Source organism: Miniopterus natalensis, chromosome 1, assembly GCF_054644295.1.
Source record: "Miniopterus natalensis isolate mMinNat1 chromosome 1, mMinNat1.hap1, whole genome shotgun sequence".
NCBI lineage: Eukaryota > Metazoa > Chordata > Mammalia > Chiroptera > Miniopteridae > Miniopterus > Miniopterus natalensis.
Window position 1 is genome coordinate 32,519,891 of NC_142081.1, and position 72,089 is coordinate 32,591,979.

General features: G+C 42.1%; 2 protein-coding genes across 4 annotated transcripts; both read left to right on the forward strand.

Annotated features, from left to right (window-relative positions):
- The first annotated feature begins 2,500 nt into the window (after positions 1-2,500).
- SLC35F4 (solute carrier family 35 member F4) lies at positions 2,501-26,809 on the forward strand. Its single transcript, XM_016198177.2, has 7 exons — positions 2,501-2,684; positions 7,339-7,636; positions 12,110-12,329; positions 19,990-20,115; positions 22,133-22,325; positions 24,161-24,250; positions 26,366-26,809. Exons 2-7 carry the CDS (start codon positions 7,419-7,421, stop codon positions 26,605-26,607), a joined length of 1,089 nt encoding a protein of 362 aa, XP_016053663.1. The 5' UTR covers positions 2,501-2,684; positions 7,339-7,418; the 3' UTR covers positions 26,608-26,809.
- Positions 26,810-56,170: 29,361 nt separating this feature from the next.
- CCDC198 (coiled-coil domain containing 198) lies at positions 56,171-71,571 on the forward strand. 3 transcript variants are annotated; one of them, XM_087814187.1, is made up of 8 exons: positions 56,171-56,393; positions 58,653-58,735; positions 64,779-64,865; positions 66,073-66,174; positions 66,366-66,384; positions 66,630-66,691; positions 67,181-67,340; positions 71,336-71,571. In XM_087814187.1, the coding sequence occupies exons 1-8, from the start codon at positions 56,171-56,173 to the stop codon at positions 71,569-71,571; spliced, it is 972 nt and encodes a 323-aa protein (XP_087670313.1). The 3 variants fall into 3 exon arrangements, with proteins under 3 accessions (XP_087670313.1, XP_016053754.2, XP_016053755.2); XM_016198268.2 differs by lacking the exons at positions 66,366-66,384; positions 66,630-66,691; XM_016198269.2 differs by lacking the exons at positions 56,171-56,393; positions 58,653-58,735; positions 66,366-66,384; positions 66,630-66,691 and adding an exon at positions 58,741-58,773.
- The last annotated feature ends 518 nt before the right edge of the window (positions 71,572-72,089 follow it).

Here is a 72,089-nt window from a genome sequence, read left to right on the forward strand (position 1 = left end):
TTTGGGGGAAGGCAGCCAGAATCAATGAATCTTAACCCTGACCTGTTCTTTAGAATACAAATCCAGAACATGTGCTTGACAGTTATAAGAGTTGCCCAAGCAAGAAAGTCTTTCTAAGGGTGGGGGTGGAGGGAACCATCTGATGTGACTAATTAGAGACTTTCAACCCATCACTTCTAATACAGTGTACTCTCAATACCTAGTAAAGTCTGAACACTGCTCACTAACTGAATTAGCAACACCCAGGCACTCACTGTGGCATAGAAAATAGATATGATTTATGCGTGATCCTTGACTGCATCCCAGGTGACATTCTGAATATTTATTTTTGTCAGGACTGGCTTTATATTAATTGAATGGCACAAGACAATATAGCATGGGGCAGTGTCTTGATTTACAGGATTGAAATGACTGTTTCATGGCCCAAGCCATGAACATGCCTCTGGGCCTGGCTCTGAAGTTTAAAGTAGGCCTTTTTAGGACAGTAATTTAAATATCTTCAGTGGCTAAATGACTGTTGGATCTTTCCACAAATCAGCCAGAGGGAGGCAGCTGGCAGCAGGCATAATACGTCCATGAAAACGAAGACGCAGGAGAAATTATCAGTTTGGCTTACAAATCCAACACTTGCTAGCTGCATATGATTTACCAACTTTTTAGCAACTATGGCCAATATCTTATCTCAGCCCCATCTCACCTTGCCATCCAGTCTATTTTCAGACTTCTTCCTTTCCACCTACAATTGCCAAATGATCACCAAAAAAAACCTGATGTTCACCTAAGAAAACATGATAGGGCACAACTCATGTAAAAATAAGCTTTAAAAGATACTTGAAAGATACATTTAAAATGCCTCAGAGAATCTGAGTGTGAGTCTCTCTTGAGGAGCATGAATAAATGAGGGTTCGCTGAATTCCAGACAGCCTCTTTTCACTGAATGTGAAATACTCAATTAGAAATAGTCGTAAATGGTCTGGTAAACATTTTGGATGTGTAAGATAATAGCCCTATGCATTTTGACATTCGATAATAGCAATATTAACATAACATTAAGCATAGTAATCAGCATGTAATTCTTCTGTTGACTTTTTTAGTAGCTGTACATTTTTTAATTTCTTTAGTTCCAAAATGAAATAATAAATTTTAATCAAGTTAACTTGAGACACTACTGATAGCACAACTAACTCCATCCATGTACGTCTCTACTTATTTTTTCCCGAGATTGAGAAAAAAAAGAAAAGAAAACAAGATAGGCTTTTATCAAAGATGGAGAGGCCTGGGCTGTGGAACGAGCACATGCCTTTGAGCCACGCTGCTGTTCTGCTAGGTTCCTGTTGGAGGTGATGGCTCAGGAACTCAAGAGTTTTTTTGGACATCACTGCTTCTCGAGGGCTGGCTATGTAATCTGAGGTCCCGTTGCAAGATGAAAATGTGTGGCCCCTTGGTCAAAAAGCAGAAAAAATGGCTTTTTCCTTTCTTATGCTGTGTGTGTGTGTGTGTGTGTTTCTCTCTCTCTCTATTTCATGGTGTTTTTTGCTCTTTAATATCTGCTCCCTTGGACACAGGATACTTGCTGGGTGAGTGCAGGTCCCCACAGACACTGGCAGCCCCATCCTGAGACCCCAACACTCCACATTAAGCACCCAGGACCCTATAAGCTTGCTGGGCAGGGACAAAGGTGAAAACCCACCCCCAGAGGTAGAGAGACAACGGGTTAGAAGCATGCATGAACTGAGGCTCTGAGCCCCCCCGTGTATGCTCCCTTATCCCATCAAAAGTCACTTAGAAAAGAACAGTTTAAGAGATAAAAGCATTAAGAATTTCCAGGTGGTGACTCTCTAACACCCACCTCGGGGATGTGTGTGGTGATGGCGGTGGCGGGTCCTGCCAGGCGCAGCGCCCTGTGTGACTGCACTGGGCGAAGGCCCATGAAGCCAAGCGGGGCTGGGAATTCAGGGAAGATTAATCAGGACAGGAAGGGGCTTGGCCTGTGGAGGGTCTTGAGGCTGAGTTTTGGTCTGTAACAGTGGGCAGAGGCCGGAGGTGATTGGGGAGACACAGTGGAATTGGATATCAGTGATGAGCCTGATGGAAGGTGCGCCGTGGATTTGACAGGAGACCCTGCAGGCAGCCTTGCCGGCTCGGAATTCAGCAGTGAGCCCCGGGAGGAGAGGCAGGGAGCAAGCACAACGCACCGCTTGCTTGCCTCGAGGCGAACTAGTGGAGAGTGTTAACAGCTCTAACTCGGAACAGATGTACCAGCCCAAACACCATATTCTAATGTTCATTTCTAGTTAGCGGGCTTGTCTAAAAAGACTCTCATCAACATAGCGTTTTCTTTTTAGGAGCCCCTTCTACAAAATTAGAAATGAGCTGGATGAATGTTCCATACGGCCCGTGATTGTGGCTGCCGTATATTTTACTGCCACAGCGCTGAAAATCTGTTTGCAACGCTTTCCTCCAGGAAGTTCTCAAGCTGGTGATCGCTTCCTTCCCAGGTACCTCCAGGTCATCACTCACTCGATGTAAACCAGGAGCCAACTGCCCCAGTTCACACGGTGGCATCAGTAGACAGCTGTCCCCTCTGTCTGTCACGGAAGATTCTTCTGCTCCTATCCTTGAACTTCAGAGCCGAGGATCCTCTGGTGGTTGTGGACACAGAGCCGAGAGGCAGAACAGATCAGGTATGCTGGTGCCCCCCTTGAATAACAGGACATCCAGGAAACCTCAGAGCAGCCATGAAAGCTCTCACCATTGTCACGGAGCAGAGGCGCTGCGTGGGCGCTTAGGACTGGGCTTGGAGGAGGGGGGGACATGTATAGACACAGACGGTCCCCAACTTAGGATGGTTCCACTTAGGATTTTTTGACTTTAAGATCATGTGAAAGCGATGCACATCCGGTAGAAACTGTATTTCGATTCTGAATGTTCTTTTCTGGGCTGGTGGTCGGTGCTGCGACGCTCTTCCTGACGCTGGACAGCGGCGGCCACCACAGCTCCATGGGCCATGCGATCCCCACGGTAAACAACCGACTGTGCAGCGCAGTGTTGAACGCATTTTAGACTTGCCGTATTTCCACTTACGAGGGGTTTACTGGGGCGTTACCCCATCGTAAGTCAAGGAGCGTGATTTGCACAACCTCCTAGTGTGCACGGCGTCGCAGAGAAACTGAACACCAACACCTGCTGGCGAGGGGCTTAGCACGTGGTGAAACAATGGCATCTACTGGCGTTCAGAAGGTACCCGGTTTTCTGATCTTCAGGGTGTCCAAATCCGGCATCCTTCATCTGAGCCCTGCGGTTCAGTAGCAGCGCAGCGCGCCCATTCCGAAAAGAACAGAAACGCCAATAAAATCAGACTCTGCTCTTGTCCTCATGGGGAGTGCCAGTCCTGGGAGCACCTGTAATTTTCCCAATTTTACGCTTCCTTCAGGACACTTCATTGCCTCCCTAATCAGCATGTACTGATCAGTCAGGACCTTCAGACTTTCCTCTCATCGTCCTGACCGCTCGCCAACTCCTGGATTACTTGAATTGCTAGATAACTCTCATAACTATATCCCTGAGTTTGCAACAGATTTATCATTTTTAATGCCACTGACTCTACTAGGCTGCTGCCCAATACTGTTAATTTAAATATATATATATATATATCTTTATTGATCTCAGAGAGAGGAATGGAGAGGGAGAGACAGAGATAGAAACATCAATGATGAGAGAGTCATTGATCGGCTGCCTCCTGCACGCCCCTGCCTGGGGCTTGAGCCCGCAACCCAGGCACAGGCCCTGACCGGGAATCAAACCGAGATCTTCTGGATCCTAGGTCGACACTCAACCGCTGAGCCACACCTGGCCGGGGAATACTGTTAATTTTTTCCTGGCGATCATCTTTTTGCCGTCCCCACAGAATGCTCTCAAGCCCCGAGTCCATACCACTTGTTCTCATCATATGACCACACTCTACCTTCCCCAAAAGAGCAAAAGAATTGTATGCTAACAGCTGCTTTCCTCCCTGCCTCAGAATGTCTGTTCTCTTGTGGCCTGTTCCCATCGCTGTGGGACCATCTTTGACTTGTGTGTTTCTACCATTCCGATGTTAACTCCTTTCCCCGCATCCAGGGCCCCCTCCTCACCACCGCTTTCAATTTCTCCTCCATTTGTTTCCTCAGCTTGGCCAGCAACACAGTAAAATGTCCTGCAGCCTCAAAAACTATAACAGCGGCAATAACTATCCAAAATAACTGGGTAGTAAAAAAAGAACAAAAACAAAAAACCCAGAACTTTGAGAAAAATGGCTTTAAAAAAAACAGGAGAGAAATGACAACTTAGGGGGCATGGTTAGGGCTGGGGCAAACAAAGGTACAGAGGAAACCTGAAGGCCTCTTATAGGGTTCTACTAATTTGAAAAGAGGTTTTTTTAATATCAGGAAAGATATTTCAAAAAGTGACAATATTTTCAAATGACATAAATCCCAAAACTAAAATTCTTAAAAAGGGAAGAAAATGACATCTTAAATCTTCAGAAACTTTTAATTGGCTTTAATAAGTTGCAGTGATATTCCTATTATCTCAGTCATCTGCAGAGCAGAGTGGTCCAGTTAATTAAATATGATGGCTAATAATGATTTGCCCTGCCTATCATATACAGATTACAAATTTCAAAGGCTCTACTGCTAAGGATCACATGGGACATAATTCACTCTTTCTGAGATGTTCAGAAGGCACTTGGGATATTCCAGGGCACCAAAGAAAAAAGAGAAGAGTAATCTGAAGAGCAGCTCACCAGGCTTTCATGAATGTTATTTCTGGTATTTAGCCTCAAAATGAATACCATGATATAGATATTATCACTGTTTAACAGATAAAGAAACTAAGGCTGGAACAAAAAGTACATGCAGGGCTGCACAATGGCAAGGCCCAGGACTTGCACACATATTTCCAAATTCCCATGGCCTGTACTATCGCCTTGTATGGTTCCAATCAAAGTTCATAGAAATGGATGGAGTTCCTGGTAAATCAATCTTAGTGATATATACAAAACTATAAATCTAAGCAGGGCTATATAAAAACCATGTTTAAAATAGAAAAATTAATGAGCTCTGGAGACTCAGTCTTTCTATGGTACCTACAGATGGTAAAGTTAAAGAACTGGCAACAATTAAACCTAGTGGAAGAAGAAAGGGCTGATGCTATGGGACGATTTAGGTCACTATTGATGTCATCAGAAGTACTGTGTGGTATGATGCTGGCACAGAGCAGCCTTCAGAGAAGGTGACGATGGAGGCGGAGATCAAAGGGAGCCTTAGAACCTTTGTAGAATCATTTCTCCTTAATGACATAGTCCCTGAGAATAATGTGATCTGAAGTGTGATCTCTTACGTGTCACTTCTTTTAAACCTCATGTAAGACCGTCCTTCCTGCCAGGAATCAAAACTTTTCCCCCCAACCATTTCTGAAAACTTCAGCGCTCAAGCCTGAATCCCAGACAGAGTGAGCACAATATTCAGAATAAAAAGCTTGGACCCTGAGGTCATACCGACTTGGACTCAGCCTTGAATAACCTTAAACTGAGTCTCAGGTTTTTCATCTGTAAAATGGGAATGATAGTACCTACTGCACTGGGTAAGTTCGTGTTCCCTTCCCAGCCTCCCGATACAAGAGCCTCTTATTCTGTAGTCTTACTCATTTTCAGTTTTTCCCTCTACCCTCTGCATAAGCCACATGCTCATAGAGGGAATTTGCAGAACTGTTTTCAAGAGCAGGTGTTGACTGTCCACGGTCAAAGGAGGTGACTGACTCACACTTCCAGACTCAGCTCAACATCACTGCATCATGGAAGTTTCTCCGGGTCATCTCCCACACCACCCCCTAATAAGTGCTTGTCCTCTGCCTCCATATGGCCTTGTATCTGCCATAGCTGGCCCTTATCACACTGTATTGGATGTGTTTTCTGGTTTGCCCTAGGCCATCAACTCAAGTCTTTCTCCTTTGAATCCCCTGGACCCAACTAACTAACTAGCTCCTGGTAGTCTCTACAGGATTTGATTTTCATCTTCTGGAGGCCTAGGCCCTGAGAACTCAGTACTGTTTGTAAAACTTGGAAGTCATGTAGTAACTCCTATGTTCATTCTTACTTGGATTATAATCCCCAATGAAGAGTTCACTTTCCAGGCTTACTACTCCATCTCTCCAAATAATTGTATCAGAAAGCCTTAGCTGGGTGAAAGTTTTTATCCCAATGGGGCAGTCACACCTGGTTCATTAAGCTGTAGGAACACATTCCACAGGAGAGCCAGCAGGTTCCGGAGAGGTAACGTGAGAAACCCATCTACTACCACCTACAATCTGTGGACTGCACCATACTTTTCACGAGGATAAACCTTATGCTTCAGGGAGGTGCCTGGAAACCCAAGAGAACCTTGCAAATAATTCTGCCTCCCTTCCCCCAGGATTCTACTGTCTGAGATCCCAGCATGGGGACTCAGGGGGACCTCTTCTCCCATTTAACTTCCCAACAGGTACATATATTTATTGTGTTGAACTTGTTTCCCCTCTCATGGGAGAAGACCTTTACGATTGTCACTTTCAGGGAGATTTGACTATTTTAGTGTGAAAAAAATATGCTACTAAATATTTTTAGTAAATGTAAAAATACAAAGTAGAACTCACTGTGCTCCCAGAACTACATTAAATAGTTATTTGTCCTGAGGTGGGGAATGGTTTTGTGTAGTCAGGACTTCCTCTGTTCTTGGGACACACTGCTTTTCAACTTAATAGTCATCTTTGCTGCAGTTTAAGAAAACTGAGTGGAAAATAACGACAAATGCTCCTCGTTCACCTTTCACATCAGCAGATACAAGGCTGCTTTGGCTGGGTTCTGCTCGCTCTCCACATAGACCAAAAGAGCAGCAGCTATTTGGGATTTATCATTCTGGTGACAGAGAGAAAGTGCAAGAGAGCTTGTGATGCCTCCTAAAGCTCTTCCGGGAGGTGTTACATCTGCTCATGTTTGACCGGACAAAGCAGGTCACGTGGCCAAGGCCAAGGCCAAGATCTTTGGGGCTGAAATGTGTAATGCTCTTACAAGGAAGTGGGTAGGCGACACTGGGGAACAGCACAGTACCCACCACGTTCATGAACATTGTCATGGCCTGGATGGAAGACCAGACACATACTGTACTTTACAGGCCAGAGATCCTGGAGAGAGCGTGAGCCAGAGTTATCCGTCTCTTCAAATGATGGTAGAAAAGAAAACCACTGGTGATCCGGCTGCCTGCCTCTTTGAATGCTGTTTCATGACTTGATTCCCACACATTTGTATTCCTTTCCTGTTTTCAGGGGATGATGGAACACAGACTCACCCTGAGAACAGCAGCCAAGAAAACAGAATCAAGGCTCGCTGCCTGTCCTGCACGTCCATGCTCCTGAAGGCCGTCTGGGGACTCTTGATCATCTTGTCAGTGTCATCGTCTTGGGTTGGAACCACACAGATTGTAAAAATTACTTACAAGAACTTCTACTGTCCATTTTTCATGACTTGGTTTTCAACAAACTGGAACATTATGTTTTTCCCAGTCTATTATTCTGGTCATCTGGCCACTGCTCAAGAAAAGCAATCACCAATGAAAAAATTCAGGTAGGTTTTATGTTAAAATGCCAATAAGAGGTGCTCTAAAATAACTTCATGCACATACATATATTTTCATCTGTTTGGAATATGAGCTGAGTTGACTTGGGGAGTGTGGAGAAACAGGCTCCAAAGTCGGTAATGAACACCGGGAAACAGAATAATTCCTCCCCTTATTAAAAAAAAAAAAGTCATTGAGTGTCTACAACATGCCAGGCACTGTACTGGTGCTTCTGTATATCTTACCTGATTTAATCATTGTTGGTGGTAACATCCACCTTTTACAGTGGTGTTATAATTTCCATTTTAACAAAAGTAGAAACAGATTTAGAAAGGTTAAATGACTTGTCCATGGTCACACACTTATAAATAATGGAACCCAGATTTCTTAATCCACACCTATTTATCTCTGAAAGTCATGTTTTAAAAGAGCACCCAGTGTCTCATGCCCAGAAAGAAAAAAACTGTATTAATAAGATTGTTATAAAAACATTTGCTCAATATTCTGAACACTGTGGTGCCTAAGAGATGAAATGGCCTGATTCCATGCAAAGGGAAGTTTGGCCCTGGAATACTTTGAAAGGTCCATTCTTTGCGGGCTACGAGCACATGGGGACTTGTCTGTTGGTTTGCAAGCCGTGGACTTGCTGGTACGATGATTCTAGTGGTTGCTCTGTGCTAAACCTGGCTTCTGCAGCCACGCCTTGGAGAGCTCAGGAAGCTGGCAGGGCCACTGTCATCGGCCTGCACAGCACTCAAGGAAGGCTTTTGGGTCAAAGTTTCTTTGCTAACAGATAACTTCTTGGAAAGGAAAAGCCCAGAGCTAAGGAATAACTTCCAAGACAGTCACTCTGATCACCAAGGGAAAACAGTAGTCGGGCCCTCCGTGGATGGCAGGGGGAGAGTGACAGTTCTCTACGATACCTTGTTGCTCCTCAGCAAAATGACAATCAGTTTGCCTTACAGGAGCCAAAAGAACCTTTCCTTCTTGCCCCTGTCCCTCGTGAAAAGAAGGGATGGCTATTATAATTGGTGCATTTTAAGACTATTTTTTAAAACTTCACAAACTGTAAAGGGTGTATCTTCAACTTCTGTTTTCTATCACCAGCTTGGAGTTGCCTGGGAATGTTAAAGTCACACTGTGAGCTCATCTCCCGTGTGCGTCCCTGAAAATTCAATTACAATTGAAGAAAAAGAACAATTTAAAAAGAAATATGTTCTGGTTTGGAGGAAAGAAAAAAGCCTTGTACCTACTTGTGATTGTTAAAGATACTTTGTACTTGAGTCCCATCAAAATAGACATGATCTTGGGCCATAAGGTCTTTGTTAATAAAAATACTTAATAAGTGATTGCAGAGGATATGATTATCAGACTAAAATTCCCCTTGCTTGAAAATGCCTGCGAGTGCGCCGCGGGTGTGGCCGCTGGAACGAGCCTCTGCTTTAGATGCAAACAGCCAAGCGTAGCCTGGGGCAGGGCCTCAGAGCGCCTGGCAAGCCACGCTGGCTTCAGTCAGACGCACATTTGCAGAGGCTGCTGCTGGCAGACGCGTTCTGGCAATAGGCTCACCTTCGCCGCATCTCCCTGGCGGACTCACTCAGAGTTTAGTGAAATCTGTGGTTTGACGAGCCCCCTCCACCTGTTCGCGCAGGTAGGGTGAAGCTGACCATTTCTCAGCCCAATCAAAGAGCTTCTGTTGCCAAGCAGGGAGAATTGCCTTTGAAGGGAATATTCCCCAGGGCCTCCTCTGTGTGAGAGGAAACACTGTCATAAATTCTGAGGTCCTTGATCTTTCCCCCCGTAGGCTCATTAACACCGTCGGCAGAGAAGGCAGAAGGGGAAAATAAAGTTCGTGTGTAAGACAGGGAGCAGCCTTTGTCCCACAGCGCCAGGCCCTCAGGCCAGTTTCTTTTCTCTTGAATGGCATGAGAGCATTTCCAGTTTTTTTCTTATCACTAACATCAAAAGGATTTTTAGTAAAGTATCAAATCTAGGAGGTAACAATTGTCCATTTGGAAGTCATTTTTCCTATTTTAATCCTTTCATTTATATACAAGAGAATTCAGTTGCCTCAGGTGAATTTGAAATTTAAGAAGAGAAAATTATATACTATAGTTTGAACAGGGGTGTTTTCTTTAGGGAAAACAAAGTCTCTAGAAAGTATGAAACTAGAGCCAAAGATCTATTTGTCTATGTCAGGCACTGATGAAATGACATCCAGAGAAGGGTCAGTAACCAGCAGCTGCGGTAACAATGATGGCCATAATTAAATGACCAGTGTCCCCCCATTTCCAAGCTTCAGTCCAAGTTTTTCCACCTGTCAGTGCTGCTTGTCTAGAAATTCAGATCCCATCATCCCAAGGAGAGACCCACTGTTATTTGCTTCTCCATAGAAATCAATTCTTTTTTGAATTTTTGTATTTCTGAGCACCTTAATGCTGAAATAGCGGAAGGTTCTACACAGGTGACCTGGTGTTTGAATGGAGAGAGTTTTAAATTCCTGCAACAGTGACAAATGGAGAGAAGGTTGGCAGTGAGAGGAGAAGGGGGAAAGAGGGGACCTATAAGGCAGCCGGTACCTGGGGGACAGGGTGAGCCTGGTGAAAGAGCCGTCTCCTCGGGGCAGGGCGGGGGCCCTCCTTCAGCAGCGCCTCACGGGGTGGGCTCTCCCTGGGCAATGCCGCTGCTGGCCTTCCCCAAGGGGTCAGGGCATTCGCTTGCGTGTTTACAAAGTGTTGGCTTGAGGGTTCTCCACCCAGCCTGGTGGGCTCTGGGAAGGGAGAGCCATCACTGGCTCGGATCAGTGATAAGAAAAGAAATTCTTTAACCAGAAATGGGTTTGTTGTCACTCTCCATAAACGTACACTTAAAAGGCGTTTAGTAGTTGTAGATGTTAAGATTAACCTATAACTCTCAACTCTTAGCTCTCCCTGGCAGATCCCTTGAAAATATGGAATTCGAACCGTGTGCCCAGGATGTTCTGTGGAAACAGCTACTTGTTCTGTGTGTGGCTCTTATTCCAAATATCTCCATGGTTCTAGGGTTTGGGAGAGGCCATCTGTCTTCCTGTGTGTGTGAACATGTGCCATTTCTGTTTCCTTTACAAAGGCTTTGCCTACCAGTTATTTAGTCCCTTCACTAAAGTTTTGTCTCTTTCAAGGTAAAGTTTACCTTTGGGAAATCATGTTTTCATTTTATGAAAAATCCTTCTCTTTGGTTGTCTCCCACATGAGAGGAAACCACTACACAGTTTCTATATGTGCAAATTGCATTTTTAACCTTCCTGGGAGCTCTAGCTTGCAACTCCCAGCATTCTCAGCAACATTTTCTATGAGGCTTGATATTGAAGGCCACACACCTGTACTTAAGAGCCTCGCCACTTTATCACCACCCCCTCCATGAGGTCCTTCTGCCTCATGCATCTGAGGCAGACATGGCTAGAGATTACTTTGGTTTGCAATACTTTGAGGCACAATTATTTCTCTTCAGAAAATGCTAGAAGAGAAACTAGTATTAGTGCCATCTAGAACCATGTCAATGTATTTCATTATAAACATGCAAACATTAGTAACTTGTTGCTTTGAACAAGTTATATTACTTTTGAAAACACAATGCCTGGCACATGGTAGTTGCCCAATAAATGCTTGAATGTTTATGAACAACTGAGGGGGAAAAATAAAGTCAAATTCTCCCAGTGGCAAGCTTGTTTCCAGTCAATAGTCAAATAAGCAGTTATTCTACCACTTCCGTTATTGCCCATCTGTATCACTAGCTTGAACATTTTGATTAAAATAGCCCCTTAGGCTAAATAATCAATTTAGTCAGAAATCAAACAAATCAAAGATTGAACTGAAGTGACTATTTTTACACAATGAATTCAGATAATTCCTCCAAAATGGCCAAGTGTTTGTATATAACAAAGTTATATTTTGTTGAGTTTTGTTTTTATTTTTACTTCCTTTAGGTTTTTTTCTGCTTTAAAATGCTAGAGAAAAAAAGAAATTAGTCAGTTGGGAAGATATATTAGAAAGAGGCATGGTGTCTCAGGAACAGTAGAATCCCAAGCTGTGTGTGTCTTTACAGGACAAGTTGGCTGTTGCCTGTTTGCGCAGTCGCGGCTGCCTTGGTCCTGCTGCACTCGTCCACTGGGAGAGGATCTTCTCTCTTCTAACAGATAGTAATTCCAGCAACCACACATTTCTGTATGTCTCCAGGCTTCTCTGAGAGTGTTCAGCAGCAGCAGGCTGCCCGAGTATATATCTAGGAAGGAGGGGCCTAGCTCCATGTCGGGGAAGGCGTGGGCTCTTTCCCGTGGGACCCTCTGTGGCCTGTAGGTGGCAGGGCTGGGTTCAGTATGTTCCACAGATGACCCATGAGTCTTGAGTGTTTTGTGCTCTTGCCCGAAAATAGGTGTCAGGAGTTAGACAACACAAGATGTGTCACAAATCGTACCTGGCTATTAACTTCTTTTTCTTTCCCAGGGAATGCAGTCGGATTTTTGGGGAAGATGGTCTGACACTGAAGCTCTTTCTTAAAAGGACTGCTCCCTTTTCTATTCTGTGGACTTTGACTAACTACCTGTATTTACTGGCTTTAAAGAAGCTGACGGCCACGGACGTCTCCGCTCTGTTCTGCTGTAACAAAGCCTTTGTCTTCTTGCTGTCCTGGATCGTGCTGAAAGACAGGTTCATGGGAGTGAGGGTAATGGCACACTTGATTCAATGCGCGAGGTCTCCCTCGATCACAAATCCTGGCATCGGGAGAGGTGCTTTGTTTCAAGGGCTTTCTGTAAAACGTCCCCATTCGTTCTGAGTACAAAATGGAATCTGAAGATGGATTAGGATGCCCAGGCAGCTGCAACACCATGAAAGGACAGGGAGGTTTTTATGGGGCAGTCAGTGGATTTCAACGGGAGGCGCTAAAACAGACAGGGAAAATAAGCTGTTGTGGGTTTGGGGGGGGCGGTTTAGAATTAACGCTGTGATCAACTCCTTTTGCCACAGTAAAGGTTATGATTTGGTTTTTTTTCAGTCAACGTATGTTGGGACAACTCCCTCATGTTTCTCCCCCACAGAGATAGATTTAATTAATATTAGTGTAAGTAGACAAGATAAACAAACAGTAATTAAAGTCACTGGTAATGGCACAGTGCTGTTAAAAGTGGCTATAGATCCACGTGGTTAACCTAGACCTGGAACTGAAAGCAACAATTTAACTGAACTGCATTAGCCTTCGACCAACCACTTCAGTTCTGAGTTTATTCCTTTCAGAAGTAACACGGATTGTTTGTTTGTTTGTTTATTTATTCATTCATTTATTTTGTATGCTTAGTCTATGTTAAACTGATTGAAAGTCATGCAAATTTAAGGAGTCAGTTCTCATTGAAAAAACCTGACCTGCCACCATGATGAAAATATTGAGGAAATAATTCTTTAGAAGGAGGTCTAAATGAATAGCCTTTTCCCAGACGATAAACATCACATAATTATTGTTCTCTGAAAGAGCTGTCCAAGATTGCAATCCAAATGTTGCTCTTGTTGCAATGATTCCAGGGCCCTGGAATGCTGAAGCTACTACCTATATTAGACAGTTTATGGTCGCCATAATCCTGAAAGCTTTTTTTTAAAATATATATTTTTTATTGATTTCAGAGAGAGGAAGGGAGAGAGAGAGGGAAAGAGAGAGAGAGAGAGAGTTGAAACATCAATGATGAGGGAGTCATTGATCGGCTGCCTCCTGCAAGCCCTCTGCTGGGGATCGAGCCTGCAACCAAGAAGAGGAAGAGGTAATATGACCACAGAAACAGAGATTGGAGTGATGTGGCCACAAGCCCGGGAAAACTGGGGCAGCCACCAGAACCTGGAAGAGGCAAGGAATGTATTCTCTCCTAGAGCTGCCTCTGGGAGCATGGCTCTGCTGGATTTAAACTTCTTGCCTCCAGAACTGTGAGACAATACATTTCTGTTTTTAGTCACTGAGTTTGTGGTAATGTGTTACAGTAGCCTCAGGAAACTAATATAGCATCTGTAAGCAATAAGACCTGATAGAAAAAAAATGTTAAGGAACTAATAAGTAATCATTATAAGTATATCCATAAAGTAAGACATCATAGATGGTAAAATGGTAAGCATTAGTGTCAGGCACACTGGTAGAAGTCAGATACTTTTCTTTTTAAATGACAGGAAACACTTCCCTTCTCAATGTGAAACCTTAGGAAGGGTTTAATGCCACGTTTCAGGAGAATGCCAAGGTGTAATTCTAATGATGCCCGGAATCAGGCCAGGGAATAGGAGAAGCACCAGAACACATTCAGCATTTTGCCTTTTGACAGTCTCAGCAATTCTTTTCCTCCTGAGACATATTGAGAACATGTATAATTAGGTCATTTGAGAAATTAAAGGAGGGCAAACAGAATACTGACAGTGTAAATATAGCTTTTATTGGCTTTATCCATAAATAATCTAAAGCACAGCCTGTAAATGGCACCTCACTTGGACTTCTTTTCTAAGTAGTGAAAGGGTTGCTTTCGGTCATTGGATTAAAATGAATATTTCTGAATGATTCTAAGCCTTTGGTAGTTTACAAACAAATCATTTTTGGATTAAAATTCCATTTGCTTGACCCCAAGAATGATCACATTTAAGTGAAATAAATGGTCTTCCCTACTTTCTTTTTTTGTGTGAAAATAACACCGTGGATGGAATGAAGGATGCAATAAGTTGTAACATCAGTATATATGGGTTCCCTGGAGCACTGTCTGGCTAGTATTATCAATGCTCACATAAAAACTAATTTTGTATTATAAATAACTTAATAGTCTGTTTCCTTGGACTATTGATTGAATTATAGATGGAAAGGTGATCTATTATATATTTAGTTTTCTGTTACAAAATCATTTCACCAATTTTCCAGTAAACTTTGATGTGTTAGGAACTCTTTCATGAGTATTTGCTTACAGCTGATATACGATCATCCCATGGGAATTAGTAAACTTCTTTTGTTTTTTGTTTTTAAATCTATCTTTATTGATTTGAGAGAGAGGAAAGGAGACGGAGAGAGGGAGACAGAAACATCAATGATGAGAGAGTCGTTGATCGAGCCCACAACCAGGGCATGTGCCCTGACCGGGAATCGAACCCTGATCACCTGGATCCTAGGTCGACGCTCAACGTCTGAGCCACGCCCGGCTGGGCAGTAAACTTCTTTAAAAGATCATTTTTTTTAATTGCAAAGATGTTGGTGAGAATCTAGTTCTTGCAGCTTTGAAAATGGGTGTTTTCCCATCTCCAAGATCTTGTCTTGTGTGGACAGAGTTCTTCAATTCATGAGAAACAGAAAAACCACCTTAATAAAAAAGGGTTTTCCTCAAAGAAAACGAGCCACTGGCTGGGATATTCTTCTCTGTCACTGGCATCTCTTTCACTCCAATGAAAAGCAAATGTCAGACTAGAAAGCTAAAACCTTTTCTTTCAGATCATGCCCTTCCCTTATTTTTTATATTAGTAATTGAATTTTTTCTTTCATTTTTAAAAATTTCTTTGGACATGTGAAGAAAACTGGTGAGTGGTGAATGGTCCCACAGACCCCAGTTTTCCCAGCAGATTTAGGAGATGAATTCATGTCCCTTTAGCTTAGCACCCACATATTTTCTAGCTCTAATTGGGTCCCTGTGCAGTTAACTTCCCAAACTGCGGCTCTTTTGGAGGCTTTCCTGCATCCACCAAGAACCAGCTGGAGTCTGTCAGTTAAAGTGAATCTTTCATCGCTTAAACTGCACTCCTCTGAATTCAGATAGGGCCCCAGCGCACTCTAAATCAGGACACTGGGGCTGAGCTGCTGCTGGTTTGTGCCAACATCATACATTTAGATAAGATGCAGGATAACCTTTTGCTTCCATCTTGCCTTCGGTTAACATTTATGCAGTAACTGTTCAGTCAGGTGTAGTGCACAATCCTCTATCCAGAGGATTCCTGGAGGAGGAATCCAGGAGGGGTAGTGAGACTCAGCCCCCTCTTGGCAGGAGATTGATTTATGAATACGGGGGCGGGGGGGAACTGAGTTATAATGGCTCTGATTTTACGCCCACAAAGAATCTATAACCCCTTCAAGGTGTAGTCAATAGGTCCACTCTGTACACCCCCACACACTCTCTAGTTTTTCCTTCTGGCATTTCCTTTCCTCTTTTCCATCTTGATCTCCCATTGAGATCACTTTCAGATGGATTTTATTCATATAAAAATAGATGTGTATGTGTGGCAGGGGACAGGGAGGTGGGAGTCTTGGTTTGAGGTTCTGTACCCCTTGGGTTTGACCAATTCTAAGGACCTACCCTCTGCCCCTCACACACACACAGAGTCCGGACAGCTATAGACTGCTCACCTCTTTCACTTCTCTCACTTCAAACCCTGACCGATTTCACTGGATCTGAGTGACACAGGTGGTTCTTCTTCATGGGACCTCAGATGTAACCTGTAAACATGTTTTAGGATCCCATAGAGCCACGGTTCCTTAAAAACAGACTCTGTCTAAACATCCTCGGAGAGAATAGGATGGCCATCCGAGCAGGTCCCATTGGCCAAGCCCTTAATGCGTATCCCACCTTCAGCTGCTGACCGTTAGTCTTGAACTTGAGTACAGCCCTGCTGGCAGTGCAGCTTCGAGGCCTTCCACTTTAGAGGCCGCTGCAGACTTGGGACTCCCCATGCTCCACCCAGCTTCAGAAACAGAGTTGACCACAAAGCAAATTAAGGAAAGACGTTGGGGCTGCAAATAGAAATAGAAGTAATTAAAGGTCCATCTCAATACCCTGAGCCCTACAAGAGCTGATATTGTTATGCAAATAATCATTCTGGAAACCATTTGTCAAGGGGAAACACAGTGAATGTAATGAGATCCAGAAAAGGGCTGGACCCTTGTGATTTCTAAGGGCCTGAGCCAAAAGGGGGGGGGGGGGGAATGAAGATACAAGAAAACAAAATCAGCCAAAAGCCAGATGCTTCTCTAGCCTTATCCTTACAAACTAATTCTTTGAGAGGTGAAAGAAGCATGGCTTTCATGCAGGGTGATGAATGATCTACAGCACAGTGAAATCACCAAATGTTTACCTTTCTGGCCTTCTTTGGGCTTCAGGAACAGGCTCAGACAGCTTCATGGTCCCTCCGATTGGCCCCAAAAGTTGATGCGGAGGCTCTCGGAGGAGCTTGAGCCTGCAGAGGAAGGTAGCTGTCTTGGGAGGTGGCATGCTGGGATAGGGGGCTCATTGTGATGTGAGAGGACTGAGAGGGTCAGGAAGCTAAGAATGAGCATTGTCAGTTTTATGGTCACTGTGGTTATTAACCTTCTCGCGCCAAACAGATTCAGGTAATGGTAGTGGAAGGATTTCCATCTTATTTAGACACTTCGGGTTGGTCATGGGGCTGGAACTGGAATAGGCCGTGAGAGCCAAGTTCTTGTGAAGCCGAGGGGGTGGCACCAGGAGATGGTGCACTTTCAGCACAGGAGTCCATGTGCATACGAAGTGCTTAGGAGCATTTCTGTGGTTTCACCACTTGGGTGTGCACACATGAGCACTTTTGACACAATATTTAAGACACTGGCTTCCTGCAGACACCTTTCCAGTGCCCTGAGCCCAACAAGAGTAGTTTTGTGTTTTTCTGTTAAGAAAAACAACGAATCCTTCCTTAAGGACTGATTAATTCTGAGAAGGCATGTGACTCAGATCTGTGCTTGTGTTGTTTGTTCTCTGGAAATTTGAAGAGTATTTACTTGCAATAAACCCACGGAGCCAAGCAGTGCCACTCTGGGACCATCCGAACAGCACTCCAAAGGAGACTTCTACCCAACATTTTCTTCCATTTTCTAGATTATCCGAGATCCCTTTCCTTAGTTCCAACTGTGTAGGTAAGAAACATATTGGAAATTTCTTTAAAAATGGCTGTGGAGAACTCATTCTATCAGATAGTTGTAAAATTTAAATAAAAATGTGGAAAGTAATTTAACTTATCTTTCTCCCCAAGAAACCTACATAACCTATAAATTGTTAACCTATAAACTACTGATCTTACCATAGAGAATTTTTCTAGCATCTCAAATATTCAGATTTTTGTGCTTTTAGAACTTCACTAACAGTGTTGTCTGACTCCCTGAAATGACAAATGCTTCTCTCCACGAAGGCAATTGAGAGAGACACTCTGAAATTGACATGTCAGTTTAAGTGGCCCAGGCTACTATTTCCACAAGCCCTTGCATATAAAATGTAATGCAGATTTTAAAGAGTCTCACCATGGTTCTAACTTTTAATTGCTATAAAATTATGTAATCTTTGTCCGTACCTAATTCCTATCCTGAGAAAATTTATAAGAGTAATATTATGCATATAAATTTTTACTAATGGATGACTCAGAAAAAAAAACAACAGTTCCCAGCTAGGGTCAGATCCTGGGGATACCGGTATTAAATATTCATCCCTATCTAAACAATGATTTTGGTTTTTGCTTTTTTTTTGTTTGTTTGTATGGGCTGTTTGTTTTCATAATTCCCTAAACCCAGCATTATGCATCATAGAATACTTTTAATAATTTTAAATATGAAATAGCACATCATGTTATAGTTCATTAGGATAAACATTGTGTTCTTTTAACCCTGTTTTGTTTATTTGGCCAAGAAAATACAGCTGATGCTTGGCCAACAAACAAACCCCAAAACACACCAAATATTAGTTCAAATTTATTATCCTACAAGTTCAGTCTTATGAGGGAGATCTCTGTGTGCACCTGAACACTTTAACCCACAGACATTATTTAAGCACAAAATAAATCAGAAAACACCAGCACCTAACATGCCTCTTCATTCTCTACAATCAGATGCCCAAAGAATTGTCGCAAATCCCTACTGAACTGTAAATCCCCAAATCGAAGAAAGTGACAGCCCTCACAGAATTTTCCAGTCTAGATGGCCCCCTCACCATGTTTATTTATGAGTCTATTGCTTCTTGTTTGGAAAATTTCTTTTGACACCTCATGATGTGTGTATTAAATTCTATTCCCTATAGTTTGAGGCATAGTCCAACCAGAACACATGCCTGGCAGCTTCAGAGAATCTGATATTCACTCAGCAAGAGAAACGCCTCCCATCAAGCAGCCTCCCAGATAACGCTTTATGAAGACAGTTTTTCATGGCTGACACATCGGCATCTGTTCTCAACTTCTCCTGCTGTTTTTCATAAAGGACACGTTAGTATGGAGCTGGCTCTGAAGCCCACTGTGCACTTGCTTTGGGTGGCCATTAACAAAAGAATTGCTTCAGCAGCATCTAGATTGTATGTGGCATCATTAACATACATTGCACTAGCCTTGAGCAAGTCTACAGTTCCATGTTAAAGATCTATATTTTGTTGTAATAAATAATTCACTAATGTTCAAAAGGGCAAAAAAAAAAATCACATGTGAAAATGCTATTTACAGAGAAACTGATTTACTTGGGAATACTCAGAACTGAAGCTTAACAAAATTAATCGCCACATATGCTTAAATTTCTCACAAAGTTGCATCTTAGTTTTGAAGTTGATGAGACAAACTTTGAAATGTCTAAATTGCTCCAGTTCAAGGCAATTAAAGAAACAGATGCAAGCCAGCATTCCACAAAGGGGTGGACCCCTGTTTTAAATACACCAAGCATCTTACCAATTTACAGTAAACCATTATGATTGCAATCCAATTATGAACATTTCACTTGATGCAATTAATGCTCTAGAAAAATTACACAAAATTATCTTTCTGTGGTTTAATTTGCATGAAAACAAAAAGAAGAACTGGCCTCCATTTGACGTTCCAAGTGACAGTGCAAGCTTGCTCCTTATAAATTATGGAATTACTCGCTTTCTTTTTACCCCTTGCCCTAAATGTTGCCTCTTAGCTGTATCAATATAATGTCTCCCTAATCAAATTCTGGTTATGTGGAGGTCTTCAGAAACATGCATTGATCCAAGGAGCTGATTAAAATGTATGCTACAATGTTTGAAGAAAAGGAATACATTATAGATGAAAAGACTTAAAATTGACTTCCTATTAACTTTATTTCACCAATATGGGTATAAATCTCTAGGAAGTTGAACTAAAAGATTACACTAAAATTATTAGTCCTTGATTTAAATGTGAGTAGCTTTTATATTCTCTGCCTGGATGTCTTATGAGTATACTGGTTGCTTATTAATGCTGACCCTTCTACAACTGAACAGCGATGTCCAGAGGTAATTGGGTTTGAGGACGCATTTAGCAGCTTTCATGAAGTCTTCAATTGCTTGCTCAGGGATATGGAGTCATCAGCTGTAGTTTTTTAAATTTCTTTGCATTCTATTTGACAGATAGTTGCCACAATAATGGCAATTACGGGCATTGTCATGATGGCGTACGCAGATAACTTCCACGCTGACTCCATCATAGGAGTGGCCTTTGCTGTGGGCTCAGCCTCTACCTCTGCGCTATATAAGGTACGCTGTGCACTTTCTTATGTGGCCAACTGTCATTTGTAGCTTAGACTTAAATAATAAATTAAGGAAGGATGAAGAAAATTTGGGCTAGAAAAAATTAAGATGGTCTAATTATTAGTACCATTTACTAAGTACTTGCTCTATGCTGGGCAGTTGTCAGGAAATTTCACTTATGTGAATGCACCTTATGACACATAGGTGCTTATCCCCCATTTCAAAGAGGGAACTGGGTTGAGGAAGCATTTAGCAGCTTCCATGAAGTCTTCATCTGCTTCCTCTGGAATATGGAGGCAACAAAATTGCTTTATTTTTTGCAATAGGTGTGTTAATATTGTTTGAATGACAGATGAGGAAACTGAGGCTTTGAAACATTAAGTAACTTGCTCATGGTCATACAACCAGGAAATGACAGAGGCAAGATTAAAACTTGGACTGGCCAACACCAAAGCCCTTGCTCCATGGCCCCACCTCTCCCAAATCATCAACCAGTTGTAGCCAGGGCTAAGAAAGACCTCTCTTCTCTTTGTGCTTCTTTAATTGAACCCCTGTGGTCATTATTTTAACTCCAATTAAGGTGTTAAAAATAATAAACAAGCTGTCATTTGAGAGTTTATCTTTTGCTACATGTTAACTCCGTGCCACAGAAGCAAAATGAAGACTCTTTTCCCCTCTGAAGGATGCTCTGGGTCTGCACTCGGTACTCACTATTCTTTGTCCCCTGGAGCTACCTGTCATCAATGAAAATTCTACTCAGTCAGCGCCCTTAGCTTCAGAAGTGAGGACTAAGAGGGCAGACCTCAAAGGTTATTCCCCGAAGCTCCACATTTCAGAGCCGACTTTCTGGGTGTAGCTAAAGGACTATTCCACTTTCATCTCTCTTGGTGTTTCAATGAGAAAATTCCCTCCAAAAGGCAGGGAATGCCCTTTGCAGTGCTCCTGAATGCCTGTTCTGATTACTCACCAGTACTGCGGTTCAGAGGACACTGAGTTTATTTCCCGACTGACATTTCCTGGCCCACTGATTCTGTGTGACAAACTTGACAGTTGTTCACTCAATCACGATTAGTGCCTAACCTGCCCCTAGCTGAGACTCCATTGAGATGTCTGATGTGACCAAAGACCAGCACATGATCAAGGTCCCTTGATTAAGTCTCTCAAAAGAAAAAATAAGTTTGGATGAAATTATAAGCAATACCTGGCATTGCTATGTGACCAGGATGGCTATCTGATAGACAGGCTTCTCCTGACCATGTTATAGGTAGATCCATTCTGGGAGTGGTAATATTTGCTGACATGCACAAAGTTATATGTACATCATAGAAAAGGTTGGCTCCATTCTACATTGTTTGAAGATTAATAAAGGAAGCAGAGGGGTTAAAAAGCCAAGAAATATGGACTAGAGTCCTGGCTCCTCCCCAGCCGGAGGTGTGACTTTAGGTTGGCCATTCATGCTTCCTGGCCATCTCTCTCTGTACACAGATTTATAACCCAGAAAAAAAGAATTTTTAATCCAGAGAATAAGCAAAGTGTTTGTAAAAATATTTTAAGTTCTGAGAGAAAAGTATTTGTAAATCCAACGCATCATTATTATTTCTCTCAACCCATAATTACAGGCCCTCTCTGTCCAACATGGTTTTCAGTACCTGTCAAAATAAGAGTGACATGAATCCCATGCTTGAAGGGAAAAGAATTGATGGCATCTTAATCGAGAAGATTTTTCTGGGTTTCTCTGCTTTTATTTCTTATTCCTCCCATACCCATCACTGACTGCGGTGCCTAACACAGTGTGCAGTATCCCAGCAGTGCCCAGCACCACGAGGAACTTGTTGTACGGCACTTGCTGTTTCATGTAAAGGCCACAGAGCATTTTGATTTCTTATCTCAACCACACGTTAGATGGCATGGAGACGGCAAGTAAGAAGATACGGAAGATAAACATCGGGCCAGTTAGCTCCCTGTGCAGATGAGTAGAACTCTCCTTACTGACTGCGGTCTAAGAGTTTCCTTCTCATTCCAGGTTTTGTTTAAGATGTTTCTCGGAAGTGCCAACTTTGGCGAGGCGGCCCACTTTGTCTCCACGTTGGGTTTCTTCAATTTAATCTTCATCTCCTTCACGCCGGTCATCCTGTATTTCACCAAGGTGGAGCACTGGTCCTCCTTTGCAGCTCTGCCCTGGGGCTGTCTCTGTGGGATGGCTGGGATGTGGCTGGGTAAGTGACCCCAGGCGTGGCCTTCCATTCCCTATGGCACTTGACCTTTCCTTGGATAGTTAAAGTTTCATATTCGATTATTCCCTTGGACGCCTCTGTCCTCTATATCCCAAACTTACCTAAGGTTGGTTCATGTTATTGAATGTTCAGAAGGTTCTTTGTAGCCTGTTGCTTCATTAGATCAGAGCTCTCCAGCTGGTGTGCCTCCCCTGGGTTAAAGTTGAGCCGGAGGTCCAAGCCACTTGGATCACCTCTGGCCTTCAAGCAGCTTCGTCATTCTTTATGATGTGCCATATGATGTATTGTGTTCCAAGTGTGCCACGTGTGTCAGGTAGAGGGAGAGGGGATACTCTCATTCAAGGAACTCAAATTGGTCCCAAATGGCTGGAGCACGGAGAACAGGAGGAATGGAGAGGAAGGAAGGAAAGGACTTTCAGGAGGAAAGCAGGTTATGAAGGACCTGGGAAGCCATGTAGACAGTTTGAATTTAAAATCCACTTACTAATCTCTCAGCAGGGATGTGCCAGGCTCACATCTGCATTTCAGCTGTGTGTAGAGAATGGATTTGAGAGAGCAAGCCCTCATGAAGCAAGGCAAGAAGGCAGACCTGGGGTTAGTGGCTCGGCTAATACTGTACCTAGTTGATGACCAAGGAAAAGTCACCTGGACTTTTTAATATTCTTTCTCCCAGTTCCCTATAACTCTGAGGCTGGCTGCTTCACCTGGGTAACCAGGGACTCCCACTTTCAGGCTGTGCTCCTGCTGTAACTCGGTTTGACAGGACACTGAAAAACAACAAACCTGCTTTTTTCTGGCCAAGCAGTCAAACACCGGCACCCCCACCACCCAGACTCATGCCTCTTTGCTCAGAATCAAATCATCTTCATTCTGCTCCTCTCCCCTCACTCCACCTAAGACAGCCCCCCAGCCCACGCCACATCTCCTCAGGCTTGACCTGCAGGACACCTGCCAACCCTCACTTGACTTTCCTTATCAAGTGACATAACTAGAAACAGAATCTGAAGCAGCACTGCAATTCCTTGAGGGAAAAATGCCTTTATTTTCTTCCCCCATAGGCACTGGGTCTTCTTTCTTTACTGGCCCAGGCCCCTAAGGGAGTCCTTGAGCAAGACAGGAAATGCTCTAAGAGAGCAATCAAACACTAATCCTTGGTCCTTTGAACTCTACTTTTGAGGGCCAAATAGATGTGGTCACGACCCCTCATAACCTCTGCTAAGTTCAGTAGAAATCAACAGTAATGTTTCCATAAAGCCAAACATCCTAATGAAAAGTGCCCAGATAATTTCCTGGCCAAAACCCATCTAACTGGGAACAATCGAAATCTCACTGACGCATGGCTTCACCTGTGTGCACCTGATCTCCAGCTTGCTGAGAGTAGCCCTCCTCTAACACGTGTCCCTGGGCATGCCTGTGACATGCCCCGAGCAAGCGTGCTCAGGCTGGGCGCCACCGTGCTGGCTGGACACTGTGGTCCTCCGCCAGGCAGCGTGGCCGCCACACTCCACTGGGTGTAGTGTCACAGCACAGTGACTTGATCACTTCACCTCTTTGCATTTGCTCCATACACCCTTTGCCAGCTAATTGGCAGGAGATGAGGCAGCCAGAGTGGCAGAGGAGGGAAAAAGAGTCAGACTACTTCAGGCGAGGTGCGCACGCATCCATCTTCGCAGTTAGGAGATTTATTGACCAAAGGTACAGGCAGTTTAAAAGGCATGTTTAACCCAGACATTGATTCCTTTGTGTTAAGGAGAGCACCCAGCACATCAGTTTCCCTCTATCCTGCAACATCCTCGATATTCTCCTTTACTTGACAGTCTTCAACATCCTGGTGAACGTGGGCGTGGTGCTGACGTACCCCATCCTAATCTCCATTGGGACACTGCTCAGCGTTCCTGGAAACGCAGGTACTGGTACGATTTGACGTGGGCACAGTAAGTCTCCTGCTCGTGTTTGTTTTACACCATGAGTTGTTTCTTTGAGCAATTGTGAATTATGTCCCTTGCCTGGGAAGATGTTTTTAAATATCATGAAGGTGGCACACAACAGAATAACTATGCAACAGATTTAAAATTTGCAGCTACAAACACTGTTTGTACTTGGTTGTACAAAGCAAGTAGAATTAAATACCAAATGTATCATTTGGATTTCATGTAATCTCCCTGACAACCTAATTTTGTGGTATTTTTAGAGGAAGTCCTACAGAAACAAAAGGCATCCCAGCATAGGACTCTCAAGTAAACGTCACTAATGAAAGTGTAGGAGATGTACAGGGTGTTGGCTCCCCATCAGACTATCCATGGGGAGCTGCAGAAGCTTCTCCTGGGGGCACAGCAGATGGCCCCGTGGAATAGATGTAGGAAAAAGCAATTTGATTCACTTCAGGGACCAGAAGAGAAGCTATTTTTCCAGGATAATCTTTCTAATGAAACCTGTCAGTGGAACAAGTAATAAAAGTGGGTTATCTGGATGACTGTACAGTCTTTCTAACTTTAAAATTCTACAGTTCCAAGCCTTGGGTAGCCAGCTTTCTTTGCCTCAGGACGATCAGAAAATGTTTATTGAGCACTTACTATGTGATTACAGCTATAGAACAGACAGGGGGAAATGATATTATTGTTCCCTTAAGAAGCTTATGCCTGCATTTGGAAAAAAAGACCACCATGCTTGAAATAACTTAGAACTCTACAAAGTAATTTATTATTAAGTGCCAAATTGTGTAAAAGACTCCAAGGACTATAAGATAGTCAGAGGAAGGGAACATCAGGGAGGACTGGAGTTGTCAAGACAGTTTATTCATTCATCCATTGATTCATTCATTCAATAAATATTTTCTGAGCACTTAGTATATGCCAGGAACTCTGATAACACTGGTGATCTATCCTGAATAAGGCATAGTCCCTGCTTTCAAGACTATGTATTATGGGGAGGGAGACAAAAGAAATTGAGTAAATATTGAGTAAATATAATGTAGAGAGAGAATTGCTTTGACAGAGGTATGTGCTGAATGCTCTGACAGCTCACAAGAGGGGCAACCAAAAAGGCTTCCTGCAAGAAGCCTAAATGGAGAGATCTAATGGAGGGTTAACTGGATGAAGTGGGTAAGAGGAGGGAAGGGCATTCCATGGAAAAAGAACAGCATGTGCTTGACCAACAATTCCACTGTTAGGTACATACCCCACCCCAAAATATCATTGTACATGAATGTAAATAGCAGTGCTATTCACAATGGCACAAGGTAGAAACACCCAAATGTCCACCAACAAGTGAATGGATAAACAAATCATGATACATACAATGGGATATTATTCAGCCACTTAAAGAAGTATGAATACATGCTACAACATGGATGAACCTCAAAAACATCATGCTAAGTGAAAGAAGCCAGACACACATAGTGTGACTCCATTTATATGAGATATCCAGAATTGGTAAATCCATAGAAACAAACTGTTGACTGGTGGTTGCCAGGGGCTGGGGATGGAGGCAGGGTGCAGCTCAATGGATACAAAGTTTTATTTTAAAGTGATGGAGACATTTTGGAAGCAGGTAGAGGTGATAGTTGTACAACATGATGAATGTACTAAATGCCACTAAATTTACTTTAAAATAGTTAATTTTCTGCTATATGAATTTCACCTCAATTAAAAATTGGTAAAGGAACAGCATGCGCAGAGACCTAGACATTAACAGGCCTGCTCATTTGAAAACTCTTGAGTGGTCTAGTGAAACTGGAGAAGCATGAAGGGATGCAGAGGAGAAGCCCTAACAAGTAAAACTGCGGAGGCGGTTAAGTCAGCTCGCAGGGGCCTTGGAGGATCAGTCTGACGTAGAGGTAAGGAACGGAAAGCAAATGGAGGGAACACCACAGATGACGGTATAGAAAAGGAAAGATGAGCTTGAAAGAACAAGACAGACCTTTGGAAATCTCTAGAACTTGCCCTGACTTTTGTTGGTCATTTGTTTTCAAAAATGCTTAGAAACAGTCATAGACAGTGACTTACCTGATATTTCTCACTTAGCTGTGGATCTCCTGAAGCAGGAGGTGATATTCAATGTTGTGCGCCTGGCTGCCACCATCATCATCTGCATCGGGTTTCTGCTGATGCTGTTGCCAGAGGAGTGGGATGAAATTACCCTGAGATTCATCAACAGCCTGAAGGAAAAGAAGAGCGAAGAACACGTGGATGACATCACGGATTCCAGTGTACACCTGCGAAGCCGAAGCAGGGTCAATGGGACAGTGTCTATACCGCTGGCTTAAGGAGAGACCCAGCTGGAATGCACGTGTATGTATATTCTGTGAATATAATAAACTTTTCTCGCTACCTGTATACTCACACGACAGTATCAACTCTGAATTTGGATAAGTCATATGTGGAATAATGCCAACCATGAAAGTTTACATTTATATGCTTATCAATGAACTGGTGTCAATAATCATAATAAATTTTTTTATTAAAACATGTTCATACTTGTTTAATTTCTTCTGTTTTTTGGGGGGGCGATTCCCCCCAATTCACAAAATTTCCTGAAAACATGTGATTCTATTAAATGATGGACTTGTCATTACCTTTTTTCCACCTGGAATTGAGAACTTTTTATTCAGAACAAGTTGCATAAGGGGAAAACATATGAAAAGGACACGCACTTTATATATATTTAAGTTCGATAAGGGCCTTAAATTTGAAAGCTGGAAAGTAATTAAACATATCACAGAGCACCTTCTTTCTATATGCAAGACCTACACTAGGAATTAAGATGTGAAGATGACCCCATCTGTACTTTCAACGTGCTTAGAGTGGTACAGAGCATGAGGGAGGTTACAAATATCTCTAACAGGAGGGAGACGTTTGAAAATGGCACAGTGGTGATAGGACATCTGTCACCAGCCGTCTCTAAAGTCCTTCCCCAGCAAGTTTTTTGAAAGAGCTGTTTATATTTGCTGTTTTTCCTTCAACTCCAGCTCAATCCTCAGCCCACTGTAATCCTATTATTCCCCATGAAGTTCTTTCGCCAAGGTCACCAATGACCTCTCTCTTGAAAAACCATGTTGACACCATTCAACTCTTCCTTTATTGTCTTCTCTGCAGCATTTGACAGGATCACCACTCCTTTTTAACTGAAACAGTCTCTTCTCCAAATCCCACTAATACTCCTGGTTCCCTTCCTCCCTCGCTGGCTGCTTCTCCATGCCCTCCTCCTAGGCTCATCTCATCACCGCCAGTGTTCAGTCCTTGGCCTTCTTAGCATCTCACTCCACATTTCCCCTTGGGGATCTCATCTGCTCTCATGCCTCAATGTCATCCAGGTGGTAGTGGCTTCAAAATCTTAATCTCCAGCCCAGATTGGTCCCCTGAGCTTCAGATTAGACTATCCAAATGCCTTCTGCAAACTCACTTGGATGCCTCATTGTTCACCTCAGTTTCAAGAACAAAGTTGAATTTATCATCTCTCCTCCCCAGACATAGTCCTTCCTCTCCCTTGTTCCCTGTCTAGGTTAATGGTACCATTAATCCTTAGCCACCCAAGCCAGGGGTCGACCTTAACTTCTGCCTTCCTTGCCCTCCACATCGACACCGTAAGTCCTGTTGCTCCTCTTTCTTAATATTTCTCGAATCTATACACTTTCCTACTGCATTACCTATTTCTGCCTGATCGTCTCTTTCCCTGATGCATAAAAGTCAATCTTTACATTGGTCTCTAACTCCCAGTCTTGGCTCTCTCATCCCTTTTGTGCCCTGCAGAGAGACTTTTCTGATATTTAAATCTGACCATTCTTCTGCCCTGTGTAAAATACTTCAGTGGCCTCTCATTGTCCTCAGAGTAAGGCCCAAACACCTCTGCATGTCATTCAGAGTTCACTGAGTGACCCCTGCCAGCCTTTAGAGAAGCACCATCCAACAGAACTTTCTATGGCAATAGAAATATTCTGTCTGCACTGTCCAACACAGTAGCCACAAGTGGCTACTGAGCTGTCTAGGTACAGCTAGTACAGTTAACAGGCTGCGTTTCTAATTTTACTTACTTTTAATTAATTTGAAATTAGACTTAAGTAGTCATGTGTGGCTATAGGCTGCCACATGGGACAATATGGCTCCAGAGCCTCCCTCCTCCACACCACCCGCTGCAGCCCCTGGAATCTCAAAGCTTTAGTGAGTCTACACTTGATGCAGTTCTTCAATCAAGATGTGCTTTTTTTCTTGTACTAGCTTTTCCTGTCTCATCATTCGAATAACCCTTGCCTAGGCTTCATGAGAGAATTTTAGTCTTATTTTCCTGGCAAGTCTTCTTACCCCCCATGCTGAACAATGTGGCTTCTTTAGAAGCCTCTGTTATCCCCAGTATAGCACTGGTCGCCCTCCGTGGTGATTGTCAGCCTACTCATCTGAGTTCCCAGTGGACCATGAGCTCCTTGAGAGCAAGGACTGTGGGGCATCGATCATTGTGTTCCTAGCACAGTGCCTGGCACTTATACAGACATTCAAAAAAATGAACTGGAGCTATGTCCATTTCAGAAACTATATTAGATCAGTCTTAGCTAAGGGCAGGGAATCTCATAGATGAGACTAGTTAAAGCTAAATGTGCCACAGCCCTTGTGTTTCCATAAAATGCCAACTTGTTAAACTGATAAAAGGCATTTCTTCCCTAAGAGGCTGGTTAGGGCCGCTAGCAATGTAAGATAATCTGCACTTTCTGGGAAATTTGGTGCAAGAAGCCAAGTCTTTCTGGTATCTGTTTTACTATTCTTTTTAATTCAAATGTCCCCAAAAATGTAGGCGAGACAACCGCAGGGCATGCACAGGGGCCTCAGGATACCACACCTGCTGGTTGGGCATTACTGTAAATTAAAACCTTGACAGTTTTTCATTTCTCTGTCATTTTTTTTTTTTTTTTGATAAGGCAATGCCAGTCCCCTGGCATAGAGAGATAACATGATATTAACTAAAATAATCACCATGACACACTTTAAGCTTCATGAAAAATGACACAAAATAAATGAAATATATTATTAATAAATAGGAGTTAATTCATAATCTAAGTCAAGTTGGTTTTGACTATTTAAATGCAATATTGGTACAAATATTGCTCTTGCTTTGCTTTTAAATTACTGTTAAATAGCAGTAATCACTGACTAACCCACTCCAGCATCTTGCCATTACTTAGCATGTCATTTAAAATTGCATTTTGACATGTTTAAGAAATGAGTTGTTTTGCCCTTTTTGACGATTCATTTTGAAAAATGGAGCCAGCTACCCCGGAAAGCACTAATTCAGCTATGACTGATCACGGTAATTAGCTCAGTCTACATTAAGAAAGCTCTTCCCTTATGGTATTCCTTCATTCATTCCTTCAAAAACTTATTACAGAGCTCCTGCCACGAGGTAGGGTGTTGCGTCAGACGACCAGCAGCGGGCCTGCGCTGCCTCTAGAGCAGCACCGTCTGATGGGACTCTGCAACCCAGGAGCGTCCCCTCCGCACTGTGAGGCAGGGGATACGACGTGTAGGAAACGGTCCCTGCTTCTGGGAACATCAGCCTTTGCAGGTAAGTTGTTACCACAACAATTAAAACTACCAGGACCCAGAGAGCTGCTTAAGTCACTTTTTGGAATGTGAGCTATTCTCTTTAACTCGGGTGAAGTAATCATAAACGAAGGCAGCAGGACCTTCCCTTGCTTCCTCTCACGGGCATCGCGAGGATGGACGGGAGCATGTATTTCAGTCGCTGAAAGACTAGGGCTGTGCCCTAGTCCCTGGCCTCCGGGGTGGAAGTGCCTTGTTGAGGTTACTATTGTCTCTTCCAAGTCTGGTTCCTCCCCAAGCCCAGGAGGCAATGGCTCTGCGGCGACTGAGCGAGCAGCACAGTTCAGGGATTAGCACCCGTGTTGCAACCTGACTGCACTTCTAAAAATTGTGACTTTGGCTAATTACTAACCTCTCTCTGCCCCTTTGATTTGATCATGAATAAAATGAGGATATTAATACCTATCATTTGAGGTTGTTAGCATATTAAATAAAATCACGTGTAGAAGAGCTTAACATACCACCAGACAACCTAGAAGTATTAACTACTGCTGGGGCTTCCTCTATGGGTTCACCCTCCCCCAAGTCCTTTTCCAGGGCACTTATCCACAGCACTGTGCTCAGCAGTGGAGCAGAGCCTGCTGAGGAGCAGGGAATTTTACCCAAAATAAACCAGAGCGACAAAAGAAGCCTGGCTTGAGAAACACTGGAGAAAATAAAGCGGTACGTTTGCAGGGGCCTAGCTCCCCGCGCCCTGCATCAGGGCTCGCTGGCCCAGCCAGGGGAACTAACTGCCTGACAAAGAAACAGACTGGAGACTTGGGCTCTGAAATGAAAATCCCTTCAACCACATTCTGATCGCTTCACAAACAAATAACAGGCAAGTCAATTTTGCTCATCCGGGCTTTGCATGCCTGTTAATTTTGTGCAGGCGCTTTGCCAAGATGCGCCAGCGACAAATGATTTGGAGAAGACAATGCACGCCATAGAAACCTTAACAGTACAGCCGACCAAGCAGGACCATGTCCCTGATATTTAAGTACAAATCCTTTCTCATCTATAAGCCCTTGCAGCAAGTACAGGGAACACCTGGTACAGGAGATGCTGGTTTATCTGGCAGACTAGAACAAAAGTCTCTATTAATTTTCATTCATTTTATTTCTTTTTATTTCCCCCACACACTTGTAGCAATTGAAGGGAAGTAAGAACAGAAGAGTACAGGAGCTGATGGTGTGGGGGTGCTGGTACCAAGGAACCAGGGAAGGAAAGAGCAGAAGCCTCCGTTTTAAAGCTTTGATCAGCCAATGTGTCCCCACATGGACGCCACAAAAGGAAAGGCTAGTTTGTCACTGTTTGCTCGTGACAGCAACACCAGATCCTTTGGGAGCGATGGGAACCTTAAGAGCAATAATTCCAACCTGGGCTCCAAGAATGGGCTTCAGCGGTTGTTCCAAAAACCCCTGAAAGAGTTTTCAGAATGGTGGGAACTTGGCTTTTTTATTCTGCAGGAATAAATTCAGAGTATTCATAGGCTCTAAAACCATACTGTTCAATAAGTACATTAGGCACTCGCCACCCAAAGCTGTGAAATATAACTAATCCAAAACGAGATATGCTGTGTCGAATGTGCCCAATTTTGAAGATTTAGCATGAGAAAAAAAAAAAAGTAGGCTATTTAATCAATAGCTTTATGTTCATTACATATTGAAATGGGAATATTTTGGATATGCTGGATTAAGTAAAAACATCATCAAATTCATTTCACCTGTTTCTTTTTACTTTTTTGATGTAGCTACTAGAAATTTTAAAACTTTCCAGTTTCTATTGTGGCTCACATTATAGATTGCCCAGCAATCTAGTTTTAATAAGCCCTTTTTGAAATGAACCAAGCACAAGCTCACATGATGTCGGTCATTCCCCTGCATGCTAAAGTTTAAAAATGACTAGACTGATAACTGCTGGTCTATAAACAGAAAATGTATTCACTGATGTCCTAAATTGAACTGTCATATGGACCAAAACTCTCACATTAGTAAGGCTAGTGCAATCTTTCTCTAAGAGGCAAATCTACCTGGGAAGCTGAGCATTGATGAAAAGGTTGCTTGGTGAGCTTGAAATCAAAGCAAAGAGAGTCGGATGTATGATTCAAACTCTTCCCTTCTGTTTTTGATTTCCATTTCAACTCCCCCTCTCTTGTGAATATGAGCTTATCCTTGCTGGAATGCAGCAGGTGGTAAAGCGAGGAATCTAAAGAACTGATTGGTACAATTGCTCCCATCCCAAGCCATTTACACAGTCCACTTAGGGAATGTATTCTACCAAATTGAAATTCCCTTCAGTTAATGATATTAAGTAGACATCATAGATTTGCCAACACTTTATTCATAGACACTATTTATGACCAAGATAGTCAATATAGGCACACCTGATCCCCAGAAGTGTCCAGCAGATAGGCCTCTTTATGAGCTTCCTTGCTACACAAATTTCTTCTTAACTCCTTTTCACTTAAGGGAAAAGCTAACAAGTCCAGAATTAAATCTCCCCTGATTACTTCCCTTATATATGGATTTTCTTCTTATAATATAATTAGGGGTTCAATTTACCTGGCTAATTGTAAGCGATGCACTGAAATTCAGTATTTGCAAAGATCAGTGTCCTTAGTTTAACTCACTCTTAAAGTCCCAAGAACACAGAAATAAGGCACTCTCCATCTTTTGTATCTTATTGGTTATGTGATTTATCTGGACACATTCACCAAAATTTCCATCTTGTTATCTTTTTTATTTGCATTAATTCATCTTAATGTTCAAATATTTCCAGTTTTCACCTTCTATACAGCCTTCATACAGCCTTCTATAAAACCCAACTTTGACTTGTAATTTTAAAACTTGACTTATATTTTTACCTTTAATAATTCTATTTCTGTCAGCTAACACCAGTTTAATTCTCTCTTTTTACATACAAGTTTCCCCTTTCCTTCAATAACCCCTACACAGGATCCTGTATCCCTCATCAGTGCTGAATAGATACTGCAATGCTTTCTGTTTTATGTTGAACACCTACTTCTTATTGCTAGGTTTTTTCTCTTGGAAATGTTAACATCATCTATTATATTTGAGCTGGACTCAAAAGCTCTTCCTACAGTTGGCCTTGAAAGAGCACTGTCTTCAAGATGTCATTGCTATTACCAAGTCTTATAAATGGTATTAACTTTTATCACTCAATTCTCAGTTTTCCAAGAGCTTGTCTGGCACATCTGTATCTCCTCTTTGTCCCTACCTTCTCTCTTTACATCTACAGTAATATAAAAGTCATTCATGATATTGATCCTTTGGTTATATACATGTTCTAAAGTGTTCTCCAGATTTCTGTCTATAAAATTAGAAAAAAATCATGCAGTTCCTTATGTGTATGACACCATCTCAAGGGAGGTTGAAAGAGATAAAAATTAACTTCACATTTGTTAAACATGTACTAAAATGTTGGAGCGTGAAAGGGAGGGGCCCTGAACTTCAGCTTCATTAACATCATAGAAAATCTACCTTTATATCTCAGAAAAAAATAACGAGATTGTAACAGTGGCCTGCCCAAGATTGTGCATTAGCTTGCGGTAGATCGCTGGCCCAATTCGGGCTGATTCCTGCTTCACTGGTATTAACTTTCCATCCCATCCTGGACAAGGGCATTCATTTTCACAAAAGTAGTAGCATTTGTTTTTTCTTCTCAAATTAGTGAATCACATTTGCCATTGAATTTCAAGGGCAGTGCCTATTAAAAATGGCAAATTGATAAGTAGATATATTTGACTGTTTCCCCTTTAACCAGTGTTCTTCTGCTGTTTTTGTTCTTATTTAGATGAGAAAGAAGAGTAAGATTCTGCTAGTACAGATAAACCAGGAAAGTTTTGTGCCCAGCAAAGCACCATGTAAATAAAGCACCCTTTCCTTAAAACAGCACAATTTTATACAATTAAAATACAGAAGAACTGAAAATTAATCTAGAACCTGGAGCATCATTTTAAAGCATTATTTGCACAGTAGTGATTGTTAAAATCTTGCAGTTAGTGAAATGAATTTTTTTCTTCAATGTGAATGCTTTGACTCATGAAACAGCCAATTTAATTTCACCATCCACTATCTTTTAACCCAGGGGCATGATTAACTGAGGGGTCAATTGATCAAATAATAGCTGACTGGCCAAAAAGTTCTCTGAGGTTTGGCAGATGGAAATGAACTGTTGCATTCTTTCCACTCTGTGCTAAGTGCAACACAAATTATTCATGATGCTGCCAGGAGGTGCAGAGAGTCAATAAATCATAGGGATAGCTCGATGTTAGTTGCTCACATCCATGCAATCTGACTTGCTGTGGTTGACGGTGGGGCTAGAGAGAACCAAGAAGACCTGATGTCAGAAGCAGTGTGATTATATCAGAGTCTTCCAGACCTGTGGCTGCTTTTACTCTGACACATGCCATTTCTTTTCCTACTGTAACCTTGTCACTGTGCTCTGGACTGTAAAAGGAGGAGCAGTTAAAACCTAAAACAAAACAGCCAGTGAAGAACGCACACACAGCCCTAGAGAGCATTTGGCCAGCCTTTGCTTGTGATCCAGTGAAAATCTCCTAGCCACGTCAAGGCTCCGTGAATGACACATCTCTAGGCTGTTCAGTGTGTCTCCAACTGCTCTCTTCTTCCTACCGGATCTTGGTCCAGTCTCTTGAGCAGAACCTCCCAGTTAACCTCCCGTCAAAAGATTCCCCCTCTTCCCTCCTCCTCATGCCCTCTGCCTCCCCAACCCCCAGATCCCCGGTCCTTTTCACCCTGCACCTTTTTCCCTCACCAAAGGCCTGCCTTCCCTGTGTCTTACCTTCATTGTGAGTGCTAAGTCATTTTTGCCTTTGTCTAGTGTCCCTGAATGGGTAGGATGGGGAGGGGTCGATTCATATCTGCATCGTAGTGAAGGAGAAAAGAGAAGCCCTCGGAGAGAGGAGCTGAAAGACAGCTAGCACTTTTCAGTTATAATGATTAAACCCCGGTCACCTCATCTTCTGCAGTGTATCTTGCTAAGAATATCTCCTTCCTCGCTTTGCATTATATCCTAAGGGTTCACCTATCTCTGTGGTCTTTGTGAGTGACAGCCTCCATCTGGGGATAAGCAGAAGAGATTAGAAAAATCTCTCCCTCTCCTTCCCCCCTCCTCCTTTCCTGTTCTTCTCTCTCCTACACTTCTATTCCCCTCTCTCTGAAACCTCAGCCCCATTTTTAAGGCTTTCCTACTTTATATTCCTTCTACCTTAATCACACACTCTCAATATTTATTCCCACACATATTCTCCAGATTTCTGTCTATATAAATGAAAAAACCCCATGCAGTTCTGTGTGTGTGTGTTACACCTCCTTATGGGAGGTAATAATTAACTTCACACTTGTTAAATACTTCACTTGTACCGAAACATTGGAGCATGGGAGTGAGGGGCCCTGAACTTCAGATTCATCAGTGTCATAGAAAATCTACCCATGTGTCTCAGGAAAAACAACAACAAGATGGTAACAGTGGCTGCCTCTTTGGAGGGGGTCATGGAACTTGGAATATCAAGTGCAAGGAAACTTACATTTTCTTATGTCTGGGGGAAAGCAGAAGTAAGGACAATCACTATCACAATATGAAAAACATACATAACTTTTAAGCCAGGAGTCAGAGGAAGAAGAAAACTCAGTTGATTCCATCTGTTTATGTAGAAAAGAAGACTGAATCAGCATAGATCATTTATTGACCCGTGCCTTTGCTCATTCAGTAGAGTTTTACTGAATGTCAGTCAGGTGCCAGACACTATGCCCCTGCTCACATCCACGGCAGAGTATTCAGGAGGTGCCTGTCTCCCTCACCCAGGAAAACTTACAAATAATTATCTCCTAGTTTTTAAGCCTCTTAGTCTATTTTGTAATCTATTAAGTGAACACTGTTTTTAATAGTTGACCTATTCTGTAAGCACACAGACTATTCTGGCTCTCTCCTTCCCAAAGCTCATATTCGTTCCAAGCAAATAAAAATGAGCCATAGGGACCCACGCTCAATAGCTACCACAAGGCAATATATTTCTTCAACTCCAGTAACTTCCCACGCTGCCTCTAAGGCTCCCTAATGGCTTCTTCTCCTCCTTCTCATAGGAGGGTTTAAACTCCAAAATTCAAACACTGAGAAATGGATACAGCAACAGAAAACATTGGACTGAAGTACTTTTTTCCATTTCCTACACCAACATAACATAAAAGAATTATAGAATTTTGAACCTGAGATGAACACAAGAGATTGTCTTCTCTAACCTCATTTTAAAGATGAAGAAAAAAAATGAGGTTCCATGAGGTTTGCCTAAGTTTACAGAGCCAGTTAGTGAAGCCCAGCCTGGACATCCAGTCTCTAAGTGCTGCTCCGTGGAGAAAGCAAAGAAGTCTCACTTAAAGGACCTCCTCGAAAATATCCACTCAGGCTTTCAGCTACTTATTGAGCACCTACTATTTTCTGCTTATTGTTCCAGAAGCTAAACGAATGAATGACCTGACCCCCTACTCTCTAGGAATCCACGATGCAAGGAGAAAGACGTATCCTGTAGTGTTCATGCTAAGTCACATCGCTCACTTGAGTTTCACATTTGCTTTTATTATTTGCTCTAACAAGTGAAATGATTCAGAGGGATCGGTAAACAACTTCGCTTGCTCAGGGCTTTTCAAGGACATCACATGAAGTCAGGTCTGTACTTAGAAAGAGTCCAGATGAGCCCATAGAATCCAGGAAAATGCTGGTCTAACCTGAGGAACAACAAATACTCTTCCTTCCTTATGCTGCAGGCCAACCCCACCTGCTGTATTGAAAAGTGTACTGGAAGGGAAACCAAGAGACCAGGCTGTAGGCCTTTGTCTAACGCCTAAAATACTGATTTTCCCATCTGTGAACTTTCCCACTCTGCTTTAAAAGGATGAAAACAGATAATAAACAAGAAAGCAGAGGTTAGGTGGGTTTTCATTTTGATTTATGTAGAGAAATCAATCACCTTGCAGCTCTGGGCCTTGTTTCTCTTACTGGTAAACTGGGAGTGTTAGACTAAGGATGCAAATATAAATGCCCTCGGGGCCTGGCAGATAATAGAAACAAGTGAAATGGGGGCAGCTTTGGTGTAAAACAATAGTTCATTTGGGCCCATGACACAGTTGGGGAGTGCAAACCTATAAGAACACACACACACACACACACACACACACGCGCACATACCCTGTGACAATCAAATTGAGGTCCCCAGATGACATAGTTTCAAATGACCCATAAAAAATCCAGTGTTGAGTGTGTCAATGCACATGGATTTAAGTAGCAGAAGAGGAGGCTCCCCCAGATACCTCCCTCCCAGAAAAATCAACTGCAATAGTCCCCCCTTATCCTCGGGATACGTGCTAAGACCCCCAGTGGATGCCCGAAACCCCAGATAGTACCAAACCCTAATCAACTCCCTCAGCTCTGCATCTTCATCAACAGAAACAGCCTCTTCAGCAATTTTTATTTTATTTTATTTACTCATTTGTTTGCTTTGCTTTAACTTTGAAAGTATAAATGCTAAAAACTTACAGAACACATCAGTCAAACCTATTCCTGAATCTGTGGGACCATCCCTTACTCGAAGTAAGTGGCTTGATGTCACTCATTTCAGGGGACCCTTGAAGGGATCAAGTTGGTGCAGACTCAGTGCTTTCTGGCGCAACACGTGGCCCTCAACCAGAACATGTTTTCTGTTCGTGTCTTCCACCCACACATTCAGTGCCTTTTCTGTCTTACATAAGCACTTGTCCCGCACTGTAGCTGTAGCATTTGCAGTTCGAGGTGCAACAGCAACACTAGATATGCGTTTCTTTTTCCTTTCTCACAATTTTAGGGATAGAAGGTCTGTACCTTTTTACCGTGGATCTCAGCAACCTCAGCATATGATTTTTTTCTTTCCTTATTAAGCTGAGAGCTTTCACCTTTTCACTCACAGGAAGCACTTTATGGCTTCTCTGTGGCATATCCAAATTGCCAGCATCACCACTCTTGCGTTTTGGGGCCACTAAGTAAAATAAGCGTTACTTGAGCACAAGCTCTGCGGGACTGTGACAGTGGGTCTAATAACCAAGGCGGCTGCTGAGTGGCTACAGAGTGGGTAGCATGTACTGCGTGGACGTGCGGAACAAAAGGATGATTCATATCCCGGGTGGGGCAGAGCGGGACAGCGTGGCATTTCATCACACTACTCAGAAAGGCTCGCAATTTAAAACTTATGAATTATTTACTTCTGTAAATTTCCATTTAACATTTTCAGACCACAGTTGGCTGTGGGTAAAAGAAGCCATGGAAAGAGAAACCAGGGATGAGAGGGACTGTAACTTGAGTTCAAGGGCTAATAACAGTGGGGTGGAGTGAGAGGCGGGGAAATGGTGCAGGGAAGAGCAGGGAGTAAGGGAGCAGAAGGATCTTGGGGGCGATGGTGATGGCTTAAAGCAGACAACTGGTAACAGTTCATCCATTCTACCAATGCGCCCCAGAAGCCTGTGGTTTTCTTTGGAATTGAAGTGTACTCTAAGGTGATCCCTGAGAGACAGCGCACTCAGGGATCCTGAGTCTTCTGGCCTTAGGCTATTTTCCTGCATCACCAATTCTTCCAGGATAGCCCCCTTCTCTTGCAGATTGTTTCTAAAGATGGCATCCTGTGTACTCTTTTGCAAAGGGGCTTTGCCGCTACTCCATCAAGAGATGGAGCGGTCAATTTCCCCTCCCCTTGAATTTGGGGTGGGCCTGACATGTTTGACTAATAGAATATGGGAGAAGTGATGCAGTATAAATTCCAGGCTGAGCCTTAAGAGGCTTTGCAACTTGCATTTTTACCCTCTTCAAAGCCTTGAGCTGCCAAGAAAAGAAGTCAGGGCTATTCTACTGGAGAGACAAGTTGAGCAGAGCTGAAATCTGTAGCCAATCAATAGCCAGAATCTAGGCCTCAATATATGAGGGAGGTCATCTTGGACATTCTAGCCCCAACTAAGCCAGCCAAATACAACTACCTGACTGGCCCCAGAGGGAGCAGAAGAATTGCCCAGCTGAGCCCACCAACCCACAGAGTTATGAGAAATCCTAAATCCTTGTTTGAAGCCACTAGTCTTAGGTTACATAGCACTAGATAACTGAAACAGAGATACAAAGTTATGGTTATCCAGACACCACAAGAACTCTTAGGCCAAATCCGTGACTGTAAGTCCTAATGAAACATTCAGGACTAGAGCTTGTTTTTCAGAAAGACTGTCTTCAGTGGCACCTACATGGTTTCCCTAGATAGAATTGAGTTCATGCGAAAACTTGAGAGCTGTAAAACAGCAAAATATTATGTTTGAGCCCCTTGTTTAATAGAATCTAAGGCCAGAGAGGTTAAGAAGCTGTCTCAAGGTCACACAGCCAAGCTGGGACTTGAATTCAAGGTTCATGAGTTTTAATCTACTGCTCTGTCCAATAAAACATGCTGCCTCCTACCATTCCACAAAAAGATTTTCATCACATCAGAATTGTAAACAAACTCCCAGGCCAAATAATAGCCTCAGAAAAGAATGGTTGGCAAATACTTTGGAGCCCATTAGGCAAAATGGAGCTTGCTATGGTACAGAGAGCAGAGGCTTGGGGGGCCAGAATATCTGGGTCTAAGTCCCAAAGCAACCACATATTTCCCGTGTAACCTCTTTAAGCCTATTTATCTTCTGTGAAGCGTTCCCAGGGCTGTAAACATGAACGTACTTTACAACTGCTAGAAGCACTCTCCAGATTCCATAGGAACTATTAATAGGACAGCAGCCTGTGCTTACAGCTTGACACCGCTCCCTTAGACTCCCAGGAGAATTTCCCGAGAGCTGACTTTGGAGTCGAAATTTGCCTCCACTGTAAAAATCAGACTAGAGAATACGGAAAAGAAAGCTTAAGCCTGGCTGCCTCGCCTAGCAACCTTCTCCTAGAATCCGAGAGCAGGTGGTGTGACTGCTGGGGACTGGCTGAGCTGGGAGAGGTGCACAGTCAATGAGACCCGAGCCAGCTCCACACTGCACCCCATTTCCTGCGGGTGTGCTCATGAGGTAGTGTGGCGCCTAATGGCCCCGAGTAACAAGGTTAGACAAGATCCAAAGCCTGACTCCAGGTTGCAGGGCAGATTCCAAGGCTTCAGACCACATGCTGCCTCTAGACTTGCAAGCACACACTATAGGTGTTAACACCTATCACTCCCTTGGGCCCTGGGTATAAGGAAGTGTGGTTCTTAAGACCTGTGTTCAGGAACCATGACCAACTTTGCCCTTGTCCCAGGCACTGGGAAACTTCAATTCTTTAGGGAACAGTGTTTGATCTGAACCTTGATAATCACCTTTTCTTCCCAAGGCAGAATAATATCCCAATCCTGTTTGGGGCCAGGGGATGAGACCTGCTAATTTTTCCAAGGGGAAATATGTGCCCTCCACTTGCAAATCATCTATCTCCCTGCCCCACCTCAGTCTCTGCTGGGCAGACATGCTTATTTGCACTTCCCAACTGTGAACATCCTCTGTGCCCCAGCAACCTGACACTTTTTTTTTGGTCAAGTGAGATGTCCCTTCACTCTGCTCACCCCATGGAAAAGGTAAATTTGCAAACCAGGATCAGAAGCAGTGACTGTGCCATCAATGTGGTGTGTGAGTGAGAGGTGAAAGGGGTCTGGTGTCAGAAAGAGGAGATGTGCCAGAAATCTTTGGGGTTGGATATTTAGCTTCAGGATGCATCACAGCCCAGAATCAAAGAGAGAGGCCTCAGGGAGGCCTCAGGGAGCCCTCGGAGTGGCTCCCACAGAAACTGCTGTGGGTGTGGGGATGCTCAGCTTTCAGGAAAGACAAGGCTTATTGAAAGAAGGGGGAGAAAGGAGTCCTTTTTTTTTTTTTAAAGGATTGTTTCTTTCTTTCTTTTTTAAATATATCTTTATTGATTTCAGAGAGAGGAAAGGAGAGGGAGGGAGAGAGATAGAAACATCAATGATGAGAGAGTCATTTATCGGCTGCCTCCTGCACGTCCCCGACCTGGGATCGAGCCCACAACCAGGGCATGTGCCTTGACTGGGAATCGAACCCCGATCTCCCGGATCCTAGGTAGATGCTCAACCACTGAGCCATGCCTGGCCAGGCAAGAAAGGACTCCTTTGACAGAAAGGTGGGGTAAGTGTTAGGGTGCAGGTCAAGGCATGGTATGCAAAGCAAAGCTAGGCAAGACTGTGGGAGACCATCAAGGCCTGATACAAAAACACCCAATTTGGGAGATTTGGATTTAAGGCTTGTCAGTCTCCCTTTCAATAACCCTTTCCTTTCCTCTTCCAAACTACTATAACAATTGCATTACTTAATATACAGTCTTCCCTTATTAGAATGCAGGCTCCATAAGGCATGGATTTTTTGTCTACTTTGTTCAATAATGTATATCCAGGCCCTAGATCAATAGGTACCTAAGAAATATCTGTTGAATGAATTAACAGATTCAATACCATGTAGCAGGTTGAAAGGGAAAAAGAAGACAATGACCTTTTCACTCACTGATAGAGTCTTGAACGTTGCTGTGGAAACCAGCTGAAGACCAACAAAACCCAATTTCCTCCAGTGGCTAGATTTGGAATGAAGAATGTTTTTGGATGATAGATACAACTTGGTGTAAAACCTGGAAAGGCTGTTGTCTTAGGAGGCACTACCCTTTTCAGATCTTCACTTTCGTATCTCTTCCCATAATAATGTAAGCCTAATTTCTATAATAACCCCTTTGTCCTACCGTTCTCATAAGGACTCTGTTCTCCTGCCGAAGTTTCAATCAAACCTTGATTGAAAAAGTTGTTGATACGAGAGGTGGTCCTAGGAGAGCAGAAGGTGAGGATGGGAGTCTGGAATGGTCCTCTGGCTAGATTTAAAGGCCATACTGGCCATGTCTCTACTGGTAAAAGGTACACAGATAGACAGTTCATGGCACAGAGTGACAAGAAAGTTACCTAAAGTATTGTCTGTATCACCTGGGGTCAAATTCCTATAAAAGGTAAAAGTTTTGGATGATCAAGTAGTTGCTGCTATAGAACATTTTAGCAGAAATTTAATATGAGGACTATGGAGTTGGTTGGTTGCTTGCTTCTAAGTGAGCTGGAGAGATTGGAGGGAAAACTAATGAGTTTAGTTAGGGCTTTGTGTTTCCAGCTACATATCTGTATACGTTATGAGAAAGCTTCTATGACTATTCTGATAGAAACCATATCTTCATCTCTGCAGGGTTCGGTTTTTGAAAGCCCTATTCTGAAGATGGGTGCTTTCCTACAAGATAAATGCAATAAACCAGAGGCAAATGTACAGTGCCATCTCCTTATAGGTTGAATCCTCCTGCTTGAGAAGCAATGGGTGGAAGTGGAAATGGCTCCTCTCATTATTAGATTTAATAACCCACCTAAGGAGTTCTGGCTCTTTATGTTGATGCTGCAGCCTTGAGTTTAATGGCTCTGTAAGGCATCCTGCCCAAGGGAGAAGTGGTTCCACCAGTAAACATAGTCTGTGCTCCATTAAATTGGAAGCTGAGATTTTCCTCTAGTCAATTTAGGTTCTTCCTGAAAGCCTGATTTTTATTGACTATGTCAGTTGGTCTTCCTTACCACCTGGCTTCTAGTAGAGTTTGGCCAATGGGAAGCACTGGCAGAAGATTCAAAGGACAGGAGGAGAGAGAACTGAAGTATTTACCAGACTTCCTCCCTGCTAGGTCATGGGATGACAGCTCTCATCAGATTGAATCTCTCTGGGTTCTAGAAATTGCATCTTTCTTTTGACCCTTCAAGTGGAGGCCTAGTAATGGATTCCTGCTGCTGTTAAACACTGAGCACTTAACCCTACTCACACCAGTGTAAGTAGTTTCTTCAGTTACCGTTTTTGAATACATGGGCCATCCTGCCAGCTCCCTGACTAATACAAGAAAGTTGTGATCGGCATCTCATTCTGGTCACCTTATTTAATTTTCTCATTAGCTCTCATGATTGTTAAGTTGATTGCCTTGGATTTTCTAAGTACCTAGTCATATCACCTATGAATAATTTGTTTTGATCGGTAAAAGAAAAGTTTTTTAAAAGTAGCAAGAGAGTTAGGCAAAGACTTCTCAGAATACAAAAGCAAAAACTATAAACAAATTTGAAAGCTTAGGCTTCATTGAAGTTTAAAAACTGTTTCTTTACAAAAGATATTCTCAAGAAAATGGGAAGACAGACCCAGTCTGGGAGAAAATAGCCACAAAGCATATATCTAATAAAATATTTTTATCCAGAATACTAAAGAACACTTAGAACTCAAGAATAAGAAGACCCCCAAAAATTTTTAATGGGCAAAAACAAAGATTTTAAGTGGGCAAAAGTTTGAGCAGATATTTCACCAAAGAAGATAGATGTATGTAAAGTAAGCAAATGGAAACCCAAATTAAAATTACAGTGAACTATACACCCATTAGAGTAGCTAAAATTTAAGTGGCTGGAAATACCAAATGTTGTCAAGAATGTGGAATAGCTAAAACTCTCATATACTGTTGACAGAAATTGCAAAATGGTACACCACTTTGAAAAACCAATTTCTTAAGAAGTTTAATACACATTCAACACATGACTCAGCAACTCTACTTTTACATATTTACCCAAGAGAAATGAAACTTCTCTTATGTCCCCACATGAAGACTTGTACATCAATGTTCATGGCAGCTCTAGTCATAACAGGCAATAACTGGAAACAAACCCAAACAACCCTATTTATCTATTCACCTGAACAGATAAATGAGTTGTGGTCTATTGTACAGTGGAAGATGACTTAACATCAAAACAGAATAAATTGCATACATATGCAGCCCCTGGAACTGTATTACAGCCAGTAAACGTGCTCCCAGATGCAGGAACATCAGTCACAATGAAGAGATCATACTTCAGCTCTTGTTTGGGAGGTTTGATAGAGTCCCTGATTTTAAGTAGGCCACCACCACGTTCCACAGATAAAGAACTGCAGACTGATCTGTATCTTACTCTCTCATACAGTTTAACATCAATAATCTTTCTCCTGTTATCAGACAAAATTCAAGGAAAACTACACAGGATAAAGGTTACAAATAAGGATGTGTACCCAGATGTAAAGATGGCTAGTTACCTCCAAAACAAGTAATATCAAAGAGACAATCTTCAGATTCCAGTAAAAATAGCTATAACTCAAGCTCTGTCTCTAACAGAGCTTCACCAACACATGCAAGAAAAAACTTAGCAGGTCTCAAGGCAAAACAATGGCAAAACTTCCAACTTTCTCCTTGCTACACCCAGCAAACAAGCACATTTCTGAGCCAACGCTTTGTCTTTCACTAAACGAGCTTTATTTTTCAGTCATCTTTTCAGGGGTGAAGTGATGAAGCAAAATCTCTGCTAAAGTAGACCATAAAGTTTGTCACTAGTCCAAGAATTAGATACACTAACAACCTAGACAACATTATCTAGGGCTTTTTAAAAACGTACATGGAATCTGGCCAAGGGCCAAGGAAATGATATTAAATTGGCACAGAGTGAGGCCATGGGGCAGATGGCATTTAATAGAAGAGGGTTGGCAGAGAGGCTGATTAAATGCATAGCAGAGACTTACTTCCCTGTTATTCAAACACCTGAAAGTTCAAATAACAGAATCTTTTGCTGTATAATTCATGAATATCTGGTGTTCATACTAAAAAGGCAAATGAATTTCAAGAGTGTAAAGTGGTGTTCAAATCAAAGAAAAGCTTAGATTTAGTATAATTTAACATTAAATGTATTTATTATACTGCAATTCTTTGGGAAAACAGTATTTTATGATAACTCTCAATAAACCAGGATATTCAATTTATTAATCTAGGAGATTTTTGTAAACTGGGACTATATAACTTTTCTTTCATCCCAATACCTGGCACGGCGCCAGGCACAAAATGTGCATTCAATAAATGTTAATTGAAATAACATAAAAACATACAATATGGTTCCATTTTTTAAAGGGAAAAACTTCATATATATGTTTATATATTCATAAGAACATGAAAAAATATGGCAAGATGCACACCAAACTGTAACCAAGAAATACCTCATGGGTTTTAGGCAATGGAGAAAATTAAACATTTCCTTTAATACAAAGCACAATGGTCAAAATTATAGGCTCAGAAGTCAGATTAAGTTTGAATCCCAAGCCTACCACTTCTCATGTGTGTCATTGGGCAAGTTCTTAACCTCTCTGTGCCCTCATTCCGTCATCTGTGCCTGGAGATCATAATGGTTCCAACTCACATGGTTAAGATAAAGATTGAGATAATCCAATAAGGCACTGCAGGGTGCATGACACTTAGCAAGCACTTGATTAATGCTCGCTATTATTAGTATTTTGTTCAATTTCTTATGGTCATCAAGCAGTACTTTTGAAATTAAGAAAAAAAATTTCATGCCAAAAATTTTTTTTAAGAAACCAAATTAGGATGCAAGAAGAAGAAAGAAGAGGTGGAAAAAAGGGAAAATAGGGGGAGAATGGGGAAAGAGAGAGAAATAGCTATCGATTCCATCTTGAAGGCGTCTCTCCTTGAGCCTTCTACAAGGTGGACTGGTTGCTCCATGCTTGTTACAAGGCTGTCATCTTGGATTTTCCTTTCACCTTCATCCTGGGGATTTCTTTTGTCCATCGCTTATATTGAATCACATTTTCCTGGATACCAGGTTTCTCTTTATTTACTCTTTCAGTTTGGTGGGTCATATCCACCAGCAGCTTCTTAAGAAAGGGTGCGTACCAGGTAAATTTTTTTGAGATATGGCATTTTGTTATCCTCTCATACTAAAGTGTGCTTGTTCTTAAACAAGCTTGCTACGTTGCTCTTAAACATTGCTTCGCTGTCTTTTAGTTTCTAACAATTCCTTACAGACATTTTGCACTATCTTTGTTTAAAACTTATGCTTTCTCTCTGGAAGCCTTTAGGATCTTCTCTTTGTGCCATGTGCTCTGAAAGTTCACAATGCCTGGACTTAGTAATTTCATCCATTGTGCTGGACACTCAGTAGACCCTTTCAGTCTGGCAACTCATGTCTTTCAGTTCCAGGAGATTTTCGTGAATTATTTCTGTGATAATTTCTTTTGCTCTGTGTTTGCTTCTCTCTTCTCTCATCTTGTTTTTTTCTCCATTGTTCCTTATTTTCTATCTCCTTATCTTTTCTCCTATTTTGCAAAAATTTCAACCTTATTTTCCACAATTTCTATAGAGTTAAAATTTTCTTCTCCTATGATATTTTTTTAATTTCCAAGAGCTCATTTTTGTTCTCTGAATGTCTGTGCTTTTTTTTTCTTAAGAAAAAAACAAACAAACAGCATCTGCAGTCTTGTTTCAAGGATGGAAAATATTCTCCTCAATCTTTGAGAATATTAATAGCAAGTTGTTGATTCCCCCCCCCCCCTCCAGTTTTCTCCTCCCTGCATGGTCTGTTTCCTCCAATTTGTTTTGTTTCTTTTAGTTTCTATCTTTCATAGTAAAGGCCTTGTGTCTGACATTCTTTCTCTGTCTGTATTTAAAAGTGGGGCACTAACATGTTGATTGGATGTGCTTGTTGATTACGGAGAAGAAGCAAAAATGGCAGAAAGAAACAGCTGCTGTCCCCACAGAGGAAGACAGGAACCAAACGACTCACAATGAACACTTCCTAAGCATAGGGGCCACATGACCCATAGGTTAAACCCACTTCAACAGGTGTTCCAAGCTCTTCTGTTCTGCTGGAATTGGGGTAAATCGAGTATTGCCTAACACAAGGGGTTTGTGAATCACCATGACTATGTGGAGAGATTTCACTTGGTTTTATAGTTGTAACACAATTGATTTTTATACCTCCTGTTATGGAATCTTATCATGGGTGTTCGAACACATGACATAGTAGCTCCAGATCACGCCAGCTTTCCATTAGGGTTGGTCCATCCAGCTCAGTAGCAGCTGGAGATTATGTCCATGTAAAGGCTGTGAAGTGTACTGGAGCGCTCCTTCCTCTTCTAAGTGAGGCGGTCTCCACCTCGCCAAAACAGATGTTCTCATTAGCAGCCTGGTGAAAGGGCCAGAAATGGAAGTAAAGCCTGCAACTTAGCAGGCAGGATAGACGCAGCACAGACCAGCCATGACAAGGAAGCCGTTCTCCAGCTTTCCAGCAGGGGGCATGCCACAGCCCTTGTGCCACATTTCCCCCCAACATGCATTTTGACTTTTAAAAAGCAGCTACTGCATCCAAGATTTTCCTCTAATGGAGGAACTCCGAATGCTTCACTTGAGTCTTCATAATGTACGTGACAATAAAGACAATTACAGACTAACAGCTGCAAGATGCAGACTGGTTACTGCTTTTCTTCTCTGTGCTTATCATAAAACTCATTAAGGAGCTTAATGAGAATTTATGAATGTTTTCTCTTTATGTTATTCTGAAGATCTGGCACTCATTAGAAACCCATAGTTCTTTCCCAGAGCCTGGGCAGAAGAGAGGGGAAGTCCGGTACGATATCCATTCTTCCAATATACACTTACAAACGCCTGTTACATGAAAGGTTCTGTGTTAAGTGTGTAGAGCATGGTGGTGAGGGCTGGTACAAAGAGGAGGGTAGGGTGTAGTTGCTACTCTTCAGAAACTTATGATTTACTACGCAATGAGACAGGTAGAGCTAGGATTCTAGACTAGCCAGAGCGCTTGAATTCATACCCTAGTGAATACATGCTGTGGGGCTCTGGGTAGCAGCTCTCCCAGCTTCCATTTCCCCATTTACCAATAGGACTGCCATCACAGTTGTAAGAATCATAGTTGTTGTAAGAATTAAATGAAGTAATATGTTTAAGAAGTTTGGTAGAGTGTCTAGTACATAGCTGAAGCTCACAATCTCCTAATTGCTATTATTATTGTAAATAACCAAAAGCAGATGAGAATCACATGAATCTTGGTTCAAGAAGATAAAATTCAGTGTTTTTAATAGGACTATGCTTTGAAGGGGTTTGGCCTTCTGTAAGATTGGAAGTTTCCTAAAACATTTGACAAAAATGAAAGCTATAAGTTCTCCCAAAATAAGGATTTCTCTTCTCTTCAATGGACCTGAAGTCCATCCCTGTCTCTAGACTGCTGCATGTCCCCATCCTACTGTGTCTTTGAGCTGTCACTCCTCAGCTCTGGATCTAACTTCATGGCATTGTTTCCTAGGGCTCTGTCCCTCTAAATACAAAGCAGTCTTCCTGGATCTTAAACTTCTAAACTCCAACTTCCCTGGTCTCTGACCACAGGGTTGCCCATGCCAGCTTTCCACTATTCACCTGTATCCTCATGAGCCTTAAAATCTTTCTTTCTTCTTTAAAAACTTGTTTCTTTCATGCAGACTTTTCCCCCTGCCCTACAGAAACAAAATAAGAACAGAAGTGTGATCGAAAGTCTGGGGAACTACTTTTCTCTCTTAGGGATATTTCCATATGTCCTTTGCTGACCCAGCAGGATTCGGGGGCTGGGGAAAGGATATTAGGAGTCCCTTCTAGGTGGATTACCCCAGCATTCACATGCTCCAAGCTCCTCTGCTTGCCCTTTAGGGCAAACTACAATTATTAGTGGTTGTATCTCACTTTTGCAGAGTGGGGGGGGGGGGGGCTGTGAACTTTTTTCCCAGACCCGTATGTCAAGGAAATGTAGTGATGGTGCAGCGAAAATGACAAGCACTGCCAAAGGAGACTGCCTCCGGGCCCAAGGAAGCAGCTGCAGTAATTCAGCCCTGGGCTCTCCCTGTGGAGTTCCAGCCCCAGGACACATCTGGATGTTGTAGGACAACTCACCAGGCCCAGAGTGTTAATGAGAACAGAGTGCATGGGAATGTCATCAGATCACTTGGCGCTTTGGGTTCTATTTTGGGCCTCAACCAGATCTGATTGCATAATAGAACCATTTGACATAACTGGAAATGGAAACTGACAGTTTCTTTGCTTGTTCTGGACCTGTGGCAGCTGGCATGAGAGACAAAGAGGGGACCAGCCTCATCTGGAATGAACCTGGGCAAGTGCAGGAGAGGAGGGGCCGCCTCTTGCACTTGCCTGGCCCTGGAAGGAAGGCAAGAGCCTTGCTGTTGTCCTCGGCTCTGTGCCAACATCTCCTGTCCTGACCTCCTGGGTGGTAAACCTCTGTAGCCCTCAGGGCCTGACCTCTCCACATGGAACCTGAAAAGACAAGGTCTTAAAGCCTCTACCAGGCTGGGTCTAGGGAAATACAAAGGGGGCTGCCTCTTTTCCATTTCTTTTTAGACAAAGGCCAAGGCTGTCTGCAGTCTGAGATGCAGCTGTTAGTTCATGCTCAGCATGTTCCGCAGACACTGTTGGTGCCCTGCCCAGTCCCGGGACTTCACTGTTTCAGAGCAGACTGCCAGCCCTCATCACTGTGTCTCAGCTCCTCTCACTGTTAGAGCCCAAGAGTGTGCCCAGCTGGAAGTACCAGGGAATTGATACCCCCTCCTTCCTCCCCTCATCAGTTCTCAACCAGTGACAGACAGGAGGGGTATAGATGTCCCAGCTCCCTCGCCCCTCTGGTGGGATGTCTCTGAGTTGCGTTTCCTGGAAATCTACAGCAGGATTAAGTTCTACTCAGGGTGAAACAAACTAGGTAACAACCACTCTATTAGGTTTTTTCTCTTCCCTGATTTACTTCCCCACCTGCCACCTGTGTTTTCTAGGATCACCTCCCAAATAAAACACTTGCAAGAAGCTTTGTCTGAGGGAACCCAAGACTCCACATGAATGAGTTTGGATTTTACTCCAAGGGCAGCAGGAAGCCTTTGAAGTGGTCGCTAAACTGCAGCTCTCAGTATCATTCCAGATCCAAACTCTGCCCCACCCCTTGCTATCCACCAGCAGTGCTAGATTCTGAACCCAGTAAGAGTGGTAAGTATTGGGTTTCCTTCACTTCAGACGCTCCCCACAGTGGGCTGCCTCCAGCTTCTCCTGGACAGCAGCCTCCCCACCCTGCTTCCCAACAGGAGCAGCAGGCAAGAAAGCTGGAGGTGCCCAGACACCCTGGCCCTTGGTTATGCAGAGCCTATCCACTGCAGCCGCTGTGGCTACAAACAATGGCATAGAAATCCGCTACTGCTTTCTGCTTGGAGGTATCTGAAGCCTAAGAGTAAAATCCTGGAGGGGGCAGCATGCCAGTTATAGCAGGAAACATCTAGAAAAGACGAAGATCTGAGGGAGCATCTGGCTGCCTGTGAGTCCAGAACCGGGGGACCTACTTTCCACAGGAAAACTGAGAAATCCCTGGAAAAGACCTGTGGGAAGCTGCACAGCTCTAGTAACAGAATCCTTGGCCCCTCCCTCACTTCAGCAGCAGTGCCCATGGGCATGCTGAGGAGACCCAGGACAAGCCACAGCAATAAGATTAGGCAGCTCACCAAACTGTTGGCAAAACTTTGCGCACTGCTCTTGGAACAACTTCAGAAAGAATGCGGGTGCAAGTGGGCATTATGATGGAAGGCCCTTGGGAAAATCTTTCCAGTAGAACCTGAGACCCCTGACGCTTCTGGGCAACATTTTCCCCCTTCTTATATGAAGCAGATGAAATAGTCTGAGCCTATTGTCCTATTATTCTTTTGTTCTAAAGCAAGATATTTCAAGATCTGTGTCCTTTATTAGGCTATAAGTTGGTAGCAAGGAAGTCAGTTTAATATTAGAAAATCTTTGAAGGGAGGGAGGGAGGGAGGGAGGAAGGGAGGGAGGGAGGGAAAAAGCAGGAAGTTACCCCTACAGAGCCCCAAAAGAGATCATAGAGTTAAAATTGGATGTCATCGGGGAAACATAATTTCTGCCCAGAAGGAAAATAATAAACGAGGTCAGAGTGGTCGCCTGACTGTACTGGCAGGAGCTCAGGCGTAGGTAGCAGGAAGCCTCTGTACTCATAGCATTGCCAAGTGACCTGAGCCAGTTCGAGATCCCTGGACACCTGGACAAATGAAGGCAGAGGGCCAGAGCAGTGAGGGTGGTATCTCAGTGTTGCTTGGCATTACATTTGACGGAAAATAAAAGGAATAAAAGAGAGAATGAAGGGAAAGGTAAATCTTTGGGGAAGGTCTCTTTATTTGGTGTCCTCTAAATTTCACCTCAAAGCAATTTTAAAGTTTTTATTTATTGATTTATTTTAGAGAGAGAGAGGAAGGGGACCAGAGAGAGAGAGAATATTGATTTGGTGTTCCATTTGCTTATGCATTCATTGGTTGATTCTTGTATGTGCCTGACGGGATCAAACCCACAACCTTGCTGTTTCAAGACAACACTCTAACCAACTGAGTACCCGTCCAGGGCTTCAAAGCAATTTTTAGAAGCTCAAAGTACCGACTTTCCCACAGGAGGGAGATATCCTGATTTGGGAAGACCTCAGAGTAGATTCAGTTTACATCCAATGACAACTGAGATTCCTGAGCTAGGCACTAGCAATGGCCAGGCTACCAATTAGCTCAATGACTCCAACTAAAGCTTCACTCTGGCCACTTTGGCCCACCCTGAACTTTGGGACATCTGGTTTACTATACTTCTCTCCACCCTGTTCTCATGCGATCTTAAAATTTAGAAGCTCACATCTTCACCTCTAAGTCCACAGTTAAATTTCTCAAAAAAAAAAAAAAATTTAAAAAAAGGGACTCAAAATTTGGTTTCAGTAGGTATCAGTAAGAGTAGGCCTTTTGCCTGGCTGGGCATGGCTCAGAGGTTGAGTGTCGACCTAGGATCCAGGCGATCAGGGTTCGATTCCCGGTCAGGGCACATGCCTGGGTTGTGGGCTTGATCAATGACTCTCTCATCATTGATGTTTCTGTCTCTCTCTCTCCCTCTCCCTTCCTCTCTCTGAAGTCAATAAAGATATAAAATAAATAAATAAATAAATAAATAAATAAATAAATAAATAAATAAATAAATAAATAAATAAATAAATAAATAAAGAGTAGGCCTTTTGTCTTAGGAAAAAGTGCATATTATTTGATTTGGGTTTATATCCTGAATGAGTGTTTAGACCAGACAGAGAATATGTATTAAAAGTTAAATTTCAGTGTAAATTCTTAACACAAACATCTATGGACAATAGTTAAGATGTAATAGAGGAAGGAGGGAGGGAGGGAGGGAGGGAGGGAGGACCTGTCAGACAGAGGGCCACAGCAGTGAGAGTGGCATTACCTTTGATGGGAAATAAATGAAATAAAAGAGGAAATAAAAGGAAAGGGAAACCTTTGGTCCTTATAACCAAAGGCTGATGTTCTCCCAATAAGAAATAAAATACAGAAAAAGTCTTTGGCCTAAGTTAAACCCATTAGCAATGCATTTTAAGAAACTCATGCACTGGTTGTCTTCAGAGTAGCAGGTATGTGATGGTTTGGTTTTAGCATTTAATTCAATGATGCACTTGCAGATTGCATTTAAAGGGTAAAGATATACATTTGATTCAACTGATCTCATTTCACAGTTTATACAAGAAGCTTCAATTCACATTTTCCCGTTTGTTTTGCTTCAGCAATACCAGACCAAGGAGGCCTAGCTGCACTGTTACCCTCCCACCCAATGTATGGATAAATACAGAGGGAAATAATCACTGGGAGGAATTAAAGCTAGGTCATACATCAACTCTGCTTAGCTGGCATCCAAACACATAATTCACATTGCTGAAGAGCCTCTAGTGATGGCTTATCCACTACACATCAATTGCAGAAGAGGCTGTAACTTTATTAGAAGCATAATTTAATCCTAATTTAAACACTTAGGATTTAAACACCACTTTCTGAATGGTCAATGCGTAACAATTAACCCATGTGTGAAATTAAATTCAACCCTAAGGAAGGTTTACACACATGTTGTTTTCAATTCCGTCTGAACCCTTCCCAAGAAAACCATATGCTGAAGGATCAAAAGGCAATTTAACCAGCCTGACCGAGCACCACCATCCTACCCTAAGGAAAATCATCTTAGCAGTCATCACCTGCCTACTATAAAACATCCGAATGTGTATATCCATAGTCCATTTTTAAAAAACCAACAACACCATTTCTCTAATATTAGGTTGTTTAAAATTTACTCTTCATGAATATACACAGCCATTGAGCATTTGTGTGGTTTCACATTGCCTGGCGTTGCTTGGAACCTACTGCTACTGCTACTACTATTGCAGTCAGTCACCTTTTATTACCTGTTTGATTCACTTAGTACTTGGTGAGCCACCTGCAGAAAAATCTACCTTTCTTCCCCCAGGCTCGGTATCTCCAAGAGCGATCTTATCCAGAGAGTGTGGATGAGCCTGGGAAGTCCATCAAAACTGAGGCAAGAGCTATCAAATCATGATCCCATAAACAAAGGTAAGTAATGTTTCCCACAGGGGCCTGGGGGAAACTTCTGTCTTGTTGGCTCTGATGAGACGTTGTAGTGTAAATCAGGCTAGACCAGGCTATAAAAGGTGGTAAGGAAGTATAAAGGGCACCTCGCCACTCTCTGACACCAAACTGTACTTCCAGCCCTCCATCATCCAAATGTAAACTTTCTCTTATTATAGAGCAGAAAAATTCACACATCCCCTATGACCATGCATCGAGTTTACTATAAACTTAAATCCACTAAACAAGCTTTCCTAACAGTTTTGCCCAAGTTAGGAGTGAACCAAGAACGAAAGCAGCGATTTCTGGCTAAGACCCAGCTTTGTAGCTTTGCCCCTGCCCTTGGATGGGAAGGCTGAAGGAGAGGGTTAGGAGGGGGACAGCAGGTGCTTAGCTCACGGCAAGTCTGAAGGAAGGGTCCTCTGCACAAGGAAAGCAAGCTCAGAGCACCCAGAGCCTGTGCAAGGACAGTCCTTGGGAACTCTCTGGTCAGGTTGCCCCTGGAGCTGCTGCAAACTGGCGACTTTTGTCCCTACCCGTGGAATAGCACACGGGGCTCAGTTCCTGCTCTTCGCCCACCACCTTCCCTTTCCTCTGTGCCCTGTGTCTCAGTAAAGTCTTCTCTGGGCACTACCTTCAGGTTTAGAAAATTTTAATCCCTTCTCTGCCTCATCTTAAGAGATTTATAAACTTCTATTCTTATTTCATATTCATGACTATTAAAAACAACATCGTGTTTTATCATCTTTTATACGCAATCATGCATATTCATAACCATTCTTGAACTAGGGAGGAATCCTTATAAAATAGCACAGATAGTCTGAGGAGGGGGCAAGATTTGGGTAGATGAGAGTTTTTTAACACTTTTCTACAGTTATGGTTAAGAAATTATATCTTATATATAACACTATAGGTGATGGTAAATTCTCCTTTTCCTCTTAATGAAATTGAAATTATTTTTTATCATTATTCTAATAAAAATTCTTCCAACACATAAATACTTTTCTTTACTCTTTTTTTAAAAAAAATATTTTATTTTATTATTATTTTTTCCATCACCATGTATCTCCTCTATGCCCTCTTCCATCTTTTTCAATGATAGTCCTTAAGCACTGTTGTTAAATACACTCAACTAACTTCCCCTTTCTTCATTGGACTTTTCTGTACTTAGGTGTAAACTCCTTTAGACAGGAATATGTCTATTTTAGTGGATTCTGACCAATAGGTAATACGGACTGTCCTATTACATGTAGTCATGTAGCAGTGCTTCCTCAGGAGAATGCTGGCTAAGAGCTATAAATGGAATCAATCGATTCATTCCTCATAAATTACTGTTAACCCCATTTTACAGATGAGGACATTGAGGCATGGAAGTATTAAGTGATCTGCACAAGTTACAAAGTGTGGCAGTGGCTAGTAATAAAAAGAGAAACAAATATGGTGTGAGTCTTCATTTTTTTAATAATTTCCTCAACTTCCTCTACAGAGGCTGATACTCTCCACACAAACAGTCTCTCAAAATGAGGTAATAGAAAAGCAAAAAATGAGAGCTGAGTTCTCACTGGTCAGGATCCACGAAGTCCACAGTTCCCCATATAATTTCTAGTTCACTTGTTAATTTTCAATACTTCCCTCTCCCCTTAGAAATACTTAAGCTGATTGTATCCAAAAATAAATCTGGCTAGATATTGTTCAAATATCTTAATCTCTATCATTAAAATAGGCTCTGGTCACCAGCAGTAATTTTGTTTGCAGATACTATTAATATATGAATCTTTCTTACAAGTCTCTCTGCCACAGAGAACATTGTTGTAAAATGCAAAGAGAGTTCAATAGGGAAAAAATTAAACTCAAACATCTTTTTAGATGAACTCTATTGGTTATCAAGATTTCCCAAACCCAGTTAGCCTCTTAGCAAATGAATTTTGCGAAAATGAAAAATAAATTTCTTTGAGCTTCTCTACAGGGATATGATGAAAGTGAACAATTAGAACTTGCAAGTGAGTTCTGCTTCTAAGTATAAAAAAATAAAATAATAATCACCCATAATCCCACCATTCAAAAATCCCCACTCAACATTTCAGCACATTTCTTTCCAGTGCTTTTCTTCCTATTTTTTAAACATAATAAGTAGATTATCTTTTAAAACTCGAGGTTTACTCGAACCATTTATTCAAGAAGTTTGTTCCCCCGTCTTCAGGAAAGATTCCTATTGCCTCCCTATCCCCCTGTAATGTATTTCTCTCTGTCAAAGGAAAATCAAGTTATTGACAGAAATATCAAGCTACTTTAGCCATTCCGCTGCCTCCTTACCCATTTAGAAGATACATTCTTCAATTAAAATTAAAGATTAACAGAGCCCTAGATGGTTAGCATGCATCCCCTTGTGTCCAGAGGTGATCCAACTATTCTTACTTAATTGGTGGTGCTTACAGATGGCGTTTAAAGGTACACGCAACGAAAGGGTCAAGTTTAAGACTTCTCCAAACCTCCACTCTCCATCTCTGTTAATGGCCTTCCTGGTGTTAGAGATTTGTTTAATGATCAATAGAGCTTTCTATTCCTACCACCGAGTCTTTCAGAAAGTAGCATAGCCAAGTCAATGTTTAACTGGATTCTTTGGGTCTGAAACGGCCAAGTGGGAGTTGAAGGGACGTCTCCATGGAAACCGGCCTCCCTGGAAGTGGCCAGAGGGGTTAGTGTGTGGTGAAGTAGACCTACAAAGATGTTCCGAAGGAAGCAGCTGCTTTGTAAAGCTGGGGTAAACTTCTGAAATACCTTGATTAAAACAACCCACCTTAAAGGCCCCACACCGTTTCCCTCATGGGTTTCTTTTGACTCTCTTTCATGTACAATGGGCCTGAGCCACTCCAAGGCTCACCCTAGAGTGACCAAAGTAGCACCTTTGCAAAACAAAGGGGAAGAGACACCCTCCCCTGGCCCTATGGACTTTGCATTCAGCCAGAACCTGGAAGAAAGGAGCACATATTCACTGGCAAGACTGCAGGACCGGACTAAAGCTTTGGAAGGGCAGCTGCCGCCTCTGCGAGGGACCTGGTATGGAAGATATCCTGCAGGTAAACATGAAGCCCAGCATGGGATTTGTGTATTTGTGCCAAGGGGAGCCATTGATTGATTTACCTGTCTAGACCCATAATCTCAGAAAGTTTCTATATTCCTGAATATAAGGGAACATCTTTCAGTGGGAGACTGAATATCAGTTGTAACTACTCTGGGGACATTAGAATGGGTGTGTGAACTGCATCAAGGGCTTTTCAGCATTCCATGTGAGAAGGAAAAATCATTTGTTTCAGCTTACAGTGCTTTCAATGTTTATACCTAGCTTTGCCAGACAATTAAAATTATTTAGATAAAGGTGTGATAGACTGTGAAGATTGTATGTTTCATTTAGATTCTAAATTTAAATCCTCTCCAGCCTTTAATGCATTGAGCTTTGTTCTGAAAGCAGCCCTGTAGGAGTTCATTCTAATGTGAATTTTGAAACCACCCCAAACAAAATTGATTTATTGCAGCACAGATGAGTGGATGAGTCACCCTCTCCCTAACCCCATATTTTCATGGTCATCTGCAGAACTAAGAGAATTTTTTTCCCATTGTGATAGGAAGCTCTGAGCCTGAAGTGGCTATAAATTATCCTGGGATGTTTTACAAGACATTCTAACTTGGGAAGAGAAATATATATACACAGTGTAAACTTACATATATATGTACGTAATTTTCTCCTTTCCTCACATTCTGGATCAATAACACATTATCAAACTCCCGTTATTGGTCACCTGGGCCAGAAAGCCTTAGATTCTATTTCGGTACCTAGTAAATCTTACCTAGAATGACATTCATGGCTACTTTCTGTAACTGACAACCTTTGGTTGGTTCTATATGACCTAGGTTGTTTATGTTCTTCAGCTTCCTAAGGATATGAATGAGAATTTTCCTCTTAATGTTATTGAAGAATTCCTTTTTAAAAAAAATCTAAACCCTTTATCCAGAGTTTTAAGATTTTGGTAACTGAATGGTAAAAGCGGATTCTAATAGATTAGAGTCCCATTTTGAAATGGCAAAATCACATTAAAAATAAATAACTAGGGGATAGTGAGCATTTCTACCATTATTTTAAAGGGGACTGTATTCTAACCCCAGCTCCACCAAATACCAAATACTAAAATTCAGGCAATTTACTTCCTCAGTTTTCTTTAACTATAAACTGGGGTAAAAATAACTACCTGGCACTGTCTATGCCATTTCAGGACAATCAAATTAAATAATGGGGTGATATCACTCAAATCATAGTATATAATTATGGAGTAGTCAGGCTACTGAAGAAAATTTTGCTGAAAATATTTAGATTGCTAAATCCAACGTCTTTTTCTTTGCCATTGCTGTTATTTCTGTCTTGCTCACTCTGCCGGCATCTCTTAAAAGAAAATAAGGACACAGGAAAGTTCTTAACGTGATCATTGAAATGTCATACTTTCCCAGGAATTTTTCCATTTAAAATGCAAAGTGGAACTGTAGAATAGTCTACACAAGAACCTAAAAATCAGAATGCTTCCAGCTTGTTGAGAAGAAAGGAAAAGAGCTTCATCCATGCAGTGTTGGTCATGGCAGGAGCTCCAAGGACCCAGGACAAGGAAGCTAAAAAATCAAATTCAGAATGAAGATCTTGGGCCTCTTTGTTTCCTAACAATTTAGGTTTAGCCCTGCGTTGTTTTATCAAGAAAGAATACTGACATGTTGTATTATAGTGGCAACTTTCGGGAATGTCTTTCCCTGGTTAGGGGAACTATTTAATTAGGAACATACAATGCTCAGCATTGCATACTCCTATTACACGCTCATGCTCCATTTCTTTATCACCTCTACCTAATATCTATTCATCTATTTCATCTAAAAAGAGAATGTATTTTCATTTCTTAAAGCTATATTTTACCCTGATTTCCTATATTATTTTGGGGTGATTTCAAGAAATTAAAATATATCAATAATTTCTATTTTTCATGCCAAATTCTGTGCTTGAATAACATTTGTCATCAATACATTTTTAATTGTGCAGATCTTCCTCTAAATATCAATCTGGGGAAGAAATGAGGAAAGCAGAAATTAAATCCTGGGTCTAGGCTAATGTTTTTACATTTGCATTCATGTAGGGCTCCTGCTTTATATATTTCATCTCCACATTCTACCCATAGGTTAGAAATATATAACAAAGAAGGTACAAAATTGTGTTAACAACATCTAAAAACTAATTGTCAACCTAATTTAATAATAAATTGTTTCTAATGTTTTTTTTCTTGCTTCTCCCCCAATCCTTCAAGTGCCCAGAGACATGTATTTTGACATCCCACTGGAACAGGGAGAAACAAGTATTATTAAAAGGCATCCACCCCGAAGACTGCAAGTAAGATGACTTTAAAAGGCTTCATAAGGAATTTAATGGTCACATCCCATTTTAACTATAATCATAAAAGACGGTTATTGACAAGGACCAAGCAAATGAGAATGACAACAATGTTAAAGAGAATGTTATCAATGCAAAGGCCATCTTTCATTAGGTTTTCTTTTGTAATGATTTCACTTTTAAGGCTACCACCAAAAGAAGGAAGTATAGTACCAAAGACAGGTCTGAAGAGGCTCAAAGGACCTGAAGTTTGCACCGATTAGCTGGGATGACTATGGGGAAATCACCTGTAATAAACACTAATAACAACAATAGCTACCACTATTTAATTACCACCTACTACAAGTCAGAGACACTCTAGACAACTCGATCTGTGTCATTCATTTAATCCTCATACCCCTCCATGAGAGAGGAAGTATTATCTTTGCCTTATACACATGGTTCAGAGAGTTAGCAAGGACAACAGAGGCCAGAGATCAACCAGGTCTCCAAAGCTCCTGCTTTAACCAGGCAAAGATGATCTCTACAGCTCTTCTGTCCCTCACCTTTTATTGTTCTGTTACCTGGTTGCTGGAATCGAGGACATTAGATTTTAAGGCAGCAAAGCAAGAGTTTTAAATGCACTCGCCTTAATAAATATTTAATGAATTTTCTCTAGAGAACTGTAAACTCTAAGAACTCTCATCCTAGAAGGGGAAAGAAATACGAGCGGGTCCTTGGAAATAAGCACCAGCTGAAAGGAGGGCTGGGGGCCAGAGGGAGGGGGGTCATCCCTGTGAGCAGGATCTGTCACTGACATTTGAAAAATAATAGGGGACAAATCCCACCAGCTACACAGTTCACTCAGATGCCTGGACCAATCCCAGGTGTGTCTGAGCTCACTTGTTAGGCATTATTTCTGTTTTGGTTGGTCTTTATTTACCTGTGTTCTCCCAAAGCTCACAATCATTATTTGATGTGATTATATTCTTTGGTCACAAAAAAAAGCACCTTTTCCCAAACTATTAAAAAACCTCAACATATTGTTTCATGAAAAATAAGTTGATTTACAATTTTTGAGCATATCTCCAGCTAAACTGAACAATTTTAAAACTTGCGCTTTATTCCTAAATCAAATGCATCCTTTCAAAGGAGTGCATCTAACCTGTGTTCCTGTGGAAACTCTAGCTTAATATCTCCAGTAGGAAATGTGACCACAACCAGTGGAAAGTGTGTAGCAGTCTGCAGTTCACAAAGTACTTTTTATATCTATCAACCCTAAATAAGCTAAAAGAGTCCGTCAAGTCCATCAGGCTCAAGAAGAGAAGTCTGGTATTTCAAAGGCTACATCCCCACATCCTAACCAACCACCTTAAAAAAAAAAAAAAAAAAAAAAAAGGCAAATGAATTATTTGGGTGCAAAGACCGTCTTATTCAGTCACTAATACTTAATATGTACCCCACAATATTTTGTGAGTGAATGAACAGGTGAATGAAATGAGACCCATTATCCCTGGTGGGGAGAAAAAATCAGAGTGCTCTCCCTCCCACAGACCTGTAGCCTCACTATATTGGAAGTCCAATCGATCAACCAAAACAACCAATGTGATTGTCGGTTATAAGGAGAGAGGAGTGTTTTATTGAACCCAAGAGTTGGGAGGTACCTGGACTGCAGGGAAGAGCTGTGCCTTGGAACCTGAAAGGCAGAGCTCTCTATGTGTCATCCCTAAGCTCTTCTCTAGGAATTTGCTTTACTCTCTCCCTGCAAATCGACTTTCTCAGCTCCTTAACACCACTGGTGATATATGACCATTAACTTGCATCTTATAGTTCCAGTCAAACAGAGTGGCCTGGCCCTCTTGGCTCCAATTCCAAATTCCTGGGGAAAAATCTTATTGGCTCAGCTGTGCTCATGATTCCAGTTTTGGTCCAATGAGCCATGACCAGAGGATGTACTCATGCAGTGGAAATGTAGGCAGAAAAGTCCCCCACCTTAGATTCTGAAGGCAGCTCCCCGAGAAGAGGGAAGTCACCGGGAACTTGGCAGATAACTGAAAAATATCAACTGTAATTATCTTCACAAATGAGACTCAGCATATTTTCCACTACAAATGGGTTTTTTTTAGAGAATAATAAATGCTGGGTTCCCATGACATGCTAATGAATAGCCTAATCTTTGCCAGAGAAAATTCTAAAAGTATTTTCAATCATTAAACCAAGTCTAACTGCACCTTAAATAATTTGAGTTGCATATGTGGCACTTTCTACTTACTGAACATCTACCCTCAAGTAAAGAGCAGGTCATGAACTAAGATTCTCTCCAACTTGGAGTTTCTTAGACCTGAAAGCCTCTTCCAGGAAACTCAAGCAAATGTGCCTGCCCCATGTTGAAGAGCTGACCATCACTGTCCCTTCTGCCCTGATTCACCTTCTCATCAGCCACCTCAGGTCCAGCCTAGGATGGAGATGTTCCCCCCCCCCCCCCCCATATAGTGTGTCCTCAGGTAATCTCAGATGACTCCCTCACCTCCAAAGGTCTGCTCAAATCTCACCTTCCCTGGAAGGCTTATCCTAACAACCCATTGACAAGTGCAACCCTCAGCCTAGCACTCCTGATTGCCCTGACCCTTCACCATCTACCCCCCCCACCCCCAACATGTATTTGTATCTAACACACCAAGCAATTTACTTATATATTATTTTCATTGTTTATTTTCTTCAACGCCTCCCTGCCCTCTCCCCAGCCCCAGTGCTAGAATATAATCTTCACTGAAGCAGGTATCTCTGTCTGTCTTCAATAACATATGCAATTGTCTAAAAAAACAGTACATGGCACATAATAGATGATCAGTAAGTATGTTTTGAGCAAATCTCGAATGAATAAATGGAGAGGAGAGAAAGATGAGCATGAAGACTGCTGATGAGAGAGAAGGATAGTTCTGACCTGCTCGGTTTCATTGTGTTGTTTTTGGTATTAGACAATTTGTCACTAAGTTATTCCCTTTCTTTACTTTTTCTAGTCCTTTGCCCATTTTCTATTATCTTTCCTTTTGTAATTTGTAGAGTTCTTTATATATCTTAGACCTGGTCCTTTGTTAGTTACATGTGTAGCAAATATCTTCTTTTTGTCTATGGTTAGCTTTTTCATTTGTTGTGTGTGCGTGAGTGTGTGTGTGTGTGTGTGTGTGTGTGTGTACACGCACATAGATTTCCAGTTTTAATGTCAAATTTCTCAATCTTTGTTTTGTATTTCTTGTATTTTGACTAATTAAATTATTATCTTTCCCAAGTTCATATAGATTTTTTTAATTACTAAAATTGATAATATTTAACTTTTCGCATTTAGGTATTAATCCATCTGAAATTCATTTGTGTGCAGGTGTGAAGTGGGAATCTAATTTTACTTTTTTCCATTTGGTTAATCTACTGTCCCAGCACTCTTCATGGAATCGTCCATTCTTTGGCCATTGATTTGAAATGTTACTTCCATTGTATATCCCGTTTCCAGAGCTTCATGAGCCTGTCTCTGGACTCTCTTGTCCTCTGTTGCGTTGGCTTCCTTCGTATCACCACAGGAACTCCACACTGTCTCAACTATGTAACTTCAAGCTGAGCCTTCAGATCCAATAAGAAAAGTCCCCTCACTTTATTCTTCTTCAGAATTGCCTTTGCTAGTCATAGTCCTTTGCTCTTTCATGTGGGGTTTGGATCTTCTTGCAAAGTTCCAAGAAAAACCTTGTCAGTATTCTGATTGGGACACATTAATAGATTAACTTGGGGAAGATTAACCAGGTTTGCAGTATTGAGTCTTCTAAACCATCAACATGGCATAAATCTCCATTTACTCATATTTTCTTTTAGATCTTTCAATAATATTTCATCGTTCTCCCACAGGAGTCTTGTGTAATTTTTCTAGTTTTATTTCTTGGTACATCTATCAGCTTACATTTTGATGCAACTCTTTTCACCAGGGAAAGAGGTGAAAAACAGCTCAACCCCTGAATTGAAACTGTGAGCTGGGCTCTAGTTTCTTATCTTGTATGGAATACTTTTAGGCCACATTTAACCTGCAGAAATAACTCGCAGCCATCAGGAGCCCTAAACGTCTTGTTGATCAGCTTCCCCTAAGTTTTCTCTTCTGTTTTCTGGTCCATGGAGATACATATCTTGCATTATAGCCTGACCATGTCTTTTTGGTTTTCTGTTTTATTTTTCATTGACATATGTCTGGAGCAAAGAATGTTATTAACATGTGAACTCATTGCAATGACTTGACCAGAAATTCCTCCTTGTCCTTACGATTTCTTGCTCCAAGTCCATCTTGGACATCTTTACCTTTCTCCCAGAGCCTTAGAGACACATCCTTGAGTCACAATGCCAAATTAATTTTACACTTTCTTCACGTTGCTCCTGCCCCCCTTACTCCTACTAGTAAAAAGAAGCAACCCTCTCAGGTTAGTGTTTGTCACCAAAATCTCCTGTCCTAAGTCTCCTATGTGACACTTCAACTGGTTAGTCTGACAATTTGTTTTATTCGAGAAGCCAAATAATCCAGAAATCTTTAGACACATAATCATTTTTTTTATGTCATGAAACAAAAATAGCTCACATTCTACCAATTCTCCAGTAATTCCTCCGACTGTGTTCTCCCTGAAGATGATGAAGTGGGGCACCTCGTTTCCCAGGCAGGGAAAAGAACATTGCTAGGAAGCCAGAATTCCAAGGCAACTTCATTTGACTGGTTTGAAAATTGAGAAGCCAATTTTCCAACAATTTTTCCTGCAGTGATTGCTTCTCAGGCCAAGTGCCAACAATTTAACAGAGGGATCCTATTTGCAATGTTAGTTGCTGCCATCTAGTGTCCTTTTTGGAGAAACAGTGTGAGCCTTCAGGTTCTTTTCAATGGCCAGGAAGAAAGAATTTGCCTGGAGAGAGTACCTGAGGACTTAACCCTTATCAGAACTGCAGGTTCAGATAACATGAGGCTGAAAATAGAAGAATATATATTTCTATTCATACTTTCAAAGAAAAACCTGGCTCTAAGAACCTATGGATACGTTATTTTAAATAGCTGAAAATATTTAAATAGGTGGCCTGTTCACACTCAGTTTTTCAATGACGTTCCACAAATTCTCTACAGTCTATTTTGATGTAGTTCCTTTATTCTGTTCAGACAATGTGGAGGCCAGTGACCCCCAGCCTAGGAAATCATTAGAATACCCTGTATTTGTTCCCCATGCCCACTCTTGTGGACCACTGTACCTCCACGCCTGACCTGCAGCAGTTGTTCAATAAGAACTCACTGAGTGAAGAATAATCTCCGTGACCTGCCAGGTCCTCAACTGTATGTCAACGTGGTCAGACTAGCCTTTCGGGCCCAGCCTATTCAGTCACCTCCCAGTGCTCTAGCTTCCAGGGTACTCAGTCATCTGAGGCAAGTAGGGCTGGATGCAGAGCCACTGGTTCATCAATTGCTGCCCAGCCTTAGTGACCCCCTGAAACTCCCACATCACCTGCCCCATAAAGCCAAGCCCCCGTTAGAAAAAGCCATGTCTAAGATTTGTTAGCACACTGCATGTTCGCTTTACATGTGCCTCATAAGCAGCACTGATTACTGAAGCAACTGAGGGAGCTTCTCTGGGGATCTTAAAAGTATGTCACTTCCCTAAGGACCAGAAGAGTTCAGCTAAGTGGTTAAGGGGTGAATAAAATAAAGAAACTTCTTGGTGCCTCTTTCATCTTTAATACTCTAAGATCCTTATTGTTTGATAATTTAGACGTGGTCTCTCGATGCAGATAGAAAAGGATTCTTAGTCTTTTAACTCTCTGACCACTATTTAGATCAATAAGTCACTGACAACTGCAATAGAACAAAAAACTCCAGAGAGGTAGAAAAGCCTTTTGCACAGACATGACTGCAATCCGGTTGAAGCCGCCTTCTCTGTGTACTCTAGGCAGCAAGTGGTGCTTGTGACAAGTGCTAAGATAGTTTAATGTCTGGCTTTTATGTTTCATCATCTCATTGCTCGAGGAATGCTGAATGCTCTAAATGTTGGACTTCTAGAAGCTTGAACCCATTCACTTATCGCAAGCAGTTACTCCTGAAAGGTTCCTGAGCCAGCGAGAAGCCAGGACGACTCGCAAAGCAAAGGTGAGCTGCGGTGGTACTCAGAGGGCATGGGCATAACTGCAGGGTGGGCTGTCCAGGTGAACCCGGGGCCCTTCTCTGCTTCCTAATGAAAGAGGGAGAAGCAGAGGAGACAGAAGAGTTGTATTTGAAAATTGGTGATTCTGAAAGTGTTCAAATTTGTGGCCAAGTCCAGCATAACTCTTGCCTTTCATTTCTTCCCCTTGAGCTAAAACTTTCTCTTTGTTCTCAGTTTCCAGGATGAATCATATCTATGAGCTGTTCCTGACTTGTTTACAACAAGTGCACCAAAAATTAATACTGGAAAGGGTCTTGAGTAGAGCTCTTTCCTTCTATAAACGTGTCATACTCTGCTGAGAGAGCTCCCCTCATACAGAAATGTAAAATGAGAGGTAGAAGCAGATTTTCAACACTTTCCACTCCTGATTCATTTTGGAGCCAGATCGATACTGCTGTGCGCTGGCTCATTTGGTAGATGTCACCCTACTTTTGGATCCTCAAGGCCGTATTAGTGATGCTGACAACACCTGGGGAGATGCCCCCTCCCTGTGAGGCTCACATCAGCGAACACAGTCACTGTCCACAGAGCAACATAAAACATCACTGAACACATCTGGTGGTGAATGAGAGTGTATTTGTCCCTGGTTGCCCTCAAGCACTGTCTACACTGTCCCATTGGAGTTTATGATGCACCAGAGTGTGGGCACTAAAGTCACAAATAATCAACTTTACATCCTTCCTAAACTGCAATATACCAGGGCCTATATTGGTATATGAGGGAACACTCTGTAGAAATAGGTTCTAATTTCACAGCCAGACAATTAGTCAGTGGTACAAGATACAGGGAGAGAGAGAGGCAGGTCTCATCAAACCAGAACACGTTTCTGCGAAAAGAGTAATAAGCATGTGTTGACAGGGAAGTGATATCTTGTCAAAATGAGATATGAAAAGATGTCCATTCAAGGTCTGCAAAGCTCCACAGGAACCTTAAAAACTACATCACACACATTGCAAATCTCCTCTCCATTCACTGGTAGTTACACAAAGGACCTATTGGGGAACTGCAATAGTCTGCCTTTGATATCATGAGAGATCTCTGTGGATTATGACTGAGGATTGATCTCGTTCTGTTCCCAAAAGGATGTCAAGTAGAAGACTGCAGAGGCAGCAACTAGTTACCTCATACTAATGGAGGTGTCATCTTTTGCAGCACGAATTGGAAAAGAAGATGCAAATTCCAATGTATACTTCGGGGAAAAGACAATATTTACATAAGATGCAAATGCTGGAAATGAACCGTAAAAGACAAGAGGTAAATATGAGAAGACAGTGCTGAGTGTCACATTTACCAAATTCACTCCACATAATTACTGCCCTGGCACATGAATGTAGTTAAACATTTATCTCCAGTCTTTTTTTTTTTTTTTTTAATCCTCACACGAGGATATTCTTTCCATTACTTTCAAAGTGGAAGAGAGAGAGAGGAACATTGATGTGAGAGAGACATCGATTGGTTGCCTCCTGCACACACCCCACCTGGAGCTGGGGATGCAGCCTGCAACCAAGGTACGTGCCCTTGGCTGGAATCAAACCTGGGACCCTTCAGTCGGCAGGCCAACACTTTAACCACTGAGCCAAACCAGCCAGTCTTTACTTAACATTTTAAATTTAATTATTGGGTCCAAAGATTCAACTACTAGAGCTGGGAAGAACCAACAAGATCCCTCTGCTACCTACTAAGTCTTTCCTGTTTCCAGTGCTCACTGGATGTATCTGGGTCTCACGTCTCTCTTGCTTCTATGACTTTCTGGCTCCAGCAGAAAAATGAAGTTAGATCATTTTTCTTGGTTTAGTAAAAGGGAGGGAGTTGAGCTGGTCTTTATTTGATACGAAGGCATCTCTACAATTTATGCCATAGAATGATCTTAAAGAAAGACCTCTTGTAACAAAGTCACTTACAGTATGGCTTCTCTAACTTTCATATTCCAAATTTCTCACTCTAGTGAATAAGCCTAACGCCACTGTCTTATGCAATCCAAATATACCAACTAGCCTACAAAGAAATGCTTTAACAGAAGCCCTCACCTTTTTGAGACTGTGGGCATACTCTCCCTTTTCCTAACAAACCTGTGCATAAAGAAAATCTCTGTACCTCCTAACAGGAAAAAGAGAACCATGTTCTGATTAGGGGGCCACAGATATCTACAGATGAGCACACAACCTGCAAAGTGGCTGATCCATGGACCTATTCTGGTGAAAGTAGCTGGGGGCGGAGGTGGCGGGCAGAACTTGGACAATTTATAACTGATCATTTTCAGGCCCAAGCAGAGTTGAAGAAAAGTCTTCACAGGGAGGCAAAGACTAATAAGGAGAAGCTGAGGGACCAAACAGCCAAGAAAATCCTTGACAGCATCCCCCAAAATAGTGACGATGACTTTCTAACTGTGTTCCCTGATGAAACCTTAAACCCAAGTCCAGGTGAGTCATGTAATTTTTTTCAGTAAAATAAAATATTTCAAGTGTTTAAAACATCATCAAATAAACTTGCAGTTGGCTTAGGGGGAGGTCAGCAAATAGCCTTGGATCCTTGCTGATATTTACTTCCCGGAATATAGTGGGCATGCTAGCATGTAATTTTGGATGGTGGGGAAGAAAAGACAGAAGGTTAAGCGCTGTAATAAGATGCTTCTTTCTTTTTAGAGGTTTACTGTACTTTACATGCATTATTGGCAATCCTTGCTCCATCCCTGGAACAAAAAAAGGCAAAAGAGCCTCATCTTGTGGTGAAAGAGAATGAAGCACGTGGAAAAAATGTTAACCAGCAAATTGGTGTCAGCCAGTTTGGTGCCATATGCAGATACTCTCACCCCAGCCCACTCTCCCCTACAGCACACGCAGAATGTCTAAAACTGAATCCGAGCCTCTTCCTGCTGCATCCGCTCACTGTCTCAGTGGTGAGGCCTCTGTGCCCTGTGTCACTCAGGCCAGAGACCTGGGGCCTTTCCAGCCCTTCTGTTCCCTCTCCTTGCAACTGATCAGTCACAAAGTCCTGTTGATGTCACCTAGCGCTGAAATCTCCCCTCTCTCCCCCATGTCACCCTTAGTTCACCGTTGTCATACCAAGGCTATTGCTACAGCCTCCTGACTGTGCTCCTCACTCGGGTCTGACCTCCCCCATCAGCCCTCCACTTCAGTGCTTCTCAGTGGGTCCCCAGACCACCAGCACCAGCCTCACCTGGGAACTTGTTCAGGTCCCAGCCAGAGTGACTGAATCAGAAACTGCAGGGGTGGGGCTTAGCAACTTGGTTTAACACCCTCTACCCCAGTGATTCTGATGCCCCTAAAGTTTAAGAGCCACTGGTCTACTTGGTAATCAAAGTATCGTCCACAGACCAGCAGGGTCGGCATCACCTGGGAGTTTATTAGAAATTCGGAATTTCAGGCCCTACCCCAAACTTACTGAATCAGGCCCCGCGTTTTATCAAGATTCCAAAGTGATTCTCATGCAAGTACTGCACTCATAGTGGAGTAATCTTTAAAAATGCAAATCTGACCAACTCACTGTCTTGCTAAAAAAAAATCCTTCCGTGAGTCTCCATCAGCCTGAGGACAAAGTCTAAACTCCCTTCCTGGCTTCATCTCCTGCCACTCCCACGCCCACCCCCACACTACAGCCAGGCCAGATTACTCAGTGGCCTCAGACTGCTCTGTGACTTCCAACAGATGTCTGTGTCCATGACCTCTGTGTTTGTTGCCCCGCCAGTTAGAGCCCCATTAAGTTTTCCCTGTCTGTATTCCCCCAGGGCAAGCCCTCCATTGCAAATGTATAATATCGCCCACAGTCAAGGATTGCCGTGCTGTGGGCCAAATCCCCATCTCCGCAAGACTGACCACTGAGAGATCTAGGGAAATGCTGTCCACGCCTCTGGAGGTCTTGGACTTCTACAGGCAGAAGAGTCAGCTGAAAGAGATACTGCTCCTGCTCAGAGGAACAAGTTGCTTAGTCAATAAGTTAATTAAATAAGAACAAGCTGAACAATTGAAAATCTACTTGAAGCATCTAGTTAACCCATACTCCCGAGTCCCAGAATGAAATATGCTGTGTAGTCATGTAGAGAAACAACTTTTACAATTAAAAAATCATTGGCAAAACAACCAAGAAAAGTGCCCTCAGCTACAGTTAGACACATAGCTCATCGCTTGAGATCAGACCAAAAAACACCAAATTGGCATAGCCTTTGGAAGATGCCCCAGATTTGACTCCCAAGAGTGCTCCCTCACTCACCCGTGTGTACAGTCTCATCAACACTCCAGGGACTAGAGCTCCATCCAGGACAACCTTGGGAAAGTCTGCAAATATAGAGGTGGTGACTCCTCAACCATATCTTTCAAGAGAGGGCTGCCCTCTGTAAAGCCTATAGATTTCACCACTGCAGTAGGCATATGCTGGAGCAACGATTCCTTTTCATTTATTCCCAAATCACATCTTTGATTTCTATCCCTGTCTTCTAAAAGCAGTGCACTTTGCTTTCTCCTAAAAGTGGAGTATGGCCAGGATGGTAGACTTGCTCGTCGGATTCTGGGAGTTAAGATCCCCCTGTACCATCTCCTCTGATTTAATGCTGGATGTGCCCATTCTTGTGCCCTCTTTTGGAAGATGAAGTGAGAGTTCAAGTCTCTTGTGAGATAAAAATCAGTCTTTGCGTTCTGCAGCCTCTTTAAAATAAAATCGCCCACACTTTACATATATTTATATAATAAATTACAAAGTGAGCATCACTCTTTTGGGCTTAAAATTCTATGAGTTTTTACATATTTATGTGCCTCCTGAGTTTCCAGAAGCCACAATTTGAATATAGTGGGTAGAAAGAGTATGGACTTGGAATCAAAGCCTTTCATTTGAACCCCAACTGTACATTCACTAAATGCAGCTCCATGAGAGCATGGACCTTCTCTTGTTCCTAGAATAATGCCTGGTAAACAGTATCCTCTCAATAAATATTACCTATATATTTGTCTATGTGGGTTTATTTTAATAGAGATCATAGCTAAATTATAGTCATTTAAGCTCTGCACACCTCAGTTTCCATATCTGTAAAATGGGAAGATAAATCATGTCACCATGTAGGTTTTATGTAAAAATTAATCTAAACGTGTAAAAGCACATATAAAATGTAAAGTGTCATATAAATGCATAGGAATATGGGCAAAACTGAAGAAAGATGGAACAGATACCTTATAGTGAAAATAACTATATGCTTCAGGGGATGTGTCTCCCTAAATACATCATTTGAATGTCACTCTCACAATTCTGGTCTTATCTGGACACCTGTACTATTATGTAATTAGTATTTTTCTTTAAGCTATCTTCTAAGAACAAGGACAACTTTCCTACATAGCCACAATACAATTATTACAATTAGAAATGTTAACATTGATACATACTATTTTCTAATGTATGGTCCATATAAATATCCATGGTTGTCACCATAATGCCCTTTATAGCTAGTTTTTGTTTCCCTGTTTGTGCTTTTTTAGATCTAGGATCCAATCCAGGGTTATACATTGCATTTTATTTTCTTGTCTCCCAGTCTCCTTTATTTGTGGTTTTTTTATTTATTGATTGATTTTTAGAGGGAGAGAGATTTGTTGTTCTACTTGTTTATGCATTCATTGGTTGGTTCTTGTATGTGCCCTGACTGGGGATCGAACCTGCAACCTTGGAGTATGGGGATGATGCTGTAACCAACTGAGCTACCCAGCCAGGGCTTCTCAGCCTCCTTTAATTCAAGAATAATCCCCTATCCTTTTATTCTTTCTTTTCTCCTTCCTGCCTTTGTTCTTAGGAGATTTGTGGTGATGTATGCTGGGGGGAAATGCAACTAATTCTCAAATGGTTCAACTGAAAAATGTGTGTAATATATATATGTAATAACACAAATATATACATACATATATGTGTATATATATTGCAATATATATCAATTTTGTGTGACAAAATGTTGTTGATGGACTGGAGTATACAGGTATATATTATACTAGTCTTTTTTTAAAAATGTTTATTGATTTTTTAGAGAGAGAGGAAAGGAGAGGGAGAGAGAGAAACATTAATGTGAGAGCGAAACATTGATCAGCTGTCTCCTGCACATCCCCTACTGAGGATCAAGCCCGAAACCAGAGTATGTGCCTTGACCAGGAATCAAACCAGTGACCTCTTGGTGCATGGGTCTACGCTCAACCAAGCCACAAAGGCCAGGGCTGTATTATACTATTCTTGTGACTTTCAGAAGATTTAACTTTTTTTAAAAAGAAAAACATCTTTAATGCTTCCCCAGTTGGAATCCTTTATATGTGTATATATATATTTTAAATACCAAATTGATTATTCTGTGTCCATACAAACACAGGCACTTAAACAAACATACCATTGTCAGGGGGAAAAAGAAATTAATTGAACTTTTAACTCTTTGTAGGAAATTCACAGAATGCAGAATTTTTAGAACATCACTCAAGAAATGACTTTTGTCCCCAGAAAATTGGCAAAATGGAGACATGGCTCCGTGAACAAGAGACTCAGGAACAGCTGCTCTGGGACAGTTCTAGCTCGAACTCAGATGAGTTGGGGAAAGTCATGAAGAAACCACGAGCCCTGGTGAGGACCAGGACAGAGAGAATCCCACTGTTTGATGAGTTTTTTGATCGAGAATAAGAATGCTATTCACTAACCTAGATACTCAGTGCATTGAATGCTTACTTTCCTGTAAAAACTCTTCAAGTCACTGTATGAATTATTCTGAGGAAACCAATTCACTTTCTTTTTATTTGGAGTCTTTTGATTAACAGTTATGACACATTTTGTTAATTATGCTTCATAACTAGCTGCCTCAAAACTTAGGGGCTTAAACAACAGCCATGTATTGTTTCATTTTTCTGCGGGTTGCTGGGCTCAGTTGGGTGGTTCTTCTGCTGGTCTCTTCTGAAGTCTTTCATGAAGTTGAAGTCAGCCGGCAGCTAGTGCTTGACCAGGACACTGAGACAGTTGGCTTCACTCTCTCCATGCAGTCTCAGAGCCTCTTCACATGGTTTTTCCAAGTGGTCTCTCCAGCTGGGTAGTGAATTAGGAGCCCCAGGCTCCAAAAAACAAACGTTCTGAGAGGAGGAAGCAGAATTGCTAGTCCTTAAAGGGTAGTGATGGAACAGGCTCTGTATCACTCCTACCACATTCTA

Bases quoted from the DNA above. Each gene is read 5' to 3' on its own strand.
- SLC35F4 (XM_016198177.2), top strand. From the start codon at position 7,419: ATGCTCCTGAAGGCCGTCTGGGGACTCTTGATCATCTTGTCAGTGTCA. The intron at 7,637-12,109 runs GTAGGTTTTATG...TTTCTTTCCCAG, and splicing joins TCACCAATGAAAAAATTCAG to GGAATGCAGTCGGATTTTTG. The intron at 12,330-19,989 runs GTAATGGCACAC...TCTATTTGACAG, and splicing joins ACAGGTTCATGGGAGTGAGG to ATAGTTGCCACAATAATGGC.
- CCDC198 (XM_087814187.1), top strand. From the start codon at position 56,171: ATGGGCCTGAGCCACTCCAAGGCTCACCCTAGAGTGACCAAAGTAGCA. The intron at 58,736-64,778 runs GTAAGATGACTT...TTGGACTTCTAG, and splicing joins ATCCACCCCGAAGACTGCAA to AAGCTTGAACCCATTCACTT. The intron at 66,692-67,180 runs GTTAGATCATTT...GATCATTTTCAG, and splicing joins GGCTCCAGCAGAAAAATGAA to GCCCAAGCAGAGTTGAAGAA.